The sequence below is a fragment of the Triticum aestivum genome, chromosome 6B, assembly GCF_018294505.1.
Source record: "Triticum aestivum cultivar Chinese Spring chromosome 6B, IWGSC CS RefSeq v2.1, whole genome shotgun sequence".
NCBI classification, from domain to species: Eukaryota; Viridiplantae; Streptophyta; class Magnoliopsida; order Poales; family Poaceae; genus Triticum; species Triticum aestivum.
Genome location: NC_057810.1, coordinates 120,810,503 through 120,882,591, shown reverse-complemented (window position 1 = coordinate 120,882,591; position 72,089 = coordinate 120,810,503). Strand labels below are relative to the sequence as shown.

At 45.6% G+C, this 72,089-nt stretch overlaps 1 protein-coding gene, 3 non-coding genes and 1 pseudogene across 4 annotated transcripts; 3 read left to right on the top strand and 2 right to left on the bottom strand.

Annotated features, from left to right (window-relative positions):
* Positions 1-18,297: 18,297 nt before the first annotated feature.
* TRNAI-GAU (transfer RNA isoleucine (anticodon GAU)) lies at positions 18,298-18,386 on the top strand. Its single transcript is given in 2 exon segments — positions 18,298-18,335; positions 18,351-18,386. It is a non-coding gene; the product is annotated as a tRNA-Ile (tRNA).
* Positions 18,387-24,892: 6,506 nt separating this feature from the next.
* TRNAI-GAU (transfer RNA isoleucine (anticodon GAU)) lies at positions 24,893-24,981 on the top strand. The gene is given in 2 exon segments: positions 24,893-24,930; positions 24,946-24,981. It is a non-coding gene; the product is annotated as a tRNA-Ile (tRNA).
* Positions 24,982-40,184: 15,203 nt separating this feature from the next.
* Positions 40,185-40,273, top strand: TRNAM-CAU (transfer RNA methionine (anticodon CAU)). Its single transcript is given in 2 exon segments — positions 40,185-40,222; positions 40,238-40,273. It is a non-coding gene; the product is annotated as a tRNA-Met (tRNA).
* A 17,310-nt stretch (positions 40,274-57,583) lies between these two features.
* LOC123138934 (uncharacterized) lies at positions 57,584-58,061 on the bottom strand. The gene is made up of 2 exons (XM_044558782.1): positions 57,773-58,061; positions 57,584-57,675 (listed from the first exon to the last, which is right to left on the bottom strand). Exons 1-2 carry the CDS (start codon positions 58,059-58,061, stop codon positions 57,584-57,586), a joined length of 381 nt encoding a protein of 126 aa, XP_044414717.1.
* Positions 58,062-63,309: 5,248 nt separating this feature from the next.
* Positions 63,310-66,423, bottom strand: LOC123136069 (uncharacterized; annotated as a pseudogene).
* Between the last annotated feature and the right edge of the window lie 5,666 nt (positions 66,424-72,089).

The following is a 72,089-nucleotide window of genomic DNA, read 5'->3' as shown; positions in this document are numbered from 1 at the left end:
CAACTTACGTGTAAGTGCTATTATTCATGGTTATTATTTTCCTGTTTTCTGCTGATCGAACACATAAATGATTTACATTACATTGTTGTAACTAGGCGAGGGTCAATCTGGATAGTCATGACGAGCAAAGCTTGCTTGTGCTTTTCAAGGAAGCATTGCAGTAGTATCGGTGTTATCTGAGGAAATCACACTTTGATGGCAAGTCTATAAACGAATTTCCGGTGAAGTCTCCTGTGCTAAATTTAGAAGACATTGAATGAAAAACCTTGTTATGCATTGGTCTCGTTCCTAGGATGAGGTACTGTCTATGAAATCACATGACAATTTGAACTTCTACTTTTCTGCATGTGCCTTACAGATCTTTTTTGCAGGAAATCTACTCGAAGAAGAATTCCAGTTTGAAAAGAACGACAGGATATCGCAAATATGCTGCCCGCTGCTTTGCTCTTGTTAGTACATGTTGTCCTGTATCACTGTACTTGCATACATACCTGGTTCATTATGTGACAGCAGTATGGATGATAGCTTGCTTATCAATTGTTCGCTCCAAATTATCTGATCTGTATGAATGGTTACATTAGTGTAGAATATATCCAATGCCAATGAATTTTTTTAGCTCTGCATTGTTCTTGTAAGTACATGTTGTCCTTTATTAGTGTACTTATATTGACAGGTAGTTCTTCACGTACCATCACTCTGCAGCTTATTTTCCTTTGCCCTCCATTTTCTACACATCAGATCTATACTTACTCTTATAAGGTTGGTACTGAAGAAGTTTAGCTGTGCATTGCTCTTGGTTGTGCCTTTTGCCTGTATCGCTGCACATACATTTATAGCTACTTGGTTATGTAGCATCACTCTTCATCTTATCTTAAATATTCTCCATTTTTTCGTATATTATCACATTTATATATACTCTTAACAAAATGTAGAATAAAGGCAATGCTTATGAAGAAGATTCTGTGGTAAACTTCTTGAATTCCCCCCCCCCATCAGCATGGACAAGGGCTTTATAGAGCCTGTCTTCACCAGTAATGTAAGTTTGTCCTTCTCAAGCCTTCAAACTTTGTTATGTATATTTGGATAGGCATGACTGCAACAGCTGTTTATTTTTGGTGTTTGCATCAAATTGCATGTTTAAAGTTTATTATGTAGTTCATAAACAAAAGTTTTTCCTTCTCAATTTAAGTTTTCAGTTGTACAACCAAGTTCCTTCTTCATACCATGTAAATTAAACTATACAGAGCAAGTGATCTTCTTTTGCACTGCATGTATGTTTCTGTTCTTCATCCGTAATCCAGTGGTGTGGTGAACCTACCCACTACAACACAGTGTCATATTCTGCAATGTCTTAACTATGAACAATGTCATATCATTCTACTATTATTTAAACCGTCTCTTTATTTGCCAATCTGAAATGGGATAAATTGACAACACACTAACCATTGATACTTATGAGTTCTTGATCTGTAATCCAGTGGTGTCATGAAGCTGCCAACTCCTTCACAATGTCATTTCCTACCATGTCTTGACCTGGACAATACCATATTGTGTTAATGCATTTTTAAATTGTGCCACTTTATTCGTCAGTAAGAAATGTGATGAATTATCAGCACTGCTACTTTTATGTGCAAAACCTATCATCTGTCTGCTTGTTTAACTTTCAGAGTGAGGAAGATATAAGTGTTGAACAAGCGCAATCTCATCATCTTGCTCAGGTGCTTGCGCTGCAGCTCACCAGCAGGGCTAACATTTCTTGAACTCTATTGAAGTGCTGTCAGTTTTGTATATTATTTTGTCGGCGTGTTTATTTGCACTGGTGGTGATCTTTGATGCCCAGTATATGTAATCTGCCTTCTGCTTGTGCTTTATTATCATAGTGGCGAACTTTGATGCCCAGTGGATGCAATATGCAGTAATTTCTTTATTGTATAGTCTAGCTTTTTTCTTATTCACGATGTTGCAGTTATTTTACTGTATATATATCATGTCTTCGCAGTAAAGCGGCCAAACCGTAAAATTACGGTACATAATCGGGCCATCATGCAATCACGATGTATGATCTGCATCATGGGCCCCGTCAAACTGGCCCACTAGTAGATTCGGGCCTTTAATAGGCCGAGTAACCCCCGGCCCTCTTTTCGCAAGAAAACTCAACGGGCTTTTAGGAGGCGGAGAAGTAGGTTGGGCCTGAAACATGCCGAATAGGTCATGGGCCGGCAACAGCCCGAAATGGACCCCGGCCCATGATTGTTCGAATCAAATCATGGGCTTTTAACAGGCCAAAATTGTCTCGGTCCTTGTTTGTCCCAATCAGATATCGGCTGAGCAGGCTGGATGCAAACCGGGCCGTAGTTAGGCCCAAATATATGATGGGATTTTAATAGGCCAAAATTAATATAGGGTCGAAATGTTAAACGGGCCCTTAACAGGCCGAAACTAATATCAGGCCGAATTACTAAATGGGCCTTTTGCAAGTGGGCCCAAAAACATCGCGTTCAGTTAACGGACCGAATCTGATATGGGCCATAATTCAGGCCAAAGCCTCTTAAAGGGCCGGACCTGGTCTGGGCCGTGATTTGGCCCAGAACGTGGGAGGCTTTTAACGGGCCGGATCTCACATAGGCCATTATTAGGCCCGAAACGTGGCAGGCCATTAATGTACTGGATCAAATATGGTCCGGCATTTGGCCCAAAACATGGCAGCCAGTTAATGGGTCGGCCTACTAGGGTCCTCAAAATCTTGTGGGCCTACAGGTGGGCCAGCCCATTAGTGTCAGCGAAATCTCGTGGGCCTTTAGCCGGGCCAGCCCATTATGATCCGAAAAGAATGTTGTGGGCCTTTACCTGGGCCGGCACATTATGGCACACAAAAATCTTGTGGGCCTTTACCTGGGCCGGCCCATTAGGGCCCGCGAAATCTTGTGGGCCTTTAGCTGGGCCAGCCCATTATGGTCCGCAAAATCTCATGGGCCTTTAGCTGGGCCGGCCCATTATTGTCCGCAAAATCTTGTGGGCCTTTAGTTGGGCGGGCCCATTTAAACATGATGGGTCGTGCCACGTGTCGACGTATCATAGGCGCCTTCTGTCCAGTCAGTGGATGACATCTATCCCAATGATGAGCCGACACATGTTTCCTCCAGCCAATGATGATTTTACGCATGGAAAATCCCCATTGGTCGGGGATGTTAACGGGTTATCGGATCCAAAACCCGACCTGATAGCTTAACGGCGTTCCATTATGGTGGATGCCACGTGTCGGTCACCCTTGACGAAAGCACTTCTGTGACGCGCAATTTATCGTCATGGAAGTGGACACTTCCGTGATGATAATTTTGTTAATGTCATGGAACACTTCTACGACAGCACAGGTATGACTATCTTGATTCTGTCATAAATTTTTCATGGATGTACATGCATGACAAAAAGCGCGACCTACTGTGACAAACACGTATCATCACGGAAGTGTATTTTTTGTAGTGTGATATGCGCTGGACAGGTCAACCACCTCCAACCGGATTGGTTTGCGTCGGAAGTGGCTGATGTCGCCGAACAGGACATCGAGCCGGACCCGGCCAATGGGCAAGCAGGAAAGGCCGGGCATGATGCCGTGGAAGACTTTCCGGGTTGGCTCCAGGTCCTCGGCCTTGAGGCCGAGCTTGGTCATCGTGTTGCGGTAGAGGATGTTGATGCTGCTGCCGCCGTCAATGAGGACTCGAGACAACTTGCATGTGCACCGCACGATGATGGTGGGGTTGAGGACGAGGGCGTATCCACCCGGACTCGGCATGACCGCCGGGTGATCCTCATGGGTCTAGGTGATCGGGCGATCCAACCAGTGCATGAAATCCAGCTTGGCTGGGACGATAGTGTTCACCTCCTGCCGAAGAAGGCGTTCGCTGCACTTGTCGTCGCCGAGGCTGGTGAAGACGACATAGGTCACGTTCAGGTCTAGGTAGGCGTCGTTCCGCATTGCGCCACCGGCGGGAGGTGGTGGTGGAGGCGGAGGCGGCTTCCCTACGCCTGGAGCCGGAGCCGGAGCCGGAGGAGGCAGAATGTCTATGTCGGTGTCAAAACCGGCGGATCTCGGGTAGGGGGTCCCGATCTGTGCATCTCAGGCTGATGGTAACAGGAAGCAAGGGACACAATGTTTACCTAGGTTCGGGCCCTCTCAATGGAGGTAAAACCCTACTTCCTGCTTGATTAATATTTAAGATATGAGTTGTACAAAAGTAGATCTACCACGAGATCGTAGAGGCTAAACCCTAGGAGCTAGCCTATGATGGTATGATTGTAATTGTGGTCGGCCTACTAAGGACCAACCTCTCCGGTTTATATAGACACCGGAGAGGGATAGGGTTTACATGGAGTCGGTTACAAGGAAGGAAATATAATATCCGGATCGTCAAGCTTGTCTTCCACGCAAAGGAGAGTCCCATCCGGACACGGGCCGGAGTCTTGAGTCTTGTATCTTCATGCTCCAATAGTCTGGACGACGTATATAGTCCGGCTGTCCAGATACCCCCTAATTGAGGACTCCCTCAGTAGCCCCTGAACCAGGCTTCAATGACGATGAGTCCGGCGTGTAGTCTTGTCTTCGGCATTGCAAGGCGGGTTCCTTTTCCGAATACTCCAAGGTAATTATCAAACACTCAGACCGTGTCTGGATCTGCAAGATAATCTTCACATACCATTATAGGGAACATAACATAAATTCGTTCTGTTGGCAATCTTCGTACATCGTGCCCTTGCATCATGGCCTGGTCCGACACGAACCGGCGTTTCTTGCCCCACCTCGACTCGCATTGCGAGGCGGTTTTGTTGGCACGTCCTGTCAAAGCAGAGATCATGTTCCTCTTATTACGGGATCTTACATCAATATGGGCGTGTGTGACCCCACGACGACCGTTGGTATGACTCTGTGTACTTTTGTATAAGTCTCAAGCGATTGCGCTGAGGACTCTTGATATTCATCCCCTTTATAAAGGGGTCGAGGCCTATGCCTTTTTTCCACCTCCCTTGCTCCGTCTCGCATCTCGAGTTCTAACACCCAAGACCTAAGCTCCAACACCCCAGATCCTCCAATATGTCTGGATCCAACGCAAAAGGCTGGTGGGTGGCCTCCCCGATCCAAGAGGAGGACATTACGAAGCTTAGGGAGGTCGGATACCTGACCGCCGATATCCAACACAGGCTTCCTGCACTAGGGCAGGTTATCCCTACACCAGAGCCCAATGAGAGTGTTGTGTTTGTCCCTCACTTCCTCCGAGGCCTGGGCCTCACCCTCGACCCCTTCGTGAGGGGGATCATGTTCTACTATGGGTTGGATTTTCATGATCTGGCTCCAAACGCTATCCTCCATATCTCGTCGTTCATTATTGTGTGCGAGGCTTTTCTCCACGTCACCCCACACTTCGGCTTATGGCTCAAGACCTTCAATGTGAAGCCGAAGATGATCGAGGGGCGACATGCGGAGTGCGGAGGTGCCATAATAAGCAGGAACATCGATGCCCCATGGCCAGAGGGCTCTTTCCCGGAAGTATCCGGTGTATGGCAACGGAGGTGGTTTTATGTTACGGCTCCTAGAGGCACAAAGTGGGTAGCCGCCCCCGAGTTCCGCTCGGGCCCTCCGTCACAGTTGGCATCTTGGAACGACGTAGGACGGAACTGGGGGCCCGTTGGTGATGTACCAGTACTGCAGAATCGCATCCGGAAGCTTCTTGAGAGGGACATAAATCTTGTCAGCATAATTCAACTGATGCTAATCCGACGGATGTTGTCGTGCAAACGTCAGCCTCTCCGGATGTGGGAGTTTAATCTAGAGGGTCCGCGGACTATTCAGCACTTCTTCGGCCTGAAGCTTGAAGGGATGTGTAAATTATTCTTCGGACCACAAGTAAAGTGCCCGGACACCATCGAGGATGCGGGCCTAAGCTGCAATCGCCTAGATGCCCAAGTAAGTAACCTTAAAGCCGGACACTTCGTTTATATTTGTCATAACCATTATTCTGAAAAACCCTCCGTGGCCAGGAATGGCTCAACAAGGCGGAGAGAATCAGGTGTCCGACGCCACTTCCTGAAGGCTCGCCTGGTCCAACCATTGCCAAGATGCTTGGCCGGGTGCTCAACCAAATCCCCTTAGGGAAAGGCGAAGGAAAGGGCAGTGAAGCCGAACTTCACACACTACGCATCCAAACCGGGGGAATCATTACCTCCCCTAAAGAGGATAGTCGGGAAGGGGAGGCTAAAGCCTCCTCCCCGCGCGGGAGGAAGAGGGCCGCCTCCGAAGACTTAGAGACGGAGATGCCCAAGCAAGGGAAGAAGGTATCACCAGGGGGCTCTGCCACAACGGGCACCCTCACCGCGTCGTGCCCACCAACGGGCCAGCCCTCCACCGAGCTGTAAGTTAATTGTTAATTCGAAGGTACGGTGTTTCTCCGAGATCCATAACCAGGACTTCGTCTTTTGCAGTCCGGCTAGCAGCTCTTCTCAACAGAGTTTGTCTTCGGGGGATCTTCCTCCGAAGATGATGGAGAGTGAGACCCCACCCACCTCTCCGCCTCATGAAGCAGGCGACACTGAGGTGTCATCACGGAGGAGTCCGGATCTGCCGAAGCCAGAAGCTAATACGTCAGTCGCCCTTAGCCTGGAGCGTTTGGCTCCCACGAGGGGCGATGAGAAGGGTCCGGCACAGTTCAATGTCCGGCCAGATGTACTGACAGGTCTTCTGGAGCGAGCTGCACTCTCGGAGGAGCACTGCTCATTAATGAGCATGGTGCTCATGAAGATTTCATCCGCTACAAGCGGTTTGAATGAGGCTTTGAGGTATGTAGTAAAAATGCACTATTTTTTGGTTGTGAGGCATGCTCTAGGTGCGCTCCATATGGATAGTATCCCCTGAGACTCTGGTTGCCCACCATAGGCGGCAAACGGGGGATCATATAGTAATGGCTGCGCTGTACATGTGTGCAGGTATCTCAGGATCCGGTGGCCGACCAGTCTGTTGAAGTTGTCGAACTAAGGAGGCAGATTGGATCTATCGATGCCGATATCATGCTGGTGAATAAGAGGCTGGAAGAGTCACCGGGTATGAGCTCTGCATCCCTTATTATGTTTGTATAGGAAAATGCGAGAAGGGCATAATATTAATGAAATGTGTTTGTACTGCAGATGGTGCTGCTGTCGTGGAGGCCTTGAGGGTGGAACTTTCTCAGGCCAAGGAAGAAGCTCAGGCAAGCAATGCGGCTGCCCTAAAGGTGGCCGAAGAATTGAGAGCCGAACAGGCTGCTCATTGCCGAAGCAAGGAAAAGATAGCCGAAATGGCTATGGAGTTGAAAAATGCTGCCGACCGGTATGTACTCCTTGAAAAGGAGTATAAGGCTAGTTCGGCCGAGCTGGACAAGGCACTTAACACCACCAAAGAGATGCAGACTGATATCCGGGGTATGCGGGAGGAGCTCCAACAGGCCGACAAAATCGTGTCTGGGGGCTCCTACTTACTGCAAACAAAGTTTTTGGATCCGAAGTATGCTCCCCTGGCTGGACGCTGGAGTCCTGCAGACGCATATGCGGACTTGGCAAATAGTACAGCTGATGCTGCCAAGTTCTTCGAGGATCAAGGTGAGTAGAGAAGCTTTTCTAGTCGCAATTCAATGCTCCCACTCGCCCGCTGCCGTTAAATGAGAAGGTGGCTGCTTTGGCGGAGCTTCACAGGTTGTCCGGGCTTGCAATGCGGTCTGTAATAGATCACCTTGGCCGAAGGGGCCTAAGCCAGATAGTTACTTTTTTCGGTGCAACAATTCCTTGGGGCCGTGTCTCGGATCGACGTCATGAGGAGGTCGGCATGCATAGAGGGTGCACGAATGGCTCTTTCCCGCGTTAAAGCCTATTGGACGGATATGGAGGCCACCATTATAGCGGCCCAGGATCTGGCGGGAGGCCAATATCCAGCCGAGCACTACTTGGCGCAGGTCACAGAAGGTGCCCGCCTAATAGAGGCGCAATGCTCGAAGAATGTTTTGTTCGAGTGATAAGTCGAATCATTGTAAAAACAATGTTTAGTTTGATTATGAGGCTATATTTATACTTTTTGCCTGAAAATATGATTGTGTCCCCTGTGCGGCCGTTTATATATATATATATATATAAGTAATCCGAAAGTTAGCAATCGTTGGCTTCAGCCCCCACGCATACAATGCGGGGGTGTTCACGAAAAATATGCTTAATCACACTTGATCCAAAGTCTTGGTCCATTAAGGAGGTGATCGCACGTCGAACTAGGCAACCGGACTATATAGCTGTAACACTTTCGCTTAGCCATGGGAGTCTAATGGTGGGGCTACTATGTAGCCCCTGGTACCTTCATGTGCATCCGAATACGGGCGCATATGTGCATGGCCGGGAAATGACCCTTCGTTAATGCGGAGGAATCCTAAAGATTCCGGTGAGTCTTCGAGTGGTTGAACAGTCTCTCACTGTATCATGATAGTCAGTTTTCGGCTTTCTCTACTGAGGTGCTCATCCGGAATAACCAGGGCACAATCGCAGTAGTTCTCCTTTGGCCGCCATAGCCGATAATAACAGAACGTAAGGCGGCAAACCCAGGAGCCGGGCAAACCCAACATTTGACCAAAGACATGATTCAGAGCTGATGCATATAAGGCCAAACTCGTGACGCCGAACACTCCCGAAGGTATTCGGTCTTTGTAAAAGAAAATAGGCTGAAGAAAGCCTATTATAAACCCCCAAATTTCCAGGTACATGCGTTTAATCTGTCGTGGCGAAATGCCAATAACGGCAGTATACTTTGTGGGTATGGAACCCATGGGATGGTTAAACAACAAGAGGCAGTAGAAAAGGTTTACACAGGGGCTTAATCTAAAAAGAAACCTGTTGAGTGGGGCCCTGCTACACGTCTGCGCCTTTGTCTCCGCTGTGCCGTGTCCTGGAAGGGTATCGCGTGAACATTGTCTATGGAAAAGAGAAAACTCGTAGGAGAGTACAACGTAAGTATGCGATGGATAATAAAAGTGTAAGATGTTGGCCTGCCAATAAGGCTGAGCCAAGTGTGAGGCTATATTAAATATTTATAGCCCCTGGTGTCTGCTATGGGATTACATGTACGGTGCTCTGGTTCAGTTTTATCTGGGCTATCAGACTCGTCTAACCGTATTTGTGGTCTTAATGACCAGTCATGTTTTTTGATATTGGAGGCCGCTTACAGTCCGGCCGCCAGGGCCATCGCGTGTTCCTCTGCGCATGAAGAGCACTTTGTGATTCTGCTAACGGTAATGACGCCACATGGACCGGGCATCTTGTGTGTAAGGTAGCCATAGTGCGGCAATGCGTTGAAGCGGGCGAAGGCCATTCTTCCAAGCAATGCATGATAGTCGCTTTGGAAGGGTGCAATGGTGAAGAGTAGTTCTTCGCTTCTGGAGTTGCCTGGGGAGCCAAATGTTACCTCTAGTACGATGGAGCCCCTGCCGTAAGCTTCAACGCCTGGTATCACCCCTTCAAAGGTGGTGTTGCTTTGGCTAATTCTGGATGGGTTTATCCTCATCCTGCAGACAGTGTCCTCGTATATTAAGTTGAGACTACTACCGCCGTCCATGAGGACACGGGTGAGACAGTATCCGTCGATTATTGGGTCCAGCACCAAGGCCTTTGATCCTCCGCGCCGAATACTAGTTCGGTCGTCCATGTGATCGAAGGTGATCGGATAAGACATCCAGTGCGTGTCTCTATGCGTGCGTTCGTGCCTTCTCGTGGATGTGTGAGTCACGTGGATCATGTTTACTGTTTTAACCTCTGGCAGGAATTTTTTCTGTCCCCTAGTGTTTAGCTGGCGAGGTTCATCCTCGTCTTCACATGGTGTTTCCTCCCCTTGTGTTTGGTGTTTAATTTGCCGGCCTGCTTAAAGACCCAGCATTCTCTATGCGTGTGGTTCGCAGGTTTCTCCGGGGTGCATGAATTTGGCATAGTCTATCCAGGACTCTGTTCAGACCGGACGGTCCCTCTGTACTGCCTTCAAATGGCTTATTTTGCTGATCAGGTCGAGAGCCCCTGAATCCGGCATTGACCGTTGTGTTGTCCGGGCTCTCTTCCTTGTTTTGGCATTTGTTTTTATTACGCCGTGGCTTCCCGTTGCCATCCCTTATTTCGGATGTGCTGGGGTCGCCGGTGCCTTTACGGGCTAGCCAGCTATCTTCACCCGCGCGAAAGCGGGTCATAAGGCTTGTTAAGGCTATCATTGTCCTTGGCTTTTCTTGTCTGAGGTGTCGGGCGAGCCACTCGTCGCGGATGCTGTGTTTGAATGCTGCTAAGGCTTCGGCGTCCGGACAATCGGCAATTTGATTCTTCTTAGTGAGAAATATGTTCCAAAGCTTGCAGGCAGACTCTCCGGGCTGTTGGATTATGTGACTTGGATCGTCTGCATCCGGAGGCCGGACATAAGTCCCTTGAAAATTGGCCCTGAAAGCATCCTCGAGTTCCTCCCAACTCCCAATTGAATTTTCGGGGAGGCTTTTCAACCAGTGTCGAGCTGGTCCCTTCAACTTGAGGGGAAGGTACTTGATGGCGTGGAGGTCATCCCCACGAGCCATGTGAATATGCAAGATAAAATCCTCGATCCAGACCCCTGGGTCTGTCGTTTCGTCGTATGCCTCTATGTTCACAGGTTTAAAACCTTGTGGGAATTCATGGTCCAGTACTTCTTCGGTGAAGCACAGGGGGTGAGCAGCCCCTCTGTACCTGGACGCATTGTGGCATGCAGTCGGCTGTTGTTGTGTTCGGTGTTTATTCCGAACTGGCATTTGGCTTGTATGATCATTTTTGTGACCATAGTCCCTCGCTGGGGTGTGTTCTTTAGATCCCTAGATGGACCTGGCCGCACCGGCTTTCTTATCTAGATGCTCACGTAGATCGTGCGTGGCGTTAGTAGCCGTTCTGTTGCGGTTGTGAAGCGGTACATCTGGTCTGCTGGTCGTATTATTCTTTGGTGGAATGGCCTCATCGTCGAATTCTGGCAGTAGCTTGCGTTTTGGGTAGCTCTTTGTATGGCGATCGTCGCCATATCGTTCTTCAGTGTTTAGCACTTTATTCCATCTGCGGTTGAGTGTTTCCTGTGCGGCTTTGAGCCGTTGCTTCTGCTTTGTTAGACTTCTCGCTGTGGCCATAAGCTTTCTGTGGAGGTTTTCTCATTCCACACGTTCTTCCGGAATGATGAATGCATCATCGTCCGGACTGTGTTATTGTCCTGGGGTGGTTTGATGAGCTCGTCCCTCCGCGTCATTGTGATCTGGTATCTGCTCCGAACTCGGTTCGGCATGACCTGGCTCGTCCTGCTGCATCGCTGGGTCCATGTGGTCGTTATTGCCTTCAGGGTTTACTGGTATGTCAATCCTTCTTGCGCTCTTGTCGCTATTTTTACTGTTGCTGGACTTTGAGCGGCGTCTGCACCGCCATTTTGGCTTTTGCTCGGGTGTTTTATCTTCTGGATTATCATTGTCGTCCTCCTTGGGCATATCCAGCATGTATATATCGTGTGACGAGGTAGTAGTCCCGCTCCCTAGAAATTCTGCATCGTCGTCCATGCTGTCGATGTCTTTGGAGTCGAAGTCAGGAACATCGGTTAAATCATCGATTGTGGCAATGAAGTGGGTGGTGGGTGGGCAGCGAATTCCTTCGTCGCCTGCTTCCCACTCAAGCCGGACATAGTTCGTCCCAAAGCCTCCTGACAAAGAGAGAGACTTTAATGAGTTCAGCATGTCGCCAAAGGGCGAGTGCTGGAAGATGTCCGCAGCGGTAAACTCCATTACCGAAGCCGAACCTGGCTCGGCTAGCTCGAGGGTGTGCGGACCGGAACCAGCAACCGGATACGAGTCCGGGGGCCCAGGGTTACAGGCTTCCACAGAGGTGTGACCTGTGTTCGGCTCCACCACCGATGAGTATGCGGCCTGCGGGGCGTGGTCCACCCCTCCGTCCTTAGGCAACGCAACCTGCTAGGGATTTAGATCCGGGGCTACTGTAGGGGTAATGTCCCGAGCATCGTCCGACAGCAGGTCTAAGCCATGCTCATCGTGACTGTTGGGTGCTCCTGGCGCAGGCCCAAATCTGTTGAAGATCAAGTCTCCGCGAATATCCGTCGTGTAGTTCAAGTTTCCGAACCTGACATGGTGGCCAGGGGAGTAGCTGTCGATCTTCTCTAGATGGCCAAGCGAATTGGCCCACAGTGCGAAGCCGCCGAACACAAAGATCTGTCCCGGGAGAAAAGTCTCGCCCTGGACCATGTTGTGGACGATTGATGGTGCCATCAAGCCCTGCAGCGACGACACAGAGGAACTCTCAATGAAAGCACCAATGTCGGTGTCAAAACCGGCGGATCTCGGGTAGGGGGTCCCGATCTATGCGTCTTAGGCTGATGGTAACAGGAAGCAAGGGACACAATGTTTACCCAGGTTCGGGCCCTCTCGATGGAGGTAAAACCCTACTTCCTGCTTGATTAATATTGAAGATATGAGTAGTACAAGAGTAGATCTACCACGAGATCGTAGAGGCTAAACCCTAGGAGCTAGCCTATGATGGTATGATTGTAATTGTGATCGGCCTTCTAAGGACCAACCTCTCCGGTTTATATAGACACCGGAGAGGGCTAGGGTTTACATGGAGTCGGTTACAAGGAAGGAAATATAATATCTGGATCGCCAAGCTTGTCTTCCACGCAAAGGATAGTCCCATCCGGACATGGGCCGGAGTTTTGAGTCTTGTATCTTCACGCTCCAATAGTCTGAACGATGTATATAGTCCGGCTGTCCAGATACCCCCTAATTCAGGACTCCCCCAGTCTCCCCTCATGATGCGCTTGGTGATGGCGCACTGCCAAAGCGTGTGTGTGGAGGGTCTTGCGTCGCTGTGGTGCTTGCACGGGGCATCGGGCATCTCTTTGAAACTCAAGGCGGGCTTCCATGCCATCTTGCCGGTCTGTCGGCGCTTCGCGGTCGGGTCCAGCGCGGGCTCGGCGGCCGCAACGAGCCGGTTGTCGTGCCGTTGCGCCAGTTGGTTGGCCTTGCGCTTGTTGTTCTGGTGGTGCTGTTGCTGGCTGCTTTCACCGGCCGGCTTCGGAGGAGGAACCGGCTTTGCTTTGCCGGCTTCATCCAGCGCCACCTGGATCTTCATGGCGGAGTCGGTGTTGGCGTACTTGTCTGCCGTCACCATGAGCATGGCCATGGTGGGCGGCTCGGAGCATAAGAGCTTGTGCTTGAGGAGGGTGCCGTCTTGGCACCCACTGACGAAGTACTGGATCACCTCGACTTCATGGACGCCCTCGCAGCTGTTTCGAAGCTCGGTCCAGCGTGCGAGGTACTCGCAACCCGTCTCTGTCGGCCCCTGCACACACATGGCGAGCTGGCTAGGGCGACCGGGTCGCTTGTAGGTCCCCGTGAAGCTACGGACAAAGGCCTCCTCGAAGTCGACCCACGCGTTGATGCTGCCCATCGGCAGACTGTTCAACCACGTGCGGGCCGACCCCTGGAGCATGAGCGGTGCGTAGCGCATGGCTAGACGACGATTGGCACCGGTCATGCCAATGGCCGTGGTGTACTTGTGAGCCAGTCTTCTGGCTTCATGGTCCCATTGTACTTGGGGGTGTCGCACGGGAGCACGAACCCCTTGGGGAAGGCCTCCTCCCGGATGCGTGGGCCGAAGCACGCCGGCCCGATAGCGCCGCTCTCGTCCACCTCCAGGGAGCGAGCGAGCTGATCAAGGCGGTGGCGCGCATTGGCGTCGTCGATGGCGTGCGGGCCGAGTCGACTGGAGGCCAGGCGCCAAGGGGCCGGGTCGGTTGGAGCCGGACGCCGGCCATGTTGGCTGAGTCCGCGCTGGGTCTCCGGGGCGGGCTCGTTGCCCAGAGCGTCGGCGGCGGTGGCGGCCGAGTTGCGTTGAGTCCGGGCTTGGCCGGAGTGCCCCTCGCCAGGTGGCGAGGAAGCCGTGGGCAGAAGTTCGCCAGGTCCGCCAAGACGGGCGGAGCCGGATCCCGCCGGCTTGGCGAGCTGGTTGAGGCGATCCTGGTGGATGTTGGCGGTGTGGAGGAGCTCATGCATCCGCCCGATGCGCTCCTTGTGCTCCTCGCCCGCGAGTTGGTCGAGGCCGACCGCGGCTGCCTCCGCAGCACGCATGTTCTTCATTGGGGTTTCGTAGACAGTCCGGACGGCGCCGAAGGCCCAGCCGATCACTCCTACCCGGGCGTGAGTATTGGCGGCCCGGCTCGACTCGGCCGCGCCGGGCGTGAATCTGTGGGCGGTGTCATGCTCCATCTGAGCGGCCTCCAGGCGACTCCTGGTGAAGGCCAGCATCTCGGACAGGTCCAACATCTGCTGGCGCCTATCCTCGAGCTGGGTTCGGGCTTTGACGATGTTGGTGGCGTTGACGTCGATGCTGATGGGGATGCGGAGGCTCTGCATCGCAGCACGCAGCGGATCGGATGGCTCGGTCCGTGTTGTGGCGGCCGTGGCTTCGGCGACCCTCCTCGCCTTGCTCAACGAGGAAGAGGCGCCATCACCGGTGATGAAGAGCTCCACATGGGCGTCCATCGCCTCGGTAGTGAATCCTCCGCTGAGGGAGAGCGGAGAGTCGAAGTAGCTCAGCACCTTGCTGGGGTACTCGTCGACCGCGAACGCGTCGGAGATGCGCAGCGCGGTGAAGGAGGCGGCGAGCATGCCGATGACGTCGTCCGCCAGAGCGATGGACTTGTCGGAGTAGGAGAAGGGCCCCATCTGAAGCATGCTCCCGGCCAGCTCCTCGAGCTGCCCCATGGTGGGCGCCAACTGTAGTGGTGGGCGCACGGCAGATGACATGGGATGGCTAAAGAGAGGAGGAGGCTCGAGGGTGCTGGTGGGCTCCAGAGGCGAGGTTGATATGCGCGGGCGCGGGACGCCAGACATACCCAGGTTCGGGGCTCTTCGGAGAGATAACACCCCTAGTCCTGCCGAGTTTAGTTGGATGATCGATAGTACAATATTGCTCCTGGAGCTGTATGGAGGAGGAAGGAGGCTGGCCAAGGCTCGGGCTGCTCCTTCTCCCCGGTGTTGTTGTGCGGTGGCTAGTCCTACGCTTGCATGTGTTTCTCTTACAGGTTTCTCGTGTCTATCTCGTATTGCATGTTCTGCCCTCCTGTGGGCGTGGGCTCCTGGGGGTTTTATAGATCAACCCTCCCAGGGTTACAATGGTAATATGTCGAGTCGGTGGGTCTGCATTGTCTGTGTCCGGAGTACCGGGCTGGGTCCTGCTTGTGGGCTTGTGGTTCGCCGGGTTCCCCTAGGCACGGGCCCCGCGTGCCTAGGGGGAGTGTGCGTCGTCTTGTCGATCGTCAGGGCGTGGCCGAGTCGAGTCGTGTACAGTGCTTTCTGTCAGGCTGCCGCTTGCTGTGGTCAGCGGTGAGGGCGGGAGCACTGTTGCCACGCCAGCCTTGGTCAGCGGGTAGGTGAGGCGCACTGTTGCCACGCCCCGGGTGACCACAGGCATGGGTGGAAACACTATTGTCTTGGTCATCGGTGGTTTAGGTCTCGTCCCATCGTACGGCCTGGATGGGAAGGGAGCTGACTCGTGGCTGGGTTGCCGTGGATGCCACGGGTGGGGCTGGCTTGCTGTGGAAGCCTTGGCTGTGCCGGGTTGAGTTGTCTTGCACCAATTGTTGTGACAGGGTTGACGTACCTTGCCGGGTCGGGGAGTTTGGCCAGGTTGCGGGCCCTGCCGAGTCAAGCGACCCGGCCAGGCGCGTGCCATACCGCGGGGCGATGCGGTCCCCGCTGTTTTTGAAGAGGATCCTGGCTCCGTTGCCTGCCCGGGGTTCATCCCCCCGACAGGACTCATAGCTACAACGTGAGTGATTCTGAGGTCGAGAGTTCGAGCCTCTCTCACCCCACCTAAAATTGGCCTCGTGATGAAACGCTCGGTGACAACTTGGGTCATCACACCTACATGTGAATCATCATGTGAAATTGAGCAAATCAGAACCTGGTCTCCTTTTTCTTTTTTTCGCAGGGCCATGAAAGAAAGCCCTAGCCTCAACTTTATAGCAAATTGTTTTGACCAAAGTCTCTTAGTGCAAGACCTTTTGTAAACGCTATAGCATGCTATAACGGAGCTATAGCTGGCTATCTAAAACAGTGGTTCTTCTGCACCCGCCATTGATGATTGATTCCAAGTCGCTGACTAGGGCGGCCTACTACTACATTTCGTAAGCACCCTATTAGTTCTAGTTTACAAGTGCCAATTTCTGTTCTTGTTTACGGAAGATTTAGCCGGACATAGTTGCTGCATAAGTAAGCGCATTGTTAGCTATATCTGTATCAGTGCAATGATGAGCCTCAGCCACTTCAGCGCTATACCAAATTGGTTACTAGGATATTAACTTGCGACACGGATTATTTCCGCTTGGTGCTAGGAAGGATCTATTATTACCTTAAGTTAGCATATTGTAGTATGGGTGTTGGACTTTCTGATGCAACTTAATCTCTGTAGTTCCTTTCTCCATTCTTCAACTCTAGATTTGACAAGGGATGAACAGGCTGATTTGGAAAGTGTTGATCTTTGCTTAATCTGAACCCACGAAATTGTTATGAAGAGATGTTATTTCTCCACTAATCCAACAAAGGGGTGGTGGCGTAGTTGGCTAGCGCGTAGGTCTCATAGCTATAACGTGAGTGATCCTGAGGTCGAGAGTTCGAGCATCTCTCACACCACCTAAAATTGGCCTTGTGATGATGAAACGTTCTGTGACAACTTAGGTCGTCACACCTACATCTGAATCATTAGATGAAATTGAGCAAATCAGAACCTGGTCTCCTTTTTTCTTTTTCTTCGCAGGCCCATGAAATAAAGCCCTAGCCTCAACTTTATAGCAAGTTGTTTGGACCAACGAGTCTTAGCGCAAGACCTTTTGCAAACGCTATGGTGTGCTATAACGGAGCTATAGCGGGCTATTTAGAACAGTGGTTCTGCTCTAGCCGTCGTTGATGATTGATTCCATGTCGCTGGCTAGGGCGGCCTACTACTACATTTTGTAAGCACACCATTGGGTCTAGTTTACAAATACCAATTTCTATTCTTGTTTACCCAAGATTTGGCTGGCCATAGTTGCTGCATAAGTAAGCGCATAGTTAGTTATATCTGTATCAGCGCAATGACGAGCCGCAGTCGATTCAGTGTTGTACCAAATTGGTTACTAAGATATTAGGTTGCGACTTTGATTATTTCTGCTTGGTGCTAGGAAGGATCTGTTGTTACCTTAAGTTAGCATATCGTAGTGTGGGTGTTGGACTTTCTCATGCAACTTAATGTCGGTAGTTCCTTTCTCCATTTTTCAACTCTAAATTTGACGATGGATGAACCAGCTGATTTGGAAAGTGTTGATATTTTCTTAATCTGAACCCACGGAATTGTTATCAAGAGATGTAATTTCTCCACTAATCCAACAAAGGGGTGGTGGCGTAGTTGGCTAGCGCATAGGTCTCATAGCTATAACGTGAGTGATCGTGAGGTCAAGAGTTCGAGCCTCTCTCACCCCACCTAAAATTGGCCTTGTGATGATGAAACGCTCGGTGACAACTTGGGTTGTCACACCTACATCTGAATCATCAAGTGAAATTAAGAAAATCTGAACCTGGTCACCTTTTTTTCTTTTTTTCGCAGGCCCATGAAAAAAAGCACTAGCCTCACCTTTATAGCAAATTGTTTGGACCAAAGTCTCTAAGTGCCAGACTTTTTGTAAACGCTATAGGGTGCTATAATGGAGCTATAGCGGGGTATTTAAAATAATGGTTCTGTTGTGGCTGCCATTGATGATTGATTCCAAGTCGCTGGCTAGGGCGGCCTACTACTACATTTCATAAGCACACCATTGGGTCTAGTTTACAAATGCCAATTTCTGTTATTTTTTACCCAAAATTTGGCCGGACATAGTTGCAGCATAAGTAAGCGCACAGTTAGTTATATCTGTATCAGCGCAATGACGTGCCGCAGTCGATTCAGCGTTGTACCAAATTGGTTACTAAGATATTAGGTTGCGACTTGGATTATTTCCGCTTGGTGCTAGGAAGGATCTGTTGTTATCTTAAGTTAGCATATTGTAGTATGGGTGTTGGACTTTCTGATGCAACTTAATGTCTATAGTTCCTTTCTCCATTCTTCAACTCTAGATTTGACGATGGATGAACCAGCTGATTTGGAAAGTATTGATATTTGCCTGATCTGAACTCACGGAATTGTTATGAAGCGATGTTATTTCTCCACTAATCCAACAAAGGGGTGGTGGCGCAGTTGGCTAGCGCGTAGGTCTGATAGCTATAACGTGAGTGATCCTAAGGTCGAGAGTTCGAGCCTCTCTCACCCCACCTAAAATTGGCCTTGTGATGATGAAACGCGGCGTGACAACTTGGGTAGTCACACCTACATCTGAATCATCAGGTGAAATTGAGCAAATCTGAAACCGGTCACCTTTTTTTCTTTTTTTCGAAGGCCCATGAAAGAAAACCCTATCCTCAACTTTATAGAAAATTGTTTGGACCAACGTCTCTTAGCGCAAGACCTTTTGTAAATGCTATAGCGTGCTATAACGGAGCTATAGCGGGCTATTTAAAACAGTGGTTCTGCTGCAGCCGCCATGATGATCGATTCCAAGTCACTGGCTAGGGCGGCGTACTACTACATTTCGTAAGCACGCCATTGGGTCTAGTTTACAAATTCCAATTTCTGTTCTTTTTTACCCAAGATGTGGCCGGACATAGTTGCTGCATAAGTAAGCGCACAATTAGTTATATTTGTATCAGCACAATGACGAGCCGCAGTCGATTCAGCGCTGTACCAAATTGGTTACTAAGATATTAGGTTGTGACTTGGATTATTTCCACTTGGTGCTAGGAAGGATCTATTGTTATCTTAAGTTAGCATATTGTAGTATGGGTGTTGGACTTTCTGATGCAACTTAATGTCTGTAGTTGCTTTCTCCATTCTTCAACTCTAGATTCGACGATAGATGAACCAGCTGATTTGGAAAGTGTTGATCTTTGCTTAATCTGAACCCACGGAATTGTTATGAAGAGATGTTATTTCTCCACTAATCCAACAAAGGGGTGGTGGCGTAGTTGGCTAGTGTGTAGGTCTCATAGATATAACGTGAGTGATCCTGACGTCAAGAGTTCGAGCCTCTCTCACCCCACCTAAAATTGGCCTTGTGATGATGAAACGCTCGGTGACAACTTGGGTCATCACACCTACATCTTAATCATCAGGTGAAATTGAGTAAATCTGAACCTGGTCTCCTTTTTTTCTTTTTTTCTCAGGCCCATGAAAGAAAGCCCTATCCTCAACTTTATAGCAAATTGTTTGGACCAAAGTCTCTTAGTGCAAGACCTTTTGTAAATGCTATAGCTTGCTATAATGGAGCTATAGTGGGGTATTTAAAATAGTGCTTCTGCTGCGGCCGCCATTGATGATTGATTCCAAGTCACTGGCTAGTGCGGCCAACTACTACATTTCGTAAGCACACCGTTGGTTCTAGTTTACAAGTGCCAATTTTTGTTCTCGTTTACGGAAGATTTGGCTGGACATAGTTGCTGCATAAGTAAACGCATAGTTAGTTATATCTGTATCAGCACAATGACGAGCCACAGTCACTTTAGCGCCGTGCCAAATTGGTTACTAAGATATTAGGTTGCGACTTGGACTATTTCTGCTTGGTGCTAGGAAGGATCTGTTGTTATCTTAAGTTAGCATATTGTAGTATGGGTGTTGGACTTTCTGATGGAACTTAATGTTTGTAGTTCCTTTCTCCATTCTTCAACTCTAGATTTGACGATGGATGAACCAGCTGGCTTGGAAAGTGTTGATCTTTGCTTAATCTGAACGCACGGAATTGTTATGAAGAGATGTTATTTCTCCACTAATCCAAAAAAGGGGTGGTGGCGCTGTTGGCTAGCGCATAGGTCTCATAGCTATGACCCAAGTGATCGCGTGGTCGAGAGTTCGAGCCTCTCTCAGACCACCTAAAATTGGCCTTGTGATGATGAAATGCTCGGCGATAACTTGGGTCGTCACACGTACATCTGAATCATCAGGTGAAATTGAGAAAATCTGAACCCGGTCTCCTTTTTTTCTTTTTTTGAAGGCCCATGAAAGAAAGCCCTAGCCTCAACTTTATAGAAAATTGTTTGGACCAAAGTCTTTTAGTGCAAGACCTTTTGTAAATGCTACAGCGTGCTATAACGGAGCTATAGCGGGCTATTTAAAATAGTGGTTCTGCTGCAGCCACCGTTGATGATTGATTCCAAGTCACTGGCTAGGGCGGCCTACTACTACATTTCATAAGCACACCATTGGGTCTAGTTTACAAATGCCAATTTCTGTTATTTTTTACCCAAAATTTGGCCGGACATAGTTGCAGCATAAGTAAGTGCACAGTTAGTTATATCTGTATCAGCGCAATGACGTGCCGCAGTCGATTCAGCGTTGTACCAAATTGGTTACTAAGATATTAGGTTGCGACTTGGATTATTTCCGCTTGGTGCTAGGAAGGATCTGTTGTTCTCTTAAATTAGCATATTGTAGTATGGGTGTTGGACTTTCTGATGCAACTTAATGTCTGTTGTTCCTTTCCCCATTCTTCAACTCTAGATTTGACGATGGATCAACCAGCTGATTTGGAAAGTATTGATATTTGCTTAATCTGAACACACGGAATTGTTATGAAGAGATGTTATTTCTCCACTAATCCAACAAAGGGGTGGTGGTGCAGTTGGCTAGCGCGTAGGTCTCATAGCTATAACGTGAGTGATCCTGAGGTCGAGAGTTCGAGCCTCTCTCACCCCACCTAAAATTGGCCTTCTGATGATGAAACGCTCCATGACAACTTGGGTCATCACACCTACATCTGAATCATTAGGTGAAATTGAGCAAATCTGAACCCGGTCTCCTTTTTTCTTTTTTTTCGAAGGCCCATGAAAGAAAACCCTAGACTCAATTTTATAGAAAATTGTTTGGACCAACGTATCTTAGCGCAAGACCTTTTGTAATCACTATAGCTTGCTATAACGGGGCTATAGCGGGATATTTAAAACAAGGTTCTGCTGCAGCCGCCATTGATGATCGATTCCAAGTCGCTGGCTAGGGTGGCCTACTACTACATTTTGTAAGCACACCATTGGGTCTAGTTTAAAAATGCCAATTTCTGTTCTTGTTTACGGAAGATTTGGCCGGACATAGTTGATGCATAAGTAAGCTCACATTTTGTTATATCTGTATCAGCACAATGATAACCGCAGTCGATTCAGCGATGTACCAAATTGGTTACTAATATATTAGGTTGCAACTTGGATTATTTCCGCTTGGTGCTAGGAAGGATCTGTTGTTATCTTGAGTTAGCATATTGTAGTATGGGTGTTGGACTTTCTGATGCAACTTAATGTCTGTAGTTCCTTTCTCCATTCTTCAACTCTAGATTTGACGATGGATGAACCAGCTGATTTGGAAAGTGTTGATCTTTGCTTAATCTGAACCGACGGAATTGTTATGAAGAGATGTTATTTCTCCACTACTCCAACAAAGGGGTGGTGGCGTAGTTGGCTAGCACGTAGGTCTCATAGCAATAAGGTGAGTGATCCTGAGGTCGAGAGTTCGAGCCCCTCTCAACCCACCTAAAATTGGTCCTGTGATGATGAAACGCTCGGTGACAACTTGGGTCGTCACACCTACATATGAATCATCAGGTGAAATTGAGCAAATCTGAACTTGGTCTCCTTTTTTTCTTTTTTTCGCAGGCCCATGAAAGAAAGCCCTAGCCTCAACTTTATATCAAATTGTTTGGACCAAAGTCTCTTAGCACTAGACCTTTTGTAAACGCTATAGCGTGCTATAATGGAGCTATAGCAGGGTCTTTAAAATAGTGGTTCTGCTGCGGCCGCCGTTGATGATTGATTCCAAGTCGCTGGCTAGGGCGGCCTACTACTACATTTAGTAAGCACACCATTGGTTCTAGTTTACAAGTGCCAATTTCTGTTCTTTTTTACGGAAGATTTGGCCGGATATAGTTGCTGAATAAGTAAGCGCACAGTTAGTAATATCTGTATCAGCGTAATGACGAGCCATAGTCACTTCAGCGCTATACCAAATTGGTTACTAAGATATTAGGTTGCGACTTGGATTATTTCCTCTTGGTGCTATGAAGGATCTGTTGTTATCTTAAGTTAGCATATTGCAGTATGGGTGTTGGACTTTCTGATGCAACTTAATGTCTGTAGTTCCTTTCCCCATTCTTCAACTCTAGATTTGACGGTGGATGAACCATCTGATTTGGAAAGTGTTCATCTTTTCTTAATTTGAACCCACGAAATTGTTATGAAGAGCTGTTATTTCTCCACTAATCCAACAAAGGGGTGGTGGCGCAGATAGCTAGCGCGTAGGTCCCATAGCTATGACGTGAGTGATCCTGAGGTCGAGAGTTCGAGCCTCTCTCACCCCACCTAAAATTGGCCTTGTGATGATGAAACGCTCGGTGACAACTTGGGTCGTCACACCTACATCTGAATCATCAGGTGAAATTGAGCAAATCTGAACCCGGTCTCCTTTTTTTCTTTTTTTCGCAGGCCCATGAAAGAAAGCCCTAGGCTCAACTTTATAGAAAATTGTTTGGACCAAAGTCTTTTAGTGCAAGACCTTTTATAAACGCTATAGTGTGCTATAACGGAGCTATAGCGGGCTATTTAAAACAGTGGTTCTGCTGCAGCCGCCGTTTATGATTGATTCCAACTCGTTAGCTAGGGCGGCCTACTACTACATTTCGTAAGCACACCATTGGGTCTAGTTTACAAATGCCAATTTCTGTTCTTTTTTACCCAAGATTTGGCCGAACATAGTTGCTACATAAGTAAGCGCACAGTTAGTTATATCTGTATCAGCGCAATGACGAGTCGTAGTCGATTCAGCATTGTACCTAATTGGTTACTAAGATATTAGGTTGCGACTTCGATTATTTCCGCTTGGTGCTAGGAAGGATCTATTGTTATCTTAAGTTAGCATATTATAGTATGGGTGTTGGACTTTCTGATGCAACTTAATGGTTGTAGTTCCTTTCTCCATTCTTCAACTCTAGATTTGACGATGGATGAACCAGCTGATTTGGAAAGTGTTGATCTTTGCTTAATCTGAACCCACGGAATTGTTATGAAGAGATGTTATTTCTCCACTAATCCAACAAAGGGGTGGTGGCATAGTTGGCTAGCGCGTAGGTCTCATAGATATAACGTGAGTGATCCTGACGTCAAGAGTTCGAGCCTCTCTCACCCCACCTAAAATTGGCCTTGTGATGATGAAACGCTTGGTGACAACTTGGGTCATCACACCTACATCTTAATCATCAGGTGAAATTGAGTAAATCTGAACCTGGTCTCCTTTTTTCTTTTTTTCGCAGGCCCGTGAAAGAAAGCCCTAGCCTCAACTTTATAGCAAATTGTTTGGACCAAAGTCTCTTAGCGCAAGACCTTTTGTAAATGCTATAGCGTGCTATAATGGAGCTATAGTGGGGTATTTAAAACAGTGGTTCTACTGCGGCCACCATTGATGATTGATTCCAAGTCGCTGGCTAGGGCGGCCTACTACTACATTTCGTAAGCACACCATTGGGTCTAGTTTACAAGTGCCAATTTTTGTTCTTGTTTTCGAAAGATTTGGCTGGACATAGTTGCTGCATAAGTAAATGCACAGTTAGTTATATCTGTATCAGCGCAATGACGAGCCACAGTCGCCTTAGCGCCGTACCAAATTGGTTACTAAGATATTAGGTTGCGACTTGGATTATTTCCGCTTGGTGCTAGGAAGGATCTGTTGTTATCTTAAGTTAGCATATTGTAGTATGGGTGTTGGCCTTTCTGATGCAACTTAATGTCTGTAGTTCCTTTCTCCATTCTTCAACTCTAGATTTGACGATGGATGAACCAGCTGGTTTGGAAAGTGTTGATCTTTGCTTAATCTGAACCCACAGAATTGTTATGAAGAGATGTTATTTCTCCACTAATCCAAAAAAGGGGTGGTGGCGCTATTGGCTAGCGCATAGGTCTCATAGCTATGACCTGAGTGATCCCGTGGTCGAGAGTTCGAGCCTCTCTCACCCCACCTAAAATTGACCTTATGATGACGATACGCTCGGCGACAACTTGGGTCGTCACACCTACATCTGAATCATCAGGTGAAATTGAGAAAATCTGAACCTGGTCTCCTTTTTTTCTTTTTTTTTGCAGGCCCTTGAAAGAAAGCCCTAGCCTCAAATTTATAGAAAATTGTTTGGACCAAAGTGTTTTAGTGCAAGACCTTTTGTAAACGCTATAGCGTGCTATAATGGAGCTATAGCGGGCTATTTAAATAGTGGTTCTACTGCAGCCGCCGTTGATGATTGATTCCAAGTCGCTGGCTAGGGCGGCCTACTACTACATTTCGTAAGCACGCCATTGGGTCTAGTTTACAAATGCCAATTTATGTTCTTTTACACCCATGATTTGGCCGGACATAGTTGCTGCATAAGTAATCGCACATTTAGTTATATCTGTATCAGCGCAATGACGAGCCGCAGTCACTTCAGCGTTGTACCAAATTGGTTACTAAGATATTAGGGTGCGACTTCGATTATTTCAGCTTGGTGCTAGGAAGGATCTGTTGTTATCTTAAGTTAGCATATTGTAGTATGGGTGTTGGACTTTCTGATGCAACTTAATGTCTATAGTTCCTTTCTCCATTCTTCAACTCTAGATTTGACGATGGATGAACCAGCTGATTTGGAAAGTATTGATATTTGCCTGATCTGAACTCACGGAATTGTTATGAAGAGATGTTATTTCTCCACTAATCCAACAAAGGGGTGGTGGCGCAGTTGGCTAGCGCGTAGGTCTGATAGCTATAACGTGAGTGATCCTAAGGTCGAGAGTTCGAGCCTCTCTCACCCCACCTAAAATTGGCCTTGTGATGATGAAACGCGGCGTGACAACTTGGGTAGTCACACCTACATCTGAATCATCAGGTGAAATTGAGCAAATCTGAAACCGGTCACCTTTTTTTCTTTTTTTCGAAGGCCCATGAAAGAAAACCCTATCCTCAACTTTATAGAAAATGGTTTGGACCAACGTCTCTTAGCGCAAGACCTTTTGTAAATGCTATAGCGTGCTATAACGGAGCTATAGCGGGCTATTTAAAACAGTGGTTCTGCTGCAGCCGCCATGATGATCGATTCCAAGTCACTGGCTAGGGCGGCGTACTACTACATTTCGTAAGCACACCATTGGGTCTAGTTTACAAATTCCAATTTCTGTTCTTTTTTACCCAAGATGTGGCCGGACATAGTTGCTGCATAAGTAAGCGCACAATTAGTTATATTTGTATCAGCACAATGATGAGCCGCAGTCGATTCAGCGTTGTACCAAATTGGTTACTAAGATATTAGGTTGTGACTTGGATTATTTCCACTTGGTGCTAGGAAGGATCTATTGTTATCTTAAGTTAGCATATTGTAGTATGGGTGTTGGACTTTCTGATGCAACTTAATGTCTGTAGTTCCTTTCTCCATTCTTCAACTCTAGATTCGACGATAGATGAACCAGCTGATTTGGAAAGTGTTGATCTTTGCTTAATCTGAACCCACGGAATTGTTATGAAGAGATGTTATTTCTCCACTAATCCAACAAAGGGGTGGTGGCGTAGTTGGCTAGTGTGTAGGTCTCATAGATATAACATGAGTGATCCTGACGTCAAGAGTTCGAGCCTCTCTCACCCCACCTAAAATTGGCCTTGTGATGATGAAACGCTCGGTGACAACTTGGGTCATCACACCTACATCTTAATCATCAGGTGAAATTGAGTAAATCTGAACCTGGTCTCCTTTTTTTCTTTTTTTCGCAGGCCCATGAAAGAAAGCCCTATCCTCAACTTTATAGCAAATTGTTTGGACCAAAGTCTCTTAGTGCAAGACCTTTTGTAAATGCTATAGCGTGCTATAATGGACCTATAGTGGGGTATTTAAAATAGTGCTTCTGCTGCGGCCGCCATTGATGATTGATTCCAAGTCACTGGCTAGTGCGGCCAACTACTACATTTCGTAAGCACACCGTTGGTTCTAGTTTACAAGTGCCAATTTTTGTTCTTGTTTACGGAAGATTTGGCTGGACATAGTTGCTGCATAAGTAAACGCATAGTTAGTTATATATGTATCAGCACAATGACGAGCCACAGTCGCTTTAGCACCGTGCCAAATTGGTTACTAAGATATTAGGTTGCGACTTGGACTATTTCCGCTTGGTGCTAGGAAGGATCTGTTGTTATCTTAAGTTAGCATATTGTAGTATGGGTGTTGGACTTTCTGATGGAACTTAATGTTTGTAGTTCCTTTCTCCATTCTTCAACTCTAGATTTGACGATGGATGAACCAGCTGGTTTGGAAAGTGTTGATCTTTGCTTAATCTGAACACACGGAATTGTTATGAAGAGATGTTATTTCTCCACTAATCCAAAAAAGGGGTGGTGGCGCTGTTGGCTAGCGCATAGGTCTCATAGCTATGACCCAAGTGATCTCGTGGTCGAGAGTTCGAGCCTCTCTCACACCACCTAAAATTGGCCTTGTGATGATGAAATGCTCGGTGATAACTTGGGTCGTCACACCTACATCTGAATCATCAGGTGAAATTGAGAAAATCTGAACCCGGTCTCCTTTTTTTCTTTTTTTGAAGGCCCATGAAAGAAAGCCCTAGCCTCAACTTTATAGAAAATTGTTTGGACCAAAGTCTTTTAGTGCAAGACCTTTTGTAAACGCTACAGCGTGCTATAACGGAGCTATAGCGGGCTATTTAAAATAGTGGTTCTGCTGCAGCCACCGTTGATGATTGATTCCAAGTCACTGGCTAGGGCGGCCTACTACTACATTTCATAAGCACACCATTGGGTCTAGTTTACAAATGCCAATTTCTGTTATTTTTTACCCAAAATTTGGCCGGACATAGTTGCAGCATAAGTAAGCGCACAGTTAGTTATATCTGTATCAGCGCAATGACGTGCCGCAGTCGATTCAGCGTTGTACCAAATTGGTTACTAAGATATTAGGTTGCGACTTCGATTATTTCCGCTTGGTGCTAGGAAGGATCTGTTGTTATCTTAAGTAAGCATATTGCAGTATGGGTGTTGGACTTTCTGATGCAACTTAATGTCTCTAGTTCCTTTCTCCATTCTTCAACTCTAGATTCGACGATGGATGAACCAGCTGATTTGGAAAGTGTTGATATTTGCTTAACTTGAACCCACAGAATTGTTATGAAGAGATGTTATTTCTCCACTAATCCAACAAAGGGGTGGTGGCGTAGTTGGCTAGCGCGTAGGTCTCATAGCTATAATGTGAGTGATCCTAAGGTCGAGAGTTTGAGCCTCTATCACCCCACCTAAAATTGGCCTTGTGATGATGAAACGCTCCGTGACAACTTGGGTCGTCACACCTACATCTGAATCATCAGGTGAAATTGAGCAAATCTGAACCCAGTCTCCTTTTTTTCTTTTTTTCGAAGGCCCGTGAAAGAAAACCCTTGCCTCAACTTTATAGCAAATTGTTTGGACCAACGTCTCTTAGCGCAAGACCTTTTGTAAATGTTATAGCGTGCTATAACGGAGCTATAGCGGGCTATTTAAAACAGCGGTTCTGCTGCAGCCGCCATTGATGATCGATTCGAAGTCGCTCGCTAGGGCGGCCTACTACTACATTTCGTAAGCACACCATTGGGTCTAGTTTACAAATTCCAGTTTCTGTTCTTTTTTACCCAAGATTTGGCCGGACATAGTTGCTGCATAAGTAAGCGCACAATTAGTTATATCGGTATGAGCACAATGACGAGCCGCAGTCGACTCAGCGCTGTACCAAATTGGTTACTAAGATATTAGGTTGCGACTTGGATTATTTCTGCTTGGTGCTAGGAAGGATCTGTTGTTATCTTAAGTTGGCATATTGTAGTATGGGTGTTGGACTTTCTGATGCAACTTAATGTCTCTAGTTCCTTTCTCCATTCTTCAACTCTAGATTTGACGATGGATGAACCAACTGATTTGGAAAGTGTTGATCTTTGCTTAATCTGAACCCACGGAATTGTTATGAAGAGATGTTATTTCTCCACTAATCCAAAAAAGGGGTGGTGGCGTTGTTGGCTAGCGCGTAGGTCTCATACCTATGACCTGAGTGATCCTGAGGTCGAAAGTTTGAGCCTCTCTCACCCCACCTAAAATTGGCCTTGTGATGACGAAACACTCGGTGATAACTTGGATCGTCACACCTACATCTGAATCATCGGGTGAAACTGAGAAAATCTGAACCCGGTCTCCTTTTTTTCTTTTTTTTTGCAGGCCCATGAAAGAAAGCCCTAGCCTCAACTTTATAGAAAAGTGTTTGGACCAAAGTCTTTTAGTGCAAGACCTTTTATAAACGCTATAGCGTGCTATAACAGAGCTATATCGGGCTATTTAAAACAGTGGTTCTCCTGCAGCCGCCGTTGATGATTGATTCCATGTCGCTGGCTAGGGCAGCCTACTAATACATTTCGTAAGCACACCATTGGGTCTAGTTTACAAATGCCAATTTCTGTTCTTTTTTACCCAAGATTTGGCCGGACATAGTTGCTGCATATGTAAGCGCATAGTTAGTTATATCTATATCAGCGCAATGACGTGTCGTAGTCGATTCAGCGTTGTACCAAATTAGTTACTAAGATATTAGGTTGCGACTTCGATTATTTCCGTTTGGTGCTCGGAAGGATCTGTTGTTATCTTAAGTTAGCATATTGTAGTATGAGTGTTGGACTTTCTGATCCAACTTAATGTCTGTAGTTCCTTTCTCCATTCTTCAACTCTAGATTTGACGATGGATGAACCAGCTGATTTGGAAAGTGTTGGTATTTGCTTAATCTGAACCCACGGAATTGTTATGAAGAGATGTTATTTCTCCACTAATCCAACAAAGGGCTGGTGGCGTAGTTGGCTAGCGCATAGGTCTCATAGCTATAATGTTAGTGATCCTGGGGTCGAGAGTTCGAGCCTCTCTCACCTCACCTAAAATTGGCCTTGTGATGATGAAACACTCCGTGACAACTTGGGTCGTCACACCTACATCTGAATCATCAGGTGAAATTGAGCAAATCTGAACCCAGTCTCCTTTTTTTATTTTTTTCAAAGGCCCATGAAAGAAAACCCTAGCCTCAACTTTAAAGCAAATTGTTTGGACCAACGTCTCTTAGCGCAAGACCTTTTGTAAACGCTATATCGTGCTATAACGGAGCTATAGCGGGCTATTTAAAACAGCGGTTCTGCTGCAGCCGCCATTGATGATCGATTCCAAGTCGCTGGCTAGGGCAGCCTACCACTACATTTCGTAAGCACACCATTGGGTCTAGTTTACAAATTCCAATTTGTGTTCTTTTTTACCCAAGATTTTGTCGGACATAGTTTCTGCATAAGTAAGCGCACAGTTAGTTATATCTGTATCAGCACAATGACGAGCCACAGTCAATTCAGCGTTGTACCAAATTGGTTACTAAGATATTAGGTTGCGACTTGGATTATTTCCACTTGGTGCTAGGAAGGATCTGTTGTTATCTTAAGTTAGCATATTGTAGTATGGGTGTTGGACTTTCTGATGCAACTTAATTTCTGTAGTTCCTTTCTCCATTCTTCAACTCTAGATTCGACGATGGATGAACCAGCTGATTTGGAAAGTGTTGATCTTTGCTTAATATGAACCCACGGAATAGTTATGAAGAGATGTTATTTCTCCACTAATCCAACAAAGGGGTGGTGGCGTGGTTGGCTAGTGTGTAGGTCTCATAGATATAACGTGAGTGATCCTGACGTCAAGAGTTCGAGCCTCTCTCACCCCACCTAAAATTGGCCTTGTGATTATGAAACGCTCGGTGACAACTTGGGTCATCACACCTACATCTTAATCATCAGGTGAAATTGAGTAAATCTGAACCTGGTCTCCTTTTTTTCTTTTTTCGCAGGCCCATGAAAGAAAGCCCTATCCTCAACTTTATAGCAAATTGTTTGGACCAAAGTCTCTTAGCGCAAGACCTTTTGTAAATGCTATAGCGTGCTATAATGGAGCTATAGTGGGGTATTTAAAACAATGGGTCTGCTGCGGCCGCCATTGAGGATTGATTCCATGTCACTGGCTAGGGCGGCCTACTACTACATTTTGTAAGCACACCATTGGTTCTAGTTTACAAGTGCCAATTATTGTTCTTGTTTACGGAAGATTTGGCCGGACATAGTTGCTGCACAAGTAAGCACACAGTTAGTTATATCTGTATCAGCGCAATGACGAGCCACAGTCGCTTTAGCGCTGCACAAAATTGGTTACTAAGATATTAGGTTGCGACTTGGATTATTTCCGCTTGGTGCTAGGAAGGATCTGTTGTTATCTTAAGTTAGCATATTGTAGTATGTGTGTTGGACTTTCTGATGCAACTTAATGTCTGTAGTTCCTTTCTCCATTCTTCAACTCTAGATTTGACGATGGATGAACCAGCTGATTTGGAAAGTGTCGATCTTTGCTTAATCTGAACCCACGGAATTGTTATGAAGAGATGTTATTTCCCCACTAATCCAAAAAAGGGGTGGTGGCGCTGTTGGCTAGCGCGTAGGGCTCATAGCTATGACCTGAGTGATCCTGAGGTCGAGAGTTCGAGCCTCTCTCACCCCACCTAAAATTGGCCTTGTGATGATGAAACGCTCGGTGACAACTTGGGTCATCACACCTACATCTGAATCATCAGGTGAAATTGAGCAAATCTGAACCCGGTCTCCAATTTTTCTTTTTTTCGCTGGCCCATGAAAGAAAGCCCTAGCCTCAACTTTATAGCAAATTGTTTGGACCAAAGTATCTTAGTGCAAGACCTTTTGTAAACGCTATAGCGTGTTATAACGGAGCTATAGCGGGCTATTTAAAATAGTGGTACTGCTGCAGCTGCCGTTGATGATTGATTCCAAGTCGCTGGCTAGGGTGGCCTATTACTACATTTCGTAAGCACACCATTGGTTCTAGTTTACGAGTGCCAATTTTTGTTCTTGTTTACGGAAGATATGGCCGAACATAGTTGTTGCATAACTAAGCGCACAGTTAGTTATATCTGTATCAGCGCAATGACGAGCCGCAATCACTTCAGCATTGATTCAAATTGGTTACTAAGATATTAAGTTGCAACTTGGATTATTTCCGCTCGCTGCTAGGAAGGATATGTTGTTATCTTAAGTTAGCATATTGTAGTATGGGTGTTGGACTTTCTGATGCAACTTAATGTCTGTAGTTCCTTTCTCCATTCTTCAACTCTAGATTTGATGATGGATGAACCAGCTGATTTGGAAAGTGTTGATCTTTGCTTAATTTGAACCCACAGAATTGTTATGAAGAGATGTTATTTCTCCACTAATCCAACAAAGAGGTGGTGGCGCAGTTGGCTAGCGTGTAGGTCTCATAGCTATAACGTGAGTGATCCTGAGGTCGAGAGTTCGAGCCTCTCTCACCCCACCTAAAATTGGCCTTGTGATGATGAAACGCCCGGTGACAACTTGGGTCGTCACACCAACATCTGAATCATCAGGTGAAATTGAGCAAATCTGAACCCGGTCTCCTTTTTTATTTTTTTCGCAGGCCCACGAAAGAAAACCCTAGCCTCAACTTTATAGCAAATTGTTTAGACCATAGTCTCTTACTGCAAGACCTTTTGTAAACACTATAGCGTGTAATACGTCTCCAACTTATCTATAATTTTTTATTGTTCCATGCTATTATATTACCCCTTTTGGATGTTTATGGGCTTTATTCTACACATTTATATCATTTTTTGGACTAACCTACTAACCGGAGACCCAGCCCGTATTGTTGTTTTTTTGCCTATTCGAGTATTTCGAAGAAAAGGAATATCAAACGGAGTCCAAATGGAATGAAACCTTCGGGAGTGTTATTTTTGGAACAAATCTGATCCGGAGAGCCTGGAGTGCAAGTCAAGAAAGCTCCGAGGGCCCCATGAGATAGGAGGGCGCAACCCCCTGTCTCGTGGGCCCCTCGGGCGTCCACCGACGTACTTCTTCCTCCTATATATATCCACGGACCCCGAAAACATCCAGGAGCACCACGAAACACAATTTCCACTGCCGTAACCTTCTGTATCCGCGAGATTCCATCATGGAGCCTTCGCCGGCACTCTGCCGGAGGGGGAATCGACCATGGAGGGCTTCTACATCAACACCATAGCCTCTCCGATGAGTTATGAGTAGTTTACCCCAGACCTACGGGTCCATAGTTATTAGCTAGATGGCTTCTTCTCTCTTTTTGGATCTCAATACAGTGTTCTCCCCCTCACTTGTGGAGATCTATTCGATGTAATTTCTTTTTGCGGTGTGTTTGTTGAGATCCGATGAATTGTGGGTTTATGATCAAGTTTATCTATGAATAATATTTGAATCTTCTCTGAATTCTTTTATGTATGATTGAGTTATACTTGCAAGTCTCTTTGAATTATCAGTTTGGTTTGGCCTACTAGATTGATCTTTCTTGCCATGGGAGAAGTGTTTAGCTTTGGGTTCAATCTTGCGGTGATCTTACCCAGTGACAGAAAGGGTTGCAAGACACGTATTGTATTGTTGCCATCGAGGATAACAAGATGGGGTTTATATCATATTGCATCTGTTTATCCCTCTACATCATGTCATCTTGCTTAATGCGTTACTCTGTTCTTATGAACTTAATACTCTAGATGCACGCAGGAGTCGGTCGATGTGTGGAGTAATAGTAGTAGATGCAGGCAGGAGTCGGTCTACTTGTTATGGACGTGATGCCTATATACATGATCATGCCTAGATAATCTCATAACTATGCGCTTTTCTATCAATTGCTCGATAGTAATTTGTTCACCCACCGTAATACTTATGCTATCTCGAGAGAAGCCTCTAGTGAAACCTATGGCCCCCGGGTCTATCTCTTATCATATTTGCTTTCAATCTACTTTATTTGCATCTTTAGTTTTTGCATCTATCTTATAAAATACCAAAAATATTATTATCTCTCTATCAGATCTCACTTTTCGCGAGCGGCCGTGAAGGGATTGACAACCCCTTTATTGCGTTGGTTGCGAGTTCTCAGTTTGTTTGTGTAGGTGCGTGGGACTTTTGAGGAGCCTCCTACTGGATTGATACCTTGGTTCTCAAAACTGAGGGAAATACTTACGCTACACTTTGCTGCATCACCCTCTCCTCTTCGGGGAAAACCAACGCTAGCTCAAGACGTAGCAAGAAGGATTTCTGGCGCCGTTGCTGGGGAGGTCTTCGCTCAAGTCAAGACATACCAAGTACCCATCACAAACCCATCTCCCTCGCATTTACATTTTTTGCCTCTCGTTTTCCTCTCCCCCACTTCACCCTTGTCGTTTTATTCGCCCTCTCTTTCCCAAACGCCTCCTCTCTTTTCGCTTGCCTTCTTTTGTGTGCTTGTTTGCTTGTTTGACCTTATGGCCGCGCCTAAGGGTCCTGAACACCTTCTCAGAAGGATGGATGAGATTGAATCAAATACTAGAAGCTTTATGAATTTGCAATTTGAGCATAATAATTTCTTTAGAAAAGAGCTTAAGGAACAGAAAAGTTGTTTGGGGTTTATGAACAAAGAGCTTGATGATATGAATAAAGAATTATATGGTGTTAACGCTCAAATTACCCGGCTTGAAAATGCTATAGCCAAAATTTCTGATAAGCAAGCCACCTTAGTCAATAAGATGGCCGCTAAACCAGAAAAATTACGTGAAAATAACAATGAGGATCTTAAAGTTATTGATGCGTCTCCGATTAGATCTATGTTTTGCAAGATGAATTTTGATGATTATGGGAGTGATGATGAATCCACTTTGCCTAGAAGGTGTCCCAAAAATTCGGAATCTTTAGATCTTGATGTTAAATTTGGTAAAAGAGAGATTGGAGAATCCTCAACTTCTAATAATTGAACCTACTATCTCGGATTTCAAGGAATTTGATTATGATAATTGCTCTTTAAAAGGTTGTATTTCCTTGTTGCAATCCGTTGTTAATTCTCCTCATGCTTATAGTCAAAATAAAGCTTTTACCAAACATATCGTTGATGCCTTGTTGCAATCTTATGATGAAAAACTTAATTTGGAAGTTTCTATACCTAGAAAACTTAATGATGAGTGGGAACCTACTATAAACATTAGAATTAAATATTATGAGTGTTTTGCTTTGTGTGATTTGGGTGCTAGTGTTTCCACGATTCCGAAAACTTTATGTGATATTCTAGGTTTCCATGATCTTGATGATTGCTCTTTAAATTTGCACCTTGCGGATTCCACCATTAAAAAGCCTATGGGAAGGATCAATGATGTTCTTATTGTTGCAAATAGAAATTTGGTGCCCGTAGATTTTATCGTTCTTGATATAGATTGCAATCTTTCTTGCCCTATTATTCTTGGTAGACCTTTCCTTAGAATGATTGGTGCGATTATTGATATGAAGGAAGGGAACATTAGATTCCAATTTCCTTTAAAGAAAGGAATGGAGCACTTTCCAAGAAATAAAGTCAAATTACCTTATGAATCTATCATGCGTGCTACTTATGAATCTAGTGCCAAAGATGGCACTCGTTAGATCTATCTTCGCTTTTATGCCTAGCTACGGGCGTTAAACGGTAGCGCTAGTTGGGAGGCAACCCAATTTTTCTTTATGTTTTTTGTTTTTGCTCATGTTTAGGAATAAATCTTGCATCTACTCTCTGTTTAGATGTGTTTTTATCTTTTAATTTGTGTTTGTGCCAAGTAGAACCTATAGGATAACCTACGATGATAGTTGATTTGATTCTGCTGAAAAACAGAAACTTTGCACTCACGAGCAAAAATTCAATAAATCACAGAAACGTGCTTTTGCATTGATTCTTTTTTATGCTGATCAATATACAAATTTTCCAGTACTTCCTATTTTGGTAGGATTTTTAGAGTAGCAGAAGTTTGCGTTAGTTACAGATTGCTACAGACTGTTCTGTTTTTGACAGATTCTGTTTTTTGTGTGTTGTTTGCTTATTTCAATGCATCTATGGCTAGTAAATTAGTTTATAAACCATAAGGAAGTTGGAATACAGTAGGTTTAACACCAAAATAAATAAAGAATGAGTTCATTGCAGTACCTTATGTGGTGGTTTTGTTTTCTTTCACTAACGGGGCTTATAAGATTTCCTGTTGAGTTTTGTGTTGTGAAGTTTTCAAGTTTTGGGTAAAGCTTTATGGACTATGGAATAAAGGGTGGCAAGAGCCTAAGCTTGGGGATGCCCATGGCACCCCAAGATATTCAAGAATATCCAAAAGCCTAAGCTTGGGGATGCCCCGGGAAGGCATCCCCTCTTTCGTCTTCGTTCATTGGTAACTTTACTTGGAGCTATATTTTTATTCGCCACATGATATGTGTTTTGCTTGGAGCATCGTGTATTATATTATTCTTTGCTTTTTAGTTTACCACAATCATCCTTGTTGTAAACACCTTTTGGGATAAGCCTATTTGATTAGAATTTGCTAGAATACTCTATGTGCTTCACTTATATCTTTTGAGCTTGATAGTTTTTGCTCTAGTGCTTCACTTATATCTTTTAGAGCACGATGGTGGTGTCTTAATTTTGAAGAAATTACTAGTCTCTCATGCTTCACTTATATAATTTTGAGAGTCTTTTAGAACCAGCATGGTATTTGCTAAGGTTACAAAGTTGGTCCTAGAATGATGAGCATCCAAGTTGGGTATAATAAAAACTATCATAGGAAGTGAATTGGATGCTATGATCAACTTGATACTTGATAATTGTTTTGAGATATGGAGGTAGTGATATTAAATTCATGCTAGTTGGGTGATTATGAATTTAAAGAATACTTGTGTTGAAGTTTGTGATTCCCATAGCATGCACGTATGGTGAACCGCTTTGTGATGAAGTTGGAGCACAATTTTATATATCGATTGTCTTCCGTATGAGTGGTGGTCGGGGACGAGCGATGGCCTTTTCCTACCAATCTATCCCGCTAGGAGCATGCGCGTAGTACTTTGGTTTTTGATGACTTCTAAATTTTTGCAACAAGTATATGAGTTCTTTTGATTAATGTTGAGTCCATGAATTATACGCACCCTTTCACCCTTCCACCATTGCTAGCCTCTTTTGTACCGCGCAACTTTCACCGGTATCATAAACCCTTTATTTACCTTCCTCAAAACAGCCACCATACCTACCTATTATGGCATTTCCATAGCCATTCCGAGATATATTTCCATGCAACTTTCCACCGTTCCATTCATATGACACACATTACTTTTGTCATATTGCTCTTTGCATGATCATGTAGTTGACATCGTATTTTTGGCAAGGCCACCTTCATAATTTTCATACATGTCGCACTTGATTCATTGCATATCCCGGTACACCGCCGGAGGCATTCATATAGAGTCATATCTTGTTCTAGCTTTGAGTTGTAAATCCATAAAAGTGTGATGATCTTCATTATTAGAGCATTGTCCTCGTGAGGAAAGGATGATGAAGGCTATGATTCCCCCATAAGTCGGGATGAGACTTCAGACTTTACAAAAAGAAAAGGGGAAAGAAAAAAAAGGCTAAAAAGAAAAAAAAAGGCCAAAGAAAAAAAAGAAAAAAAGAAAGAAAAAAATTAAAATGAGAGAAAAAGAGAGAAGGGACAATGCTACTATCTCTTTTTCCACACTTGTGCTTCAAAATAGCACCATGATCTTCATGATAGAGAAGTCTCATATGTTGTCACTTTCATATACTAGGGGAAATTTTTCATTATAGAACTTGGCTTGTATATTCCAATGATGGGCTTCCTCAAAAGTGCCCTAGGTCTTCGTGAGCAAGCGAGTTGGATGCACACCCACTTAGTTTCTTTTGTTGAGCTTTCATATATTTATAGCTCTAGTGCATCTGTTGCATGGCAATCCCTACTCACTCACATTGATATCTATTAATGGGAATCTCCATAGTCCGTTGATACGCCTAGTTGATGTGAGACTATCTTCTCCTTTTTGTCTTCTCCACAACCACCATTCTATTCCACATATAGTGCTATGTCCATGGCTCACGCTCATGTATTGCGTGAAAGTTGAAAAAGTTTGAGATTATTAAAGTATGAAACAATTGCTTGGCTTGTCATCGGGGTTGTGCATGATTAAATACTTTGTGTGATGAAGATAGAGGAACAGCCAGACTATATGATTTTGTAGGGATAACTTTCTTTCGCCATGATATTTTGAGAAGACATGATTACTTTGATTAGTATGCTTGAAGTATTACTATTTCTTATGTCAATATGAACTTTTATTTTGTATTCATTTGGATCTGGACATTCATGCCACAATGAAGAAAATTACATTATGAATTATGCTAGGTAGCATTCCATATCAAAAATTCTCTTTTTATCATTTACCTACTTGAGGACGAGCAGGAATTGAGCTTGGGGATGCTTGATACGTCTCCAACGTATCTATAATTTTTGATTGTTCCATGCTATTATATTACCCCTTTTGGATGTTTATGGGCTTTATTTTACACATTTATATCATTTTTGGGACTAACCTACTAAACGGAGGCCCAGCCCGTATTGCTGTTTTTTTGCCTATTTCAGTATTTCGAAGAAAAGGAATATCAAATGGAGTCCAAACGGAATGAAACCTTCGGGAGCGTTATTTTTGGAACAAATCTGATCCGGAGAGCCTGGAGTGAAAGTCAAGAAAGCTCCGAGGGCCCCACGAGATAGGAGGGCGCCCCCTTGTAGGGCGCGCCCCTATCTCATGGGCCCCTCGGGCGTCCATCGACGTAATTCTTCCTCCTATATATATCCACGAACCCCGAAAACATCCAGGAGTACCACGAAACACAATTTCCACCGCTGTAACCTTCTGTATCTGCGAGATTCCATCTTGGAGCCTTCGTCGGCACTCTGTCGGAGGGGGAATCGACCATGGAGGGCTTCTACATCAACACCATAGCCTCTCCGATGAGTTGTGAGTGGTTTACCACAGACCTACGGGTCCATAGTTATTAGCTAGATGGCTTCTTCTCTCTTTTTAGATCTCAATACAATGTTCTCCCCCTCTCTTGTGGAGATCTATTTGATGTAATCTCTTTTTGCGGTGTGTTTGTCGAGATCCGATGAATTGTGGGTTTATGATCAAGTTTATCTATGAATAATATTTGAATCTTCTCTGAATTCTTTTATGTATGATTGAGTTATCTTTGCAAGTCTCTTCAAATTATCAGTTTGGTTTGGCCTACTAGATTGATCTTTCTTGCCATGGGAGAAGTGTTTAGCTTTGGGTTCAATCTTGCGGTGATCTTACCCAGTTACAGAAAGGGCTGCAAGACACGTATTGTATTGTTGCCATCGAGGATAACAAGATGGGGTTTATATCATATTGCATGTGTTTATCCCTCTACATCATGCCATCTTGCTTAATGCATTACTCTGTTCTTATGAACTTAATACTCTAGATGCACGCAGGAGTCGGTCGATGTGTGGAGTAATAGTAGTAGATGCAGGCAGGAGTCGATCTACTTGTTATGGACGTGATGCCTATATACATGATCATGCCTAGATAATCTCATAACTATGCGCTTTTCTATCAATTGCTCGATAGTAATTTGTTCACCCACCGTAATACTTATGCTATCTCGAGAGAAGCCTCTAGTGAAACCTATGGCCCCCGGGTCTATCTCTTATCATATTTGCTTTAAATCTACTTTATTTGCATCTTTACTTTTTGCATCTATCTTATAAAATACCAAAAATATTATTATCGCTCTATCAGATCTCACTTTTCGTGAGCGACCATGAAGGGATTGACAACCCCTTTATTGCGTTGGTTGCGAGTTCTCAGTTTGTTTGTGTAGGTGCGTGTGACTTTTGAGGAGCCTCCTACTGGATTGATACCTTGGTTCTCAAAACTGAGGGAAATACTTACGCTACACTTTGCTGCATCACCATCTCCTCTTCGGGGAAAACCAATGCTAGCTCAAGTCGTAGCAGCGTGCTATAGCGGGCTATTTAAAACAATGGTTCTGCTGCACTCGCCGTTGATGATTGATTCCAAGTCGCTGGCTAGGGTGGCCTTCTACTACATTTCGTAAGCACACCATTGGCTCTAGTTTACAAGTGCCAATTTCTGGTCTTGTTTATGGAAGATTTGGTCGGACATAGTCGCTGTATAACTAAGTGCACAGTTTGGTATATCAGTATCAGTGCAATGATGAGCCGCAGTCACTTCAGTGCTATACCAAATTGTTGGCTAGCACGTAGGTGTCATAGCTATAACGTGAGTGATCTCGAGGTCGAGAGTTGGAGCCTCTCTCACCCCACCTAAAACTGGCCTTGTGATGATGAAACGCTCGGTGACAACTTGGGTCGTCACCCCTACATCTGAATCATCAGGTGAAATTGAGCAAATCTGAACCTGGTCTCCTTTTTTTTCTTTTTTTTCGCAGGCCCATGAAAGAAAGCCCTAGCCTCAAGTTTCTAGCAAAATTTTGGACCAAAGTCTCTTAGCACAAGACCTTTTGTAATGCTATAGCGTGCTATAACGGAGTTATAGCAGGCTATTTAAAACAGTGGTTCTGCTGCAACAGCCGTTGATGATTGATTCCTAGTCGTTGGCTAGGGCGGCCTACTACTACATTTCGTAAGCACACCATTGGGTCTAGTTTACAAATGGCAAATTCTGTTCTTTTTTACAGAAGATTTGGCCGGACATAGTTGCTGCATAAGTAAGCGCACAGTTAGTTATTTCTGTATCAATGCAATAACGAGCCGCATTCCATTCAGCGCTGTACCAAATTGGTTACTACGATATTAGGCTGCGACTTGGATTATTTCCGCTTGGTGCTAGGAAGGATCTGTTGTTATCTTAAGTTAGCATATTGTAGTATGGGTGTTGGACTTTCTGATGCAACTTAATGTTTGTAGTTCCTTTCTCCATTCTTCAACTCTAAATTTGACGATGGATGAACCAGCTGATTTGGAAAGTGTTGATCTTTGCTTAATCTAAACCCACGGAATTGTTATGAAGAGATGTTATTTCTCCAATAATCCAACAAAGGGGTGGTGGCGCAGTTGGCTAGCGCGTAGGTCTCATAGCTATAACGTGAGTGATCCTGAGGTCGAGAGTTCGAGCCTCTCTCACCCCACCTAAAATTGGCCTTGTGATGATGAAATGCTCCGTGACAACTTGGGTCGTAACACCTACATCTGAATCATCAGGTGAAATTGAGAAAATCTGAACCCGGTCTCATTTTTTTCTTTTTATCGAAGGCCCGTGAAAGAAAGCCCTAGCATCAAATTTATAGCAAATTTTTTGGACCAAAGTCTCTTAGCACAAGACCTTTTGTAAACGCTATAGCGTGCTATAACGGAGCTATAGCGGGCTAATTAAAACAGCGGTTCTGCTGCAGCCGCCATTGATGATCGATTCCAAGTCGCTGGCTAGGGTGGCCTACTACTACATTTCGTAAGCACATCATTGGGTCTAGTTTACAAATGCCAATTTCTATTCTTGTTTACGGAAGATTTGGCCGGACATAGTTGCTGCATAAGTAAGCGCATAGTTAGTTATATCTGTATCAGCACAATGACGAGCCGCAGTCGATTCAGTGTTGTACCAAATTGGTTACTAAGATATTAGGTTGCGACTTGGATTATTTCCGCTTGGTGCTAGGAAGGATCTGTTGTTATCTTAAGTTAGCATATTGTAGTACGGGTGTTGGACTTTCTGATGCAACTTAATGTATGTAGTTCCTTTCTCCATTCTTCAACTCTAGATTTGACAATGGATGAACGAGCTGATTTGGAAAGTGTTGATCTTTGCTTAATTTGAACCCACGGAATTGTTATGAAGAGATGTTATTTCTCCACTAATCCACCAAAGGGGTGGTGGCGTAGTTGGCTAGCGCGCAGGTCGCATAGCTATAATGTGAGTGATCCTGAGGTCGAGAGTTCTAACCTCTCTCACCCCACCTAAAATAGGCCTTGTGATGATTGTCGGTGTCAAATCCGGTGGATCTCGGGTAGGGGATCCCAAGTTGTGCGTCTTAGGATCAATGGTAACATGAACATGAGATTTTACCCAGCCTAGGGCTCTCTTGATGAGATAATACCCTACCTGTTGCTTGATTGACTATAATGAGTATAGGGGTTACAAGAGTTGATCTACCTCGAGATCATATGTTGTGGTCTAAACCCTGGAGGTATGATGAGTAATGTCATAATCTATCGACTAGCCTGGGCTCGGTTTATATAACGTACCAGAGGCCTAGGATAACAAGAGTCCTAGCCGAATACGCCAGTGGGGAGGAGTCCTTGTCTTGATCACCAAGTATTGTGGAATCTTCCTTGTATGCGGCAACTGTCCGAACTGGCCCATGAGTATACGGCCATGGGGGTCCTCGACCCAATCTAACTGATCGGGAGACGACGTGGTGAGTACCCCCTAGTCCAGGACACCGTCAATAGCCCCCTGAACCGGTCTTCAAGTTGAGGACGCTCCTCGATTCTTCCGAATTGTTCTTCATCTTCAGTCGTCGGTCTTGAAAACTGGTTCAACAAATCTTCTCATCTTCGATCTTGAGGATCGCGAAGTAAATCCGAAGAGTTTACATGTCGGGTATTCGAGGAGCCCCTTTAAGTTTCTGGCCTTTATCAATGCCTTGTTATTACTATGCCACACCCCGGGTTTGAAGTTGTTCCCGGGCGGCAGTGTCCTCTTGTGTCCGAGCTCCAACGCCGAACTAAATTCGAGGTGTCTTTTGCAGCTGAGCACCAACAACGGACTGCTTCCAAGCTCCAACACCGGAATGTATCCGAGCTCCAACGTCGGACTGTGTCCAGGCTCCAACGCCGGACTATATCCGAGCTCCAACACCGTATTATATCCGAGGTGTCATAGATCACCTTGGTTCAAAAAAGTTGAAATAGTTTAGCTAAGATTAATACCGGAAATGCCCTCTAAGGAGCCAGCCACTGGCGCCCGAGCTTTATGTCGGACTGCTTCTGGGGTGGTGCACCACCTTGGCCACGAGTTGATTTTTATGAATTTAATTCTGAATTGTGCAATGTAATCTCTGACAAGATGTATAGCCAGTATATGTATATCAGTAACCCTTAAGGTGCGTATTGGCCTAATATCCGGGATGCACCTGAAGGAAAAAATCAAACCGCTGACCCTAGTAGCCGTGAGACTCAGGTCGATGCGTAAAATTAGCCTAAGGATCAATTCCCAGCTCGGTAGCATACTTAGGAATTAAAATGCGGTGTGCGAAGTCCTCGAGACTCAGGTTGGGTGCGGCCGACCAAACTGAGGATAATAATCTCCTCGAAAACTATATTGCACTTTAAATTTTCTGCATTGGATTGTCAATGCAGTAGCCCCCGAGACACTGGTCGGGTGGCGACACCAGATCAGGGGATCGATGTACCCCTTTAATATTTGTAAATAATAAGCATGAAGCCCAGTAGCCCCCGAGCCTTAATGTGGGCACAGGTGGCCGAATTAAGGATCGATATCTAGAGTAAAATCACAAATTATGTGTAATGATTCTATGTATCCAAGTACTTTTCATCATCAATACTCGGATGCGCATTGTACAAAACTTTGTCGACCGGCCATCGACTTCAACCTCCTCGGCCAGTAGCCGGGGAGTGTTTGTCCCACTTTATAAAGCCTTTATGAGGGCAAAGATTGTTGGGGAACGTTGCAGAAAATTAAAAATTTTCCTACGGTTTCACCAAGATCCATCTATGAGTTCATCTAAGCAACGAGTCAAGGGGAAGAGTTTGCATCTACATACCACTTGTAGATCGAGTGCGGAAGCGTTCAAGGGGATGGTGATGATGGGGTCGTACTCGTCGTGATTCGGATCACCGATGACCAAGTGCTGAACGGACAGCACCTCCGCGTTCAACACACGTACGGGACGGTCGACGTCTCCTCGGTCTTGATCCAGCAAGGAGGAAGGAGAGGTTGAGGAAGGCAGCTCCAAGGGCAGCACGACGGCGTGGTGCAGTTGGTGCAGCAGTATTCCGACAGAGCTTCGCCGAGCACGTACGGAGGAGGAGAGGTGTTGGGGAGGGGAGGGGCTGCGCCTTGAGTTGTGGTGTTCAGCAGCCCTCCCCTCACCCCTCTATATATAGAGGAAGGGGCAAGGGGGCCGGCCCTCTAGGGGAAACCCTAGAGGGGGGCGGCGGCCAAAGGGTGGGGGGCTTGCCCCCCAAGCAAGGGGGTGCGCCCCCTTTAGGGTTTCCCCCCCAACCCTAGGCGCATGGGCCCAAGGGGGGGGCGCCAAGCCCACTAGGGGCTGGCTGCTATCCCTACGCAGCCCAAGTGGCCCCCCGGGAGGGGTGGTCCCTCCCGGTGGACCCCCGGAACCTTTCGGTGGTCCCGGTACAATACCGGTATGACCCCGAAACTTTCCGGTGCCCGTTTAACAACTTCCCATATATAAAACTTTACCTCCGGACCATTCCGGGACTCCTCGTGACGTCCGGGATCTCATCCGGGACTCCGAACAACATTCGGTAATCACATACTTGTCTTCCTGATAACCCTAGCGTCACCGAACCTTAAGTGTGTAGACCCTACGGGTTCGGGAGACATGCAGACATGACCGAGACTCTCCGGTCAATAACCAACAGCGGGATCTGGATACCCATGTTGGCTCCCACATGCTCCTCGATGATGTCATCGGATGAACCACGATGTCGAGGATTCGATCAAACCCCGTATACAATTCCCTTTGTCAATCGGTACGTTACTTGCCCGAGACCCGATCGTCGGTATCCCAATACCTTGTTCAGTCTCGTTACCGGCAAGTCACTTTACTCGTACCGTAATGCATGATCCCGTGACCAAACACTTGGTCACCTTGAGCTCATTATGATGATGCATTACCGAGTGGGCCCAGAGATACCTCTCCGTCATACGGAGTGACAAATCCCAGTCTCGATCCGTGTCAACCCAACAGACACTTTCGGAGATACCTGTAGTGCACCTTTATAATCACCCAGTTACGTTGTGACGTTTGGTACACCCAAAGCACTCCTACGGTATCCGGGAGTTACACGATCTCATGGTCGAAGGAAGAGATACTTGACATTGGAAAAGCTCTAGCAAACGAACTAACCGACCTTTGTGCTATGCTTAGATTGGGTCTTGTCCATCACATCATTCTCCTAATGATGTGATCCCGTTATCAACGACATCCAATGTCCATAGCCAGGAAACCATGACTATCTGTTGATCACAACGAGCTAGTCAACTAGAGGCTCACTAGGGACATATTGTGGTCTATGTATTCACACGTGTATTACGATTTCCGGATAATACAGTTATAGCATGAATAAAAGACTATTATCATGAACAAAGAAATATAATAATAATACTTTTATTATTGCCTCTAGGGCATATTTCCAACAGTCTCCCACTTGCACTAGAGTCAATAATCTAGTTACATTGTGATGAATCGAACACCCATAGAGTTCTGGTGTTGATCATGTTTCGCTCGCGAGAGAGGTTTAGTCAACGGATCTGCGACATTCAGATCCGTATGTACTTTGCAAATTTCTATGTCTCCATCTTGAACATTTTCACGGATGGAGTTGAAACGACGCTTGATGTGCCTGGTCTTCTTGTGAAATCTGGGCTCCTTCGCAAGGGCAATAGCTCCAGTATTGTCACAGAAAAGTTTGATCGGCCCCGACGCATTGGGTATGACTCCTAGGTCGGTGATGAACTCCTTCACCCAAATAGCTTCATGCGCTGCCTCCGAGGCTGCCATGTACTCCGCTTCACATGTAGATCCCGCCACGACGCTCTGCTTGCAGCTGCACCAGCTTACTGCTCCACCATTCAACATATACACGTATCCGGTTTGTGACTTAGAGTCATCCAGATCTGTGTCGAAGCTAGCGTCGACGTAACCCTTTACGACGAGCTCTTCGTCACCTCCATAAACGAGAAACATGTCCTTCGTCCTTTTCAGGTACTTTAGGATATTCTTGACCGCTGTCCAGTGTTCCTTGCCGGGATTACTTTGGTATCTTCCTACCAAACTTACGGCAAGGTTTACATCAGGTCTGGTACACAGCATGGCATACATAATAGATCCTATGGCTGAAGCATAGGGGATGACACTCATCTCTTCTTTATCTTTTGCCGTGGTCGGGCATTGAGCCGAGCTCAATCTCACACCTTGCAATACAGGCAAGAACCCTTCTTAGACTGATCCATTTTGAACTTCTTCAAAATCTTATCAAGGTATGTGCTTTGTGAAAGACCTATGAGGCGTCTCGATCTATTTCTATAGATCTTGATGCCTAATATATAAGCAGCTTCTCCAAGGTCCTTCATTGAAAAACACTTATTCAAGTAGGCCTTAATGCTGTCCAAGAATTCTATATCATTTCCCATCAGGAGTATGTCATCTACATATAATATGAGAAATGCTACAGAGCTCCCACTCACTTTCTTGTAAACGCAGGCTTCTCCATAAGTCTGCATAAACCCAAACGCTTTGATCATCTCATCAAAGCGAATATTCCAACTCCGAGATGCTTGCACCAGCCCATAAATGGATCGCTGGAGCTTGCATACTTTGTTAGCATTCTTAGGATCGACAAAACCCTCCGGCTGTATCATATACAGTTCTTCCTTAAGATGCCCGTTAAGGAATGCTGTTTTGACGTCCATCTGCCATATCTCATAATCATAGTATGCGGCAATTGCTAACATGATTCGGACGGACTTAAGCTTCGCTACGGGAGAGAAAGTCTCATCGTAGTCAATCCCTTGAACTTGCCGATAACCCTTAGCGACAAGTCGAGCTTTATAGATGGTGACATTACCATCCGCGTCCGTCTTCTTCTTAAAGATCCATTTGTTTTCTATCGCTCGCCGATCATCGGGCAAGTCAGTCAAAGTCCATACTTTGTTTTCATACATGGATTCTATCTCGGATTTCATGGCTTCAAGCCATTTGTTGGAATCTGGGCCCGCCATCGCTTCTTCATAGTTCGAAGGTTCACCGTTGTCTAACAACATGATTTCCAGGACAGGGTTGCCGTACCACTCTGGTGCGGAACGTGTCCTTGTGGACCTACGAAGTTCAATAGCAACTTGATCCGAAGTACCTTGATCATCATCATTATTTTGCTCTTCAGTTGGTGTAGGCATTACAGGAACATCTTCCTGAGCTGCACTACTGTCCCGCTCAAGAGGTAGTACTTCATCGAGTTCTACTTTCCTCCCACTTACTTCTTTCGAGAGAAACTCTTTTTCCAGAAAGGATCCGTTCTTAGCGACAAAGATCTTGCCCTCGGATCTTAAGTAGAAGGTATACCCAATGGTTTCCTTAGGGTATCCTATGAAGACACATTTTTCCGACTTGGGTTCGAGCTTCTCAGGTTGAAGTTTCTTGACATAAGCATCGCATCCCCAAACTTTCAGAAACGACAGCTTAGGTTTCTTCCCAAACCATAATTCATACGGTGTCGTCTCAACGGATTTTGACGGTGCCCTATTTAAAGTGAATGTAGCTGTCTCTAGAGCGTATCCCCAAAATGATAGCGGTAAATCGGTAAGAGACATCATAGACCGCACCATATCCAATAGAGTGCGATTACGACGTTCGGACACACCGTTACGCTGAGGTGTTCCAGGCGGCGTGAGTTGTGAAACGATTCCACATTTCCTTAAGTGTGTACCAAATTCGTGACTTAAGTATTCTCCTCCACGATCTGATCGTAGGAATTTTATCTTTCGGTCACGTTGATTCTCTACCTCATTCTGAAATTCCTTGAACTTTTCAAAGGTCTCAGACTTGTGTTTCATTAAGTAGACATACCCATATCTACTTAAGTCATCAGTGAGAGTGAGAACATAACGATATCCTCCGCGAGCCTCAACGCTCATTGGACCGCACACATCGGTATGTATGATTTCCAACAAGTTGGTTGCTCGCTCCATTGTTCCGGAGAACGGAGTCTTGGTCATCTTGCCCATGAGGCATGGTTCGCATGTGTCAAATGATTCATAATCAAGAGACTCTAAAAGTCCATCAGCATGGAGCTTCTTCATGCGCTTGACACCAATGTGACCAAGGCGGCAGTGCCACAAGTATGTGGGACTATCGTTATCAACTTTACATCTTTTGGTATTCACGCTATGAATATGTGTAACACTACGTTCGAGATTCATTAAGAATAAACCATTGACCATCGGAGCATGACCATAAAACATATCTCTCATATAAATCGAACAACCATTATTCTCAGACTTAAATGAGTAGCCATCTCGTATTAAACGAGATCCAGATACAATGTTCATGCTCAAACTTGGCACCAAATAACAATTATTAAGGTTCAAAACTAATCCCGTAGGTAAATGTAGAGGTAGCGTGCCGACGGCGATCACATCGACTCTGGAACCATTCCCGACGCGCATCGTCACCTCGTCCTTCGCCAGTCTCCGCTTATTCCGTAGCTCCTGCTGTGAGTTACAAATATGAGCAACGGCACCGGTATCAAATACCCAGGAGTTACTACGAGTACTGGTAAGGTACACATCAATTACATGTATATCGAATATACCTTTAGTGTTGCCGGCCTTCTTATCCGCTAAGTATTTGGGGCAGTTCCGCTTCCAGTGACCCTTCCCCTTGCAATAAAAGCACTCAGTCTCAGGCTTGGGTCCATTCTTTGACTTCTTCCCGGCAACTGGCTTACCGGGCGCGGCAACCTCTTTGCCGTCCTTCTTGAAGTTCTTCTTACCCTTGCCCTTCTTGAACTTAGTGGTCTTATTGACCATCAACACTTGATGTTCTTTCTTGATTTCAACCTCTGCTGACCTCAGCATAGAAAATACTTCAGGAATGGTCTTTACCATCCCCTGCATATTGTAGTTCATCACAAAGCTCTTGTAGCTTGGTGGGAGCGACTGAAGGATTCTGTCAATGACTGCCTCATCAGGGAGGTTAATATTCAGCTGGGTCATACGGTTGTGCAACCCAGACATCTTGAGTATGTGCTCACTGACAGAACTATTTTCCTCCATCTTACAACTATAGAACTTGTCGGAGATGTCATATCTCTCGACCCGGGCGTGAGCTTGGAAAACTAGTTTCAGCTCCTCGAACATCTCATATGCTCCGTGATGCTCAAAACGCTTTTGGAGCCCCGGTTCTAAGCTGTAAAGCATGCCGCACTGAACGAGGGAGTAATCATCAGCACGAGACTGCCAAGCATTCATAATGTCTTGGTTCTCTGGGACGGGAGCGTCACCTAGCGGTCCTTCTAGGACATATTGTTTCCTGGCAGCTATGAGGATGATCCTCAGGTTCCGGACCCAGTCCGTATAGTTGCTGCCATCATCTTTCAGCTTGGTTTTCTCTAGGAACGCGTTGAAGTTCATGTTGACATGAGCGTTGGCCATTTGATCTACAAGACATATTTGCAAAGGTTTTAGACTAAGTTCATGATAATTAAGTTCTAATCAAATTATGAACTCCCACTCAGATTAGACATCCCTCTAGTCATCTAAGTGTTACACGATCCGAGTCGACTAGCCCGTGTCCGATCATCACGTGAGACGGACTAGTCATCATCGGTGAACATTCTCATGTTGATCGTATCTTCCATACGACTCGTGTTCGACCTTTCGGTCTCCGTGTTCCGAGGCCATGTCTGTACATGCTAGGCTCGTCAAGTTAACCCTAAGTGTTTTTGCTGTGTAAAACTGTCTTACACCCGTTGTATGTGAACGTAAGAATCCATCACACCCGATCATCACGTGGTGCTTAGAAGCGACGAACTTTAGCAACGGTGCACAGTTAGGGGAGAACACTTCTTGAAATTGTTGTAAGGGATCATCTTATTTACTACCGTCGTCCTAAGTAAACAAGATGCATAAAACATAATAAACATCACATGCAATTATATAAAGTAGTGACATGATATGGCCAATATCATATAGCTCCTTTGATCTTCATCTTCGGGGCTCCATGATCATCTTGTCACCGGCATGACACCATGATCTCCATCATCATGATCTCCATCATCGTGTCTTCATGAAGTTGTCACGCCAACGACTACTTCTACTTCTATGACTAACGCGTTTAGCAATAAAGTAAAGTAGTTTACATGGCGTTCTTCAATGACACGCAGGTCATACAAAAAATAAAGACAACTCCTATGGCTCCTGCCGGTTGTCATACTCATCGACATGCAAGTCGTGAATCCTATTACAAAGAACATGATCTCATACATCACAATTCATCATTCATCACAACTTCTGGCCATATCACATCACATGATCAATCGCTGCAAAAACAAGTTAGACGTCCTCTAATTGTTGTTGCATCTTTTACGTGGCTGCAATTGGGTTCTAGCAAGAACGTTTTCTTACCTACGAATAACCACAACGTGATTTTGTCAACTTCTATTTACCCTTCATAAGGACCCTTTTCATCGAATCCGCTCCAACTAAAGTGGGAGAGACAGACACCCGCCAGCCACCTTATGCAACTAGTGCATGTCAATCGGTGGAACCGGTCTCACGTAAGCGTACGTGTAAGGTTGGTCCGGGCCGCTTCATCCCACAATGCCGTTGAAGCAAGAAAAGACTAGTAGTGGCAAGTAAGTTGACAAGATCCACGCCCACAACAAAATTGTGTTCTACTCGTGCAAAGAGAACTACGCATAGACCTAGCTCATGATGCCACTGTTGGGGAACGTTGCAGAAAATTAAAAATTTTCCTACGGTTTCACCAAGATCCATCTATGAGTTCATCTAAGCAACGAGTCAAGGGGAAGAGTTTGCATCTACATACCACTTGTAGATCGAGTGCGGAAGCGTTCAAGGGGATGGTGATGATGGAGTCGTACTCGTCGTGATTCGGATCACCGATGACCAAGTGCTGAACGGACAGCACCTCCGCGTTCAACACACGTACGGGACGGTCGACGTCTCCTCCGTCTTGATCCAGCAAGGAGGAAGGAGAGGTTGAGGAAGGCAGCTCCAAGGGCAGCACGACGGCGTGGTGCAGTTGGTGCAGCAGTATTCCGACAGAGCTTCGCCGAGCACGTACGAAGGAGGAGAGGTGTTGGGGAGGGGAGGGGCTGCGCCTTGAGTTGTGGTGTTCAGCAGCCCTCCCCTCACCCCTCTATATATAGAGGAAGGGGCAAGGGGGCCGGCCCTCTAGGGGAAACCCTAGAGGGGGGCGGCGGCCAAAGGGTGGGGAGCTTGCCCCCCAAGCAAGGGGGTGCGCCCCCTTTAGGGTTTCCCCCCCAACCCTAGGCGCATGGGCCCAAGGGGGGGGCGTTCCAAGCCCACTAGGGGCTGGCTGCTATCCCTACGCAGCCCAAGTGGCCCCCCGAGAGGGGTGGTCCCTCCCGGTGGACCCCCGGAACCTTTTCGGTGGTCCCGGTACAATACCGGTATGACCCCGAAACTTTCCGGTGCCCGTTTAACAACTTCCCATATATAAAACTTTACCTCCGGACCATTCCGGGACTCCTCGTGACGTTCGGGATCTCATCCGGGACTCCGAACAACATTCGGTAGTCACATACTTGTCTTCTTGATAACCCTAGCGTCACCGAACCTTAAGTGTGTAGACCCTACGGGTTCGAGAGACATGCAGACATGACCGAGACTCTCCGGTCAATAACCAATAGTGGGATCTGGATACCCATGTTGGCTCCCACATGCTCCTCGATGATGTCATCGGATGAACCACGATGTCGAGGATTCGATCAAACCCCGTATACAATTCCCTTTGTCAATCGGTACGTTACTTGCCCGAGACCCGATCGTCGGTATCCCAATACCTTGTTCAGTCTCGTTACCGGCAAGTCACTTTACTCGTACCGTAATGCATGATCCCGTGACCAAACACTTGGTCACCTTGAGCTCATTATGATGATGCATTACCGAGTGGGCCCAGAGATACCTCTCCGTCATACGGAGTGACAAATCCCAGTCTCGATCCGTGTCAACCCAACAGACACTTTCGGAGATACCTGTAGTGCACCTTTATAATCACCCAGTTACGTTGTGACGTTTGGTACACCCAAAGCACTCCTACGGTATCCGGGAGTTACACGATCTCATGGTCGAAGGAAGAGATACTTGACATTGGAAAAGCTCTAGCAAACGAACTAACCGACCTTTGTGCTATGCTTAGAATTGGGTCTTGTCCATCACATCATTCTCCTAATGATGTGATCCCGTTATCAACAACATCCAATGTCCATAGCCAGGAAACCATGACTATCTGTTGATCACAACGAGCTAGTCAACTAGAGGCTTACTAGGGACATATTGAGGTCTATGTATTCACACGTGTATTACGATTTCCGGATAATACAGTTATAGCATGAATAAAAGACTATTATCATGAACAAATAAATATAATAATAATACTTTTATTATTGCCTCTAGGGCATATTTCCAACAAAGATTTACAGCAAACAAGGCAATCCGGCCATACGGTTTTATAAACAAAGGTGCGTAGAGAGACATGTTATATCATTGTTCTAACATAAGAAACATCATCCAAAGAAAATAGTCCCGCTATCGGTTCCTTTCTTTGGGTTGTCATGCTAAGCATGATCATGAAACCTCAGCTCCGATCAATGTGGGAGGAAAATACTGAGGATTTAGTTCGGGGAAAGCTTCCAAACTCTATGGTCTAGATGAACCCAAAGTTTCACTTTCGTTGCGACCGTTTATAATCTAAAAGTGGCCCATCGTCGGCTTTCACCCCCTTATAGATGCTATGCAGGGTGTTTCTGAAATAACAAAACAACCCTTAGCCGACGTCTCGGTGCCCGAAGGCGGTTGTGTTGGCGGAAACAAGGCAATCAGATATGAGGGCTTTATAACTTTCACTTAGTCATAGGATCTTAAAGCTGGGAGGCCAGCAAGTAGCCCCCCGCTTAGTGTTCGGCGACAGCCGAGGTCAAGCCGTAAACACTTCGGCCAATGGTATGAATGGCCCGTCATTTAACATAGTCGTCGGATTGCTGACCAGTTTACGCTTATTGTGGCAGTCAGTTTTTGGCTTTCTCTACTGCGGTGCTTAACCATGCGAGTTGGAAGCACAATCGCAGTGGTTCTCCCTTTGTGCACCTAGCCGAACAAAGCGGAAAATAGGAGGCAAGCACAGGAGCCGGGCAACCCAATTATTGACCGAAGACACAATTCGAAACTGATGCATATATAGTAATATCCGGGAATTTTTGCCGAATCTCTAAAGGTGTCCGGCATTGCACTGCAAGATTTATGCGGAAAACACACAAATAGTTTAAAAGTGCCATAAACTTGGAAAACCAAGAAACGTCAGTAAAAACTTGACGTCCGAACAAGATCAAGTGTTCAGTGCCAATCCGAAAATTGGTCTTAGAAAAAAATTGTGCTTCTGTTGTGCTTTAACATGACACATCCTATCTCAAGACTTCAAGCGGGTCAGCCTACGGCTTCAACCTCCTATCCCGAAGGCGGAGTACTTTTCTCTAGGCCAGCTTTAGCAAACTTTAGCGGCTTTGAGAGGGAAATCCGGCTATTGACCACACACTCGTGTCGAAAATAGGAGTGATAGAAAAAAGACTTTGCAACGACTAGGAAGAAGAACACTTATTATAAAACAGTTCACATAATTTTAAGAGCCACCGAGTGACTTGGGTAAAAGAATTTTATGTATAATGATTGTATGTACCGAAGTACTTATATCATATATGTGTGCACCCGAACTTTAAAAGTGTCTTAACCGACCATCGGCTTCTCCCTCTTCGATCGAGGACTGAAAAGTGTTATGTACTCCACCTGTCGAGAATATCGTTGGTGTTTCCGATAACCAGGCAATCAGGCCATAAGGCTGTAACAGACAAAGCGCGCTCCGGGAACTTATTCTATATTACTAACAAAGTGTAAGAAGCATCTTCGATGAAAATAGTACCCCCACCGATACCTTTCTTCAGTGCTCATTGTCATTATGAGACTTGTGCAATAGATTTTTTGTACTCATGAGTTCCGTTGTGTGCCGACAAGGATTGAAAACAATAAGAGCGCTAGCTTTCTGCCTCACCCAGTCTGAGGTCAGATCTCGGACGACTCAGTCGTGACAATCACAGAGGTGTTCCCTTTACTCCCTAGCCGAACAATCGGGAACGTAGGGGTAAGCACAGGAGCCAGGCAACCCAGCTTACAGAACAACTTAAGTCAATATGGTGCATATTGTGGCGTAATACACGAACAAGGAACGAAGTCGTACAAGTATAATCATATGCAAGAGGAAAAGCTCCATCAAGGGATCCCCCAAATAAATGGGGTATTTGAATATGTGTGTCACAAACAAAGTTATGACAAGGAATTTTTTCGCAAACAACTTTTTGCCAAAAAAGTTATAATGCTTGGTCGAGCCGAACAAAAATTTAAACTGGAAGTTTGTGAGCATAAGAGCGACTTAGCTGGTTAATGTGTTCGGCATTGATGGCGCGGTCCGAGCTTGATGCGGGACAAGATTCCAGCCTCTCAGGCTGGTCCCCAGGTGGCCGAGCAGAGAGTTCGTCACTCTGAGAAGATGAGGCCCTTAGTCCAGCCATAGTAATGGAATAGGTCGGCGCGCCAAGGCGACAACACAATTCAGTTGAAGGAGGTGACAGCGCGGCTCAGTCTGAGTCAATTGGCTGCACAGAAAAAATAGTGCAAACCAAAGACAAATAAAGATAATAACGTATATATATAAAAAAATTCTTCTACTTATTTAATACAAGTGAAGTAAATAATGAAAGAGATATGGCTTGAGCGTCGAGGTCAATGTCGATGCAGGGCGTGATGTGGTAAAGGCGTGGCAAAGCCCGAATTCATAGGTCGGTCCAAGTTCCAGATACGGTGTTCGCCAAACTATGTACGAAAACTGACCGAACCACCACGCGACCGTCGTTAATGCGGCCACCATTTGATAGGCCTGTGTATAGATGATGGAACAAAGCAGAGTAATAATTCCTTGGGAAAAATAAACCCAAACAAGCAAAAATTGATGGGATTGATAGCACCTGGTTTATTTGTTGTAGCATTCCAAAGAAAAGTGACTCTCAAAATTGGGAATCGATCCGCACACCCATTGCCTGATGGGTGATAAAGCGACGGCATGGCGAAGTTGGCAAAGGTTGGCTCGCCGAGGCAAAGCCCGTGGTCCAGCTAATGTGATGAAGTCAGTCGGCCGGTGACGCCGGAGTCTCCGAGGTAAGTTGATGAAGGGATGACGAAGCCCCCAGTCCAGGCGAGGAGACTGAGCAGGTCAGTGAGGAGATGTCTCAGCCGAGGTGTTGAAGTAGTTCGGCGTGATGGACATCGGCTCGATGAAGCAACAGTTCGGCCATGCCGATGCAGGTCGTAGCTTGTGACGTGATCAATGCTGGCTTGATGAAGTGACCGTGCAGCGATGCCGGTGTGCCCGCTCCGTGTAATCCGTGGGGCGGTGATGTTGGTGACGATTTATCCTTCGCGATGCCGAACTATTGTTCGGCTGGCCGAGATGATGATCCGAAGAAGTTGAGCTCGGCTCAACAAAGCGACGACGTGTCTAGCATAGGTCGGCCGCCGTGGAGTGATGTTGTCGGGCCGGTTTGACTCCGGTGCGATGGTGAAGATCGTATTGTAAAAATACTTTTAACATTAATGGGATGTGTTTGAGAATAAAACACAATGCCCCATACCAAAACTTCTTTCAAAAAGGATGTCCGAAATCCCGTTCATAAAGGAGATGAATTCGGGTCGGATTAGTTCTCGCGCAGAAAACAGATCCGAAAAGTGATGAACTAATCGGAAGGTTCCCGGAGTTTGTACGGTCGGATCGAGCTGAATTTTTGGCAGGTGGTAGATATGGGAATTACGCGGCCGATCAACGGTTGGATCTTCCAAAAGACGTCCGAGCTAGATGCTGGACACCCCGCTCCAAACTCGTCCGGATTCTTGTCCAGATTCAATAGGGCTCCGGTATATCGGAGATTGCCGGAGATTCCTCCATCGGAACTCGACGAAATTTTTGCAGGGTTGTTTTAGACTTAATTCCGCATAAGTCCACCGAAGCAATCGTTTAGGCGACACTCGAGGAGGCGGTGGCGGCGGATACGAGTTTGTTGTCCAGAAAAACAGCACGGTCGCCCGAGGGCAATGTTGACGCTGAGCCCCCGAGCTCCATGGACTCCTCCTCCATGATCTTGATAGAGATCGGAGTGGATGTTGATGAAGGCCCTCATCCGAACATGACGATCGGAGGTAGGGCGTAGTCCTCGGTCAAGCCAAGGTGACCAGTCGAGCTGGTGATGAAGAAACCGACGTTGCAGTTGACCTGCAGTCGAGCCATTGATCCTTTCGCCGATCACACATCGGAACTCTCAATGAAAGCACCAATGTCGGTGTAAAAACCGGCGGATCTCGGGTAGGGGGTCCCAAGTTGTGCGTCTTAGGATCAATGGTAACATGAACAGCTTCGGGCTCTCTTGATGAGATAATACCCTACATGCTGCTTGATTGACTATAATGAATATAGGGGTTACAAGAGTTGATCTACCTCGAGATCATATGTTGTGGTCTAAACCCTGGAGGTGTGATGAGTAATGTCATAATCTATCGACTAGCCTGGCCTCGGTTTATATAATGTACCAGAGGCCTAGGATAACAAGAGTCCTAACCGAATACACCGGTGGGGAGGATTCCTTGTCTTGATCATCAAGTCTTCTGGAATCTTCCTTGTATGCAGCAACTGTTCGAACTGACCCATGAGTATACAGCCATGGGGGTCCTCGGCCCAATCTAACTAATCGGGAGACAATGTGGTGAGTACCCCCTAGTCCAGGACACCGTCAATGATGAAACGCTCGGTGACAACTTGGGTCATCACACCTACATCTGAATCATCAGTTGAAATTGAGCAAATCTGAACCTGGTCTCCTTTTTTTCTTTTTTTTTGCAGGCCCATGAAAGAAAGCCCTAGCCTCAACTTTATAGAAAATTGTTTGGACCAAAGTCTCTTAGTGCAAGACCTTTTGTAAACGCTATATCGTGCTATAATGGAGCTATAGCAGGGTATTTAAAACAGTGGTTCTGCTGCGGCCGCCGTTGATGATTGATTCCAAGTCGCCAGCTAGGGCGGCCTACTACTACATTTCGTAAGCACATCATTGATTCTAGTTTAAAAATGCCAATTTCTGTTCTCGTTTACGGAAGATTTGGCCGGATATAGTTGTTGCATAAGTAAGCGCACAGTTAGTTATATCTTTATCAGCGCAATGACGAGCCACAGTCGCTTCAGCGCTGTACCAAATTGGTTACTAAGATATTAGGTTGCGACTTGGATTATTTCCACTTGGTGCTAGGAAGGATCTGTTGTTATCTTAAGTTAGCACATTGTAGTATGGGTGTTGGACTTTCTGATGCAACTTAATGTCTGTAGTTCCTTTCCCCATTCTTCAACTCTAGATTTGACGATGGATGAACCAGCTGATTTGGAAAGTGTTGATCTTTGCTTAATCTGAACCCATGAAATTGTTATGAAGAGATGTTATTTCTCCATTAATCCAACAAAGGGGTGGCGACGCAGTTGGCTAGCCCGTAGGTCTCATAGCTATGACGTGAGTGATCCTAAGGTCGAGAGTTCGAGCCTCTCTCACCCCACCTAAAATTGGGCTTGTGATGACGAAACGCTCGGTGACAACTTGGGTCGTTACACCTACATCTGAATCATCAGGTGAAATTGAGAAAATCTGAACCGGTCTTTTTTTTCTTTTTTTTCGCAGGCCCATGAAAGAAAGCCCTAACCTCAACTTTATAGCAAATTGTTTACACCAAAGTCTCTTAGCGCAAAACCTTTTGTAAACGCTATAGCGTGCTATAATGGAGCTATAGTGGGCTATTTAAAATAGTGGTTCTGCTGCAGCCGCTGTTGATGATTGATTCCAAGTCGGAGAGCAAAGTACACTATCTTCAAGTTACTGTTGCTGATTCACCAGAGGCCTATGCTTTGGCAGATCAAGTTAAAGAACCGAATTTGTGAAAATTGAACTGTGAAGTTGGTTTGAGAGACTGATAAGCCCCTGATTCATTTGGCGAAACAACATGAGTGAATATCACTGAGCCGAGTGAAACCATCCAAAGTCCTTTTAGTATTTAACATTGCCATCTCTCATTCTTTGCTCTGTAGTTTCTCGAAACAGGCTAGGTTCATATCAAATATATTACCAGACGTTAAGATGCACATCAAACATATTTAGCGATAACCATATTATCAGTAAATCGCATGAGACTTCATTACATTACAGCTCTTATTATATACTGTAGCAAAATAAGATGCACATAAACAGTCTGTCATTTATAATCAGACATCACAACACATCAAAGACTCAGATCATCATCACAGGACGGCTTCCGTGCAGCCTCCACAGTGAGTCTAGCCGTGCTTGGCCTTGGCCTTGCCGTGGCCGCCGCTCCAGTAGTTGGCCTTGACCACAGCGTCATCAGCAGTAGTAGTAGAAGTAGTATCTACAGTAGTAAAATGCAGACAAGAGAAACGATCAATTCAGAGACAAACGGGAGAGCAATCAGCTAACCAATCCAGTCCAGCGTCGATCTTACTCACCGTAGCCGGGGGCCTCCGTGCCGCAAGTCTGCTGCCCACCGGACCCCTCGCACACCCTGTCGAAGTCGGCGTCCCCAGGGAAGCGGCACGCTATGGCGCAGCAGTAATCATGGCACCTCTGCCACCCTTCGCCACTGCACTCTGGGTCAAACCCAAAGCAGCCCAGGTAGCACTGGCAGAACGGCGACGTGGGGTCGGCAAGCCCGACCGGCAGCCGCTGGGCCGACAGCAGGATGACGAGCACGCAGACGGCGGTGGCCATCACTCTCTCCTTCTTCCTCCCCTCCATTGCTTCTTCCTCTCTCTTGCCTGTGATGAGGATCGTTGAGCTGCACGATGCCCCTCTTTATATGGACGGAGCTTCTGCTGCTGCACATATGGATTGTCGAACAAGCCTCTTTCTCCACTCTCCAGAGATGAGCTTCATTCTCAAAGAATCTTGTCTTGAAACAGGGGTGCTCTGCTCCGCTGCCATATCAAGACATTCTCAAAGAATCTTGTAATTTGAGACTGAGATGCTCTGCTCTGCTGCTCCGGTGCCCCTCTTGAAACAGGGGTGCTCTTCTCTTGAAACAGGGATTCTCGAACAAGCTTCTGGACTTCTGATCCATAAACCTCTATATTAGTACAATTCTGCAACGGTTACATTAGTGACACCATGTGAAATAACGACGAGTATATCAGTTGATCTACAAAACGACTTGATCCAATTAACTAGTAGGTACATTTCAGCACCCAACCGATCAAGATGTATGTATTTTTTTTAAAGGGGAATCGCCCCAGCCTCTGCATCAGAATGATGCATAGGCCAATATTATTAAAGAAAAAGATCCAACAAGAGTCTCCAAGTCTCACACGCTGTAGTAGACAAAAGCTCACGAAGAGCAAAACATGAAAAGCAAAGCCACAACCGGCTGGCATAAAAATATAGGAGCACTACATGCATATCCTATTACATGACCGTCATCCAAACCGGTTGAAAATATCCCGTGCTACCATCTCCCATCGCGTAGACGCAGTAACCAAACGCTCCCTGGCCTCCGTCTGAGTGAGTAGCGACCACATACGGATCAACACAATGGCCCTGAAGATAACCTGCAAAAAGTGAATGTTTGTTGTTCTGTTAAAAACCAGATCATTTCTGCAGTTCCAAACTGCCCAAAATAAAACACAAACGCCTACACGAATGTGCCTCGCTGTATCGGAATCTATCCCATCAAGCCACGTCCCAAATAACGTGTTGATGGAGTTCGGCGGATTAATATTAAAAGCTATATGAACCGACCGCCGCAAAATTTGGGCCAGCGGACAATCAAGAAAAAGGTGTCTGACTGATTCGTTATGGTCGCAAAAGCTACATCTTGTAGAGCCAATCCAGTTACGTTTTGCCAAATTATCCTTAGTCAAAATGACTTGTTTATGCACAAATCACATAAACACTTTGATTCTCAAAGGAACCTTAACATTCCAGACATGCTTCGAGGTAGGAATCACGCTAGAGTAATAACATTCAGATACATGGATTTGACCGAGAACATTCCGTTCTTGTGAGTTTCCAACACAACTGATCTGGCTGTTGAGACAACTGGACATCCATCAATCTTCTCAAAAGATGGAGCCAGGCTTCCCAACGGTTTCCCACTAGCGTCCTCCGAAAATGAATATTGAGTGGAGTGGAGTGCAAAATTGTTGCAATGTAAGCGTCTCTACGTTGAACAATGTTATACAAAGAAGGATATTGAAGTGCAAGGGGCGTCTCCCCAAGCCACGTATCCTCCCAGGACCTTGTAGCAGCTCCGTTACCGACTATGAACCTTGTCCTACTGAAAAAAGTGGTTTACCTCTCATCAGTTCTTTCCAAAATGGTGAATCAGTCGGCTTCACTGTCACCTGGGACAAGGTTTTAGAGTGAAGATACTTATTACGCAAGATCTGAGCGCAAGTGGCCTCCGTCTCGGTAGAAAGTTTAAACAACCACTTGCTAAGGAGACATCTGTTCTTAACTTCCAGATTCTCAATACCTAGACCCCCTTGGTCCTTCGTCCTAGAGATGATGTCCCATTTAGCAAGTCTATATTTTCGCTTAAGCTCATCACTCTGCCAAAAGAAACATGATCGATAGAAATTAAGCCTCTTCCCGACTCCAACCGGAACCTCAAAAAAGGATAGAAGAAACATAGGCATACTTGTGAGGACCGAATTAATAAGGATTAATCGTCCTTCGTATGACATGAGCTTTCCTTTCCAACAGCTCATTTTCTTCTCAAAACGATCCTCAATGAACTTCCATTCTCTATTGGTCAGCTTACGACGATGAATGGGTATACCTAAATATGTGAACGGTAAATCCCCTAATTCACATCTGAACAATTGTTTGTGGTCATCATTAGCTCTTTCGAAGCTGAACAATTCGCTCTTCTGGAAGTTAATTTTTAACCCGGTCAATTGTTCAAATAAGCATAACATGAGCTTCATGTTTCGCGCTTTCGCCAAGTCGTGCTCCATGAAGATGATAGTATCATCAGCATATTGAAGGATGGATACACCTCCATCAACTAAGTGCGGCACAAGGCCACCTACCTGACCCGCATCCTTAGTCCATCCTATTAGAATGGTCAACATGTCTACCGCTATGTTAAATAGGATAGGTAACATCGGATCCCCTTGCCTCAACCCTTTGTGAGTTTGGAAGTAGTGACATATGCCATCATTCACTTTAATCCCAACACTCCCTTTTTGCGTGAAGGATTCTACCTGGTTTCTCCAGGCCTGATCAAAACCTTTCATACGCAAAGCCTGTTGAAGGAAGGGCCATTTGACTTTATCGTATGCTTTCTCAAAATCCACTTTGAAAACAACTCCATCGAGTTTTTTTGAGTGAATCTCATGGCGCGTTTCATGCAAGACGACAACCCCTTCTAGGATGTTTCTGTCTGGCATAAAAGCGGTTTGGGACGGTTGCACCACAGAGTGCGCAATTTGGTAAGCCTATTAGTCCCAACCTTGGTGAAGATTTTGAAACTAACATTAAGAAGACAAATAGGCCTGAACTACTCAATGCGAACGGGCTCTGTCTTCTTAGGAAGTAAAGTTATCGTTTCAAAATTCAGCTGAAACAATTGAAGTTGTCCAGAGAAAAGCTCATGGAACATCGGAAGCAAATCCCCCTTAATAAAGTGCTAACATTTTTTATAAAACTCCGCCGGAAAACCATCTGGCCCTGGAGCCTTATTATTCTTCATTTGTGAAATGGCCTCGAACACCTCTTTCTCCGAAAAAGGGGCAGTCAAAATCTCATTCTCGTCAGTCGCAAGTTGAGGAACATCCTCAACCCTGGACTCATCTAAGGACACAAAATTATTCTCCGGAGGTCCAAACAACTGCTTATAATAGTTGGTAATATAAACTTTCAGATTCTCGTGACCTACAATCGTCCCTTCGTCTTGTTCTAGTTGAAAAATCCTCTAGCAAGATGTATGTATATACAGTCTCTTTAACCCATTTTTATTTCTTCTTAATATCAGCTGACCTATCTGACGAACACAGCAGCACTGCATTGATATATTACAATTGAAAATAGGATTTACATGGGAGGTTTTTTTTGGGGGGTTTGGGGGGGGGGGGGGGGGGTTATACAAAGAAGGTATAGTGTTCAGAAGTTTAGGGCAGCTTATGCCTGAACCTCGTGAGGGAAGCTGATCTGATTTACTTACATGAAACTATATATACTGGTGTAAAGTATTTTCTCTTTCTTTTTGGAGATGCATTCGCGTGTGTTAGAGTTGAGATTTCTCGCAAAGAACTCGACTTATTTACGTACCATTACACGGTTGTTGTTGTTGTTGTCCTATAACCTTATTTTTGTATATGACCTACTTTCAATACAGGATCGGTGCGGAAGTAGAAGGCTGGTCTGTTGGATTAGGAAAGATGTTTAGTTTGGGAAGTTACTAATGCGGATCAAAAATCACCGTAGACAGTGCTTTAGCAAACCAATTTAAAGAACCAAACTTATGAGAGGCATCATAACTATACAAAACTGCAGTGGTTTATATGAGATGAACAATTGGCAGATTCATTCCACAAAGCAACAGGAGTAAATTAATTTCACCTAATCGAGTGAAACCAGCCCAAGTCATTTCAGATTATAACATTGCCCGCAACATCTCATTGTGCGCTCTGTATTCCAAATCGCACCGAGACTTTATTATATTATTATAGTACTACTAGTAAATGAGACGCACATCAACCGTCTGTCATAACCAGACATTACATGATATCTGCGCAGTCTGGGTCAAAGCAGCCCAGGTAGCACTGGCAGAACGCCGACGTGGGGTCGGCAACCCCGACCGACAGCCGCTGGGCCGACAGCAGGATGACGAGCACGCAGACGGCGCCGGCCTTCACTCTCTCATTCTTCCTCCCCTCCATTGCTTCTGGACTTGTGCTTCTTCCTCTCTCTTGCCCTGTGAGGATCGTTGGGCTGCACGGTGCCCCTCTTTTTATAGGGTAGGAGTGCAGGTGCAGTGGAGCTTCTGCTGCTGCACATGCCATTCATTGATTCTCCAAGAAGCATCTTTCTACACCCTCCAGAGATGAGCTTCATTCTCAAAGAATCTTGTAATTTGAGACTGAGATGCTCTGCTCCGCTGCCTTTTCAAGGATGGTTGTTACAACAAACTTCCCCTAGGTGGACAAATTCCAATCTTAGTTTCTTATCTTTGCAATGCATACAGAGATGGGTAAGTAGTGTCCATAACTTCCCCTGGTTTCTTATCTTTGCAATGTAGTATATCAACATATACAGACATATTATTTTGCAACAGTTACAGTAGTGAAACCATGTAAAAGACTGACCAATATATCAGCAAGTGTCCATTTAATGTGGATCAGGGAACACTGAGACTGAGAGCGTGGAAAAAGAAAAGCTCCTGAGACTGTCGTTTCTAGTGAAAATTCTGACAAGCAGCTGGTCTTTGAACTCTACTCTCCTATGACTATGAGGATTTCACGAGGCAACTGTTGGAGACCAGGAGTGATAAGTGTGATATGTGGATGAATTTCTAGTGGAAGTGGGGGTTCTTTTGAGAAAAACATCAGCAAGTCTGAGTACTTACTTCCAGCCCAGGAAGTTGGGGTGCCAGCTACCAGATGTACATGGAATTCCTCAGGAGGCCCATGGTGTGGTGAAAAACAATGGGGGGCTTATATATGGATACCATCGAGTAAAGAACAACAAGGAATTACAATCAAGTAATCTATAACTATCTTCTTGACGGTCATTCGATTTTGATGTTTTTCGCAAAAAAAAAGTAAAAAAAAACGATTTTGATGTTGTGCTCCTGTAATTCCATAAAAGTATCTTCTTGTTACTCCATGGGCAACACAGACATACAAAGGTCTGTTCAAAATAAATGTCTTATTCTTACTTCTAGCAACAAATGCTAATGCCTCAATATGATCTAGCAGATCGATACCACAGGCACGTTGCTAACGGAGTCGAGCATAGGTTTTGCAATGGACAATACACTGGAAAGTAAAAAAAAACACAACTTGTTCAAACAAACATACATGTCTGTTCAAAACAACAATAGGAGCACCCGATCCAGTTTTATCCACCATCCCAATCCATTACCGAGCAATAACTTGTCTCCGACTCAAAACACAGCTAACATATAGATATAATGCACTCGCTTCTCTAAGACGAGGGGTTTTCGCTACCGCACGACCCAGCCGCAGTCGCTCTTCTTTGATCCAAGGCCTTCCTCGTCTTCACATGGCATTGCTGTTCCAAGCAAAACAGACCAATAATAAGGATGGCGACATTAATGGTGACAAGATCAAAACAAGTGAAAAGACATCCGGTTGTACTATGAGGTCAAATGATTCTCGCGCGGAAAGAAAAAGTCAAAATGATAAGAACTCTTCCAAAAATACAGATTAAATGCCAACTAAAACATACAGGATGGCCACAGAGGAGGGTGAAAGGAACATCAACCAGGTACCTATCGCACAAGTTGTTAGATTATATTATTATACCCTTGCATATAAGAGCAAGAAGTTCGTAGCGATACATCTCAATCAGAAGAGAAGAGATGCATAAACACAAGCATGCCAGTGTAAATTGTTTGATGCATAAACACAAGAATGCTTCCAGGAAAACCCCTTAACTCAATTATAAGAGAACATTCTGAAAACAGTCAACATTAACAATCTGAGACATGATATCTTGAGGATCATAGTTCAGCAGCAAACCCCCATTCCTCTAAATTCGCATACTTATTCCCGGTTCCTCCATTTTTCTTCCCAGCATGCCGACCAAGCACCCATACACAGGGAACACCCTCATCGTCCTATTATAAATGTTTCATCTATGCTTCTAATGCGACCACACAAAAAGAAAATACAATAACATCACCCAAAGGCCAAAAAACAAACCTTGCAGGACCATCCTTGAGCGCATGGAATGTAGGAGGCCAGATCATCATACAAGGATGGATACGACCCAACCATCGATCCTCACTTGTCATCTCATACACTTTACACAACTTCCTGCACTTGATGCCTACATAGACTAGGTATCGACCCATCTTCAAGAAAACAAACTCAGCATTTACCCCCACCTGATTTATCCACACCCAATTTGTGAGATCAGGCATCCTCAATTTAGCATACATCTCACGCAAGCAGATGGTATCCACCAGCAACCAGTTGTCCCCTGTGCACAGCCAGATGCAAAGCTGAAGCCCGTTCAAATGAATGAGATACACACCAGAATTATCATATGCCCGTGACAACATGGTTCGTTTGTAACCAATAACCAACCCTTGTGGGACCTGAAATGTGGAGAAACTTGAGGCTGTCAAATCCAACACAAGAATTTCACTCTGGGTGGCCGCCATGTAGATTTTATTGTCAACGAGCAGAGGATTCAGTATCTGTGGCCGACAAGGAAGTTGTGTCGTTGCTGAGGTATGCAAGCACCAAACACCATCTTGCAACATATACACATACACCGTAGATTTTCTTCCATCATTAGAAAGTTCACCCCGCACACACAAGTATGACAAGCCGTCACCTTCTTCTTCGAATAGGAGTTGACAGAACTTGTAGAAATAGCCGTCCTGCCGTCCGTAGCATGGGAATGGAGGTACGATAACCATGCCTCTTGCAGGGCAGAGTGGGTTGAGCACTATATGTATTGATCTGGGTTCTTCATCGCAGTTGTTAAATGTTTTGGTAAGATGATGCCATTGCATTCATCCAAGATGAGTTTATGTGCATCCAGGCTGGAGCTTGCGCAGCTGATGACTGCATTATTCTCTGGGGGCTGCGGTAGCATCAGCACAAAGCGTGAGCGGTTTGCCCTGGTCTTGAAATATACGCCGAGGAGGCAGGGTGGGTGGAGCTTGCGGAAGCGGCAGAGGAAGGCAGGGTCAGAGGCATGACAGAACCAACGTTTGCAGACAAGAGAGGCGCAGATGAGGGTGGTGGGGTAGCCGATTAGGAGGAGGATCTCAATGAGAAGGTTATCGTCGTCGAGCACCTTGGACACGGGGTCAACAGGCATTGCAGATTGTCGCAGCCTCTTTCCATCCACACACACTGAGTTGGGAACGGGATCGAACCTGAAACAACAACAGCCACCCAAAAACAAATTGACATACAACATAACGTTCACAAAGTTAAGGAGAGAGAACCTGAAACAAATTCACAGAAGCTGGATGTTACCAGTGTGGAATCTCAACTGGATTCATCACCTATCTACCTCCTCTTATCTCAGCACCCGCTCTCCCCCCCCCTCCACTCCACTGTTGTAGTAAGGGAAGGTTAGGGTTATGAGGGGAAATCAAGCTAGGGTTTTCCTCAAGGAAATAACATAAACAAATTATTTCTAGGAGATTGAGGAGATGAAGGGAATGGGGTTTCCTGACCTCAAATATTTGGTTGCCGTTGTCAGGGACGGAGAGGTCTGGAGTCACCGGTGGCGCCACTCCTCCTTTCTCTCCGACCGCTGTTATGCTGGAGATTGGAAAATTAAGTGGAGAGCTGAGATCTTTTCCTTTTTAGGAGATTGGACTGAGGACCAGTACGAGTGTGCAGCCTGCTAACCATGTAAAGTTTCATCTTTTATTTACTAACTAGAAGAAAAGGTGCACTCCACGGGGCCAACTAGCAATGTGATTGGTCTATGCTATATCAGACATTTTGTTTGCTTTTTGTGTGTGTAGCTATCAATGGCCTCATATAGTAATGTACTAAGACATGCTAGCAAGACAACAATTTTGAAGTTTTGATAATCATTTATAGTAATAATAGCTGTAAAACATTCGGAAGTACCTTCAGTGGGCTAGCTTGCGGTGGGGCAGATAGGATGGGTGGAGAAGCCCGTCCGGTCGATGGGGGGATTGAGGCTCCCGACTGTAGTGGCAATCCAGTGGTTCTCTCCCCTGATTTGTAGCGGCAGGGTCGGCAGAAGTGCTCCTGGCGGCGGAGTGGAGATCCCCTTCGGGTGGATGGGGGACGGAGTAGGATGGGGCTGGAGGCGTTCGGCGGCGCGCCGGCTGAGACAAGGGACCAGGACGGTGGTCAGCCCCTGGCGGCGGCGTGGGGAAACCCTAATCACTAGAGAGAGCGAGATGAGAGGCGAGTGTTCCTCAGATCGGTCCTGGCCTCTGGGTCGACCCATCCAGTGGCAAAGGTGGGTAATTTTACCAATGAAACGGGGGTAGGTTCGAAGAGGCACGCATCATAAGCCGGGAAAGCACCTCGTGGGCTACTACCACTCGTGCTTGTATTTTTGGCTTTGCTTTCCGAGAATCGAGGCTAGTCAAATCGCTCTTTGGCTGCCAGGCAGCGGAATCCGTCCAAAAATGCTAAACCAAATGGGTCCATAGTAATCTACTAAGACATGCTAGCCGGGAAAGCAGTTTATTCATACCATATCACCTTCCACCGTGCTAATAGACATGTGAAACAATGGTGATAAGAAGCTTTAAAAATAGACAATGAATTTATATTCAAACTACATGAGCAACAAACCAAAACTGGATCACAAAGAATGAATGGCGACTGGAATGAAATTATGACCTATAATAAGAATATTAAATAGAGAGAATTTAGTTATGAATTGAATGCCAATCATCATGACACAAAATAAAAAATTGCAAGTAGCACAAAGAAGTGTTACCTTTTGCAACCTGAAGAAGCAGAGTAAACCACTACCGAGTAATACGTGCATAACTCTTTATTTTTTATTGAATATATAGTGGACAATACTTAGCACGGAGCATTAATAAAAAAACACTTAGCACAAAGAAAACAGAGTACGTTTCACTGAACCGAGTGGAAATCAACCAAATTCTTCCACATATAACTTGCCATCTACATTCCTCTTTACTTCCAACACTAAACTAAGCTTCTGTTGCTGCACACGCCATCGATTATATTCTGATGCACACACCATTGATTCTCGAAGAAGTTTATTCTGATGCATACACCACTAATTCTCGAAGAAGCTCCAATTTCACTACATACATGAGCTTGCTTCTCGAAGAAGCTTTTCTTTTCGCAGAGATGAGCATACATAAGGAAACTCAGATGCTCTACTCCGCTTCCGTATCAAGCATGGAGTGAACTGAAACCCTTTGCTGCTACAACTTACTACCCCTCTTTATTCCATGAATCGACTAAAAAATAATATTCTCTGTTTCCTATCTTTTCAATGTATACAAACATATAAAGAGGAGTAATGTGCTGTGTACACAAGTTGTTGCTCGCGTTTGACGGGGAGTTACGCGACCGTGGCCCTCGCGTCGCCCCTAGGGCGACTCTAGGGCGATTAGGGATCGCCGCCCAGCCACCCCTTCAGCCCCCTTCCCTCCTTGTCGCCATCGGAGACGGCCGCCTGGAAAGCCCGCGCGGGCACCGGGGAAGGTGGCGGCGGGGATCTCGGCGCTCAGATCGATCTCGTTGGCCTGTGGACCAGATCACATCGGAGGCCTGCGGTTCCTGGGGCGGCGGCCCTGCCGGCAAGGCAGCGGCGTCTGGCGGCTGGCGACGTCCGGATGAGACGTTGGCCAGTGTACTGGGCCGCACCGTTTTGAAGTTTTGATAATCATTTATAGTAATAATAGCTGTAAAAACATTCGGAAGTACCTTCAGCGAGCTAGCTTGCGGTGGGGCAGCTTGGATGGGTGGAGAAGCTCGTCCGACGGATGGGGGGATGGAGGCGTCCGACTGTGCTGGCTAGCCGGTGGTCCTCTCCCCTTATTTGCAGCGGCAGGGGCAGCAGAAGTGCTCCTGGCGGCGGAGTGGAGATCTTCTTAGGGCGGATGGGGGACGGAGGAGGATGGGGGTGGAGGCGTTCGACGGCACGCTGGCCAGGACGAGGGACCAGGCCGGTGGTCAGCCCCAGGCGGCGGCGTGGGGGCAACCCTAATCGCCAAAGAGAGGGAGACAAGAGGCGAGATGATTTCTGTCGTGGTACCCGGGATCGGTCATGGCTCTGGGTCGACCCATACAGTGGCAAAGGGGTAATTTTACTAACGCATCGGGGGTAGGTTCAAAGAGGCACACAACGGAAGCCGAGAAAGCACCTCGTGGGTTGCTGCCGCTCGTGCATGTATTTTTGGCTTCGCTTCGCTAGAATCGGGGCTGGTTGGTTCGCTCTTTGGCTAAGATTTGGCTGCCGGGCTGCGGAATCCGGCTAAAAAGTCCAAACCAAACGGGGCCATAGTAATCTACTAAGACATACTAGCAAGACAACTGTTTTGCAGTTGTGATAATCATTTATAGTAATAATAACTGTAAAAACATGGTGTTCATGTTTATTCATACCATCTCACCTTCTACCTTGCTAACAGACCCGTGAAACAATGGTGATAAGAAGCATTAAAAACAGACAATGAATTTATATTCAAACTACATGAGCAACAAACCAAAACTGAATCACAAAGAATGAATGGCGACTGAAATGAAATTGTGACCTATAATAAGCAGAATAAATAGAGAGAATTTAGTTATGAATTGAATGCCAATCATCGTGACACAACATAAAAAATTGCAAGTAGCACAAAGAAGTGTTGCCTTTTTGCAACCTGAAGAAGAGTAAACCACTACCAAGTACATGCATAACTCTTTATTTTTATTGAATGTATAGTGGACAATACCTAGCAAGAACATTAATTAAAAAACACTTAGCATAAAATGTGGCATATTGGAATATTAGCACTTCTAGTAATCTTGCAGTGAAATAACTGGTTTCAGACTCAGAAGTATTTATTTGGCAACAACTTTCTGATTGAACACCAAGTCTTATTTGCTAATTAAGACTAACTGCGGTTTCCACCCTATCATCATAAGTGACACATAATTGTTGAAATTATAGCAAGAAGGAAAGTAAGGAACTTACCTTTAAAGTTTCGATTGAGTAACTGGAGAGCCCTGCAGTACATGTTGAAGCATAAAGGAATAAGCTGTTTGTCACCTAATCAGAAAACATAAGATGCATAACAAGTGAAATAAGTAGAGTTCTGGTAGAGGGAAAGAGGCCAACCCATGAAATACTTAGGTATGAGTTTAATGGATAATCGTACCAAACCAATATTGCCTTCCAGGTATCCAGTGGTTTACATCCAAAGATGTGTTATATATGCTACTATAACCACCAAATATTCATTCGAGGACCTCCAGGGAAAGAAATGTGAGAGATAACACACAACGAAATAGATCTAACTAGAAGAGGCAAGTGCCGTGTGCAGCATCTAAACTAGAGGTGTAGAGAATTCTCACATGGTAATTTCTTCGGAAACATAAGCCTGCATTTGTTTTGTTAAAAAATATTAAAGGAACAACTCAGTTGATCTGCTTCAGATAACTGTCAATACTCTCAATGGGTATTTTCTAATAAAGAAGGTCCTCACATCTCCTTGTAGAAAAGATTATATATAAAATGACAATGCATAAATCAACACAAAGACTATAAACTGGCAATAAAGAACACAAACAAAGAGCATAAAACGGCAATAGAGGATGCAAATATGAGTGTATATTGTATTCAGATCTACAGAAGAGAACTGAGATGCAATTTCTACCCGAAAGATGCCTCCTCTACCCATATTATAGCAACTTAATCAAGTTATTGTTAGCAATTGACTATACAACAACAACAACAAAGCCTTTAGTCCCAAGCAAGTTTGGGTAGGATTGTTAGCAATTGACTATGTTTGAAAAAATATTAACGGGGAATGAACTACGAATCAATATTATATACGGGGCTTTGATGTGTAAGGTACAGTCGTTGATTGCAACAAATAGATGGGACCAATCGATGGCAAGGTGCAATGCCTGCCATCCATTTCTTTTGATGTGAAACCGATATAGCAACTCCAACGTGTTTCCTTCCAAACCTGAAACAATTAGCATGATAGCTCCAATGCCGAGCAAGTAATTACTGTTCAGATCTCTGGTTCTCTCTCTTTTTTCTATGTTTGTTTGTCAGTAGGAGTTGGGCTTGTCCCATTGGTCTAATTTTTCACTACTCTATGACTGTCAGTTCTGACAAAAATAATATTTTGTTCAACTGCAATATGATCACTTGCCAAATCCTAGAGGTTTCCAATAAGCAATAACGCGAGATTGAGCCATGTAAGTTCCAAATTAGGTGAAAATTGCACTCCATCTTCCCATTCTTTGTAGCCTGTCAAACATTCTAAGTGGTCACTACTAAAAATGTCGCAATAAGATTGGCCTTAAGAGCTCATTTACTAATCTAGTTAGAGTGGAGAAAGAAGGTAAGTGACCTGCAAATAGGGTGTCCCTGCATGCCGACCAAATCGTGTCAGGGTAATCTTGCCGCAGCTCAGATTCCATCTTTCACTGATTTCCTATTTGACTGCACTGTGGTACCAATACGTAGGGTAGCCAATTGGATTTGAAGTTTCCCATGGCCGCCATCCTCCATTGCCGCTAAGACCCAGCCAATTTGCGGTCCGCTGGGACCTCCAAGCTGTGGCCTACTGGGACTATGGAGAGGAGGTGCTGCGGGAGAAGGGAGAGGAAGACGCTAGGGCTTCGAGCTGGAGGCAATGGGTGAGACCTTGGGCCCGCAGGCCAGACAGACCGGGCCATACAAATCATGGCAATCTTCTCGGCCTTGGGCCTTTTTGTTTGGACTGTGGCGTCGGCATCATTCGGTTCATGGCGTGTCTAAAAAAAACCGGTTCATGGCAAAGGTACTGTGTTGACACCCCTCCACCCTAAAGACCTAAACAAAGGTGTTTTTTTTAAACAAAGTATAGACGCATGCACTTATGTATACGCGCATACATTCATCCCTATGAATACGCACACGCACATCCTATCCATATGAGCATCTCTGAGAAAATGAGCTAACATATCATCTTGAGATTGACGAAGTCACCAAAGGCGCGTCATAGTCGACAGGAATGTCTCCACCCATCGAAAGCGTATCGCTGGAAATACTGAAATAATTCAAGAATAAATGCGAGCACCATGACTTGAACCATGGTGGGCTGGAACTACTACTGTCCTTCAAACCATCCAATTATAGGTTGGTTCGCCCTAAAAGAGGTGTTCTGTTGACAACGTCTATGATAAAAGTGAGTTGTTTGATGAAATAGTTGTGGAAACGGCCTGATGAAAAGGTTGGAATGTCCGTAAAGTGCTATTGTCGACTTCATTCGATTCATGGTGGCGGCACAGGAGCTGTTGAGATTGGATTGACTTGAGGAGTTGAGGTCGATTGACTCTTAAGGATGGGCTAACAAAATGACATGAAAAGCTCACCTAGGAACTACTTGATGTTTTGGTGTTTGTAGGTGATTTCGAACTACCATGAAAGTACCCAGTGGCAAAACTAGCTAGTTGGCAAGGCATACATGCCCACACCTAAATTTTGCGTCAGATACCCTTTTTTAGGCTAGGGGAGAGGGGGAGCTCCTGTCGGACGCTTCACGCTCGTTAGCGTCAAGTAGAGGAGCGTTCGCTGAAGGTATACGCTGATGGGCCGGCCCATTTGAAGGTCTGGAGCTCGAGCGCGTGGGAAAAAACGCCAAAAATATCCCGCGCCAGCAGGGAGGTCCTATTCGGCGCTGTAGGCGCCGGGGAACGCAACCGGCGCTCACAGCGGCGTCTAGCTGGGCCGGCCCAAAAATAAGAGCAGCGCGAGAAAATACGTGCGAAAATTAGCTGTCGTCTGGAGTCAAACACGCGCCGTCGTGCTTACGTATAGGTTGTCCTACCACCAGACCAACTAACAGTTCATATCTCTGTACAGCGCAATACGTCTTAAGAA

Coding starts and splice junctions, on each gene's coding strand:
- LOC123138934 (XM_044558782.1), bottom strand. CDS start 58,061: ATGGAGGGGAGGAAGAAGGAGAGAGTGATGGCCACCGCCGTCTGCGTG. Junction 57,676..57,772: donor CACGGAGGCCCCCGGCTACG/GTGAGTAAGATC, acceptor TTACTACTGTAG/ATACTACTTCTACTACTACT.